The sequence below is a fragment of the Gossypium raimondii genome, chromosome 9 (assembly GCF_025698545.1).
Source record: "Gossypium raimondii isolate GPD5lz chromosome 9, ASM2569854v1, whole genome shotgun sequence".
Lineage (NCBI taxonomy): Eukaryota > Viridiplantae > Streptophyta > Magnoliopsida > Malvales > Malvaceae > Gossypium > Gossypium raimondii.
Window position 1 is genome coordinate 9,025,151 of NC_068573.1, and position 72,089 is coordinate 9,097,239.

A 72,089-nucleotide genomic window follows, 5' to 3' on the forward strand; every position below is an offset into this window, starting at 1 on the left:
GGAATTAATTATGTAAATATGTATGGTAGTTTTTGTGTATATCTATTTTCTTTTAATTAGGAGATTAGATGCTAAAGTTTAGGAGATAATATTTTGTTTTAATTAGGAGATTAGATGCTAAGTTTAAGAGATAATATTTTGGTTTCTATCTTTGTATTTTACTGTGTATATATGTTCTTGATTTTGGGAGGAATAAGAGATAGAGAAAATTCCCACAATTCTTGTTATTTTTTCAGGAGGGTCTTGAATAAATCTATTGAGAAATATAGACATGAAATAAATTGGTCATAATAGAAAGACGCAACTCAAGTATAATTAAATTTGTGGAGTTTTTGGACCAATAGTCCAAATATCTAAAGGTATAAAGCCAGTGAGGGTGCAAATGAAGTAGTTTTGCAAAATAGAATAAAATATGAAGTTTTTTCTAAGTCCTGGCATTGATTATGAAAAATATAATATTTTTTTGCGATGGATGTAATAATCTTTAGATATATTATTAAACTAACAATTCATAAAATATTTAACTTATGTCTAATAGTTCTTGCTACAACCTTTTATGAATCATTATATAGTAAAGTTTATATTAAAATCTTTGAAGGATTTAGAATGCCAAAAGCATATTGAAATTATCGGAAATTGTTCATTTATATGAATTGAAATAATTAAACATATGTGGTAAATTTGACTTAGTCAATAGTAGTTGAAAGAGAATTATAAAATGATCTAAAATAACTATTTGTATTTTATAGAGGATCATGATTAAAGTTTATTATGATTATTGTTGAAACTCTTGAAGAGATCAAAATATATTTCCCCAAAATTTTCCTCACTCATGACTTTCAAAAGAATATTGATATAAATGCTTAGCAAATACGTACAAATGGTCATTTGAAAAGCTAGTATTCAAGATTGAATACATATAATATGAGATATTATATGATGTTTTCAAGAGGGGAGTAAATACGCGCTGTACTCTTTTTCCCTTAACTGAGGTTTTGTTCCATTGGGTTTTTCTGGTAAGATTTTTAATGAGGCAACATATTATGTTTATTATAGATATGTGTACTCTTTTTCCTTCACGAGTATTTTTTTCCACATGATTTTTAACTTAGTAGGGAGTGTTATGAATATCTTATTAAGTGGATGTCCATTAAGATCAAGATAAGTTTTGATGTACTTTAAATTCTAGTAGTGATTAGAAGTAGATCTATACTTTATTTATACTTCTTATGCCTATAAATAAAGACTTTAGAAGTTTTGTAAATATCCCGATTGATAAATAAAATACATTCTCTCTTTACTCTCCTATCCTATTTGTTCTATATTATCATCTTTTATTTTATAACAAAAATCAATTTCTTATAATTAATAAAAATTAAATGTGTGATATTAACATTATATATATAATATTAATATATTGGTAATCTAATCATTAATGTATAAATTTATTTATTTATTCTTAACTTATATGTCAAAACTCAAAAGAAAATAAATATATTTTATAATTAAATTAAATATTAAATTTTTATAAATATCAATTGCATCTTACCAAATTGATTTGATTCAACACAAATCTTGACTCGACAAATAGTATGACTCATATCAATTTGAGAAATTAAGATAAAAAAATCAAGTAAGAATTAGTATTTTGTATTATCTTGAATATAAAATTACAATCACAATAAATTATTAATACAAATAATAATTATAATTATATTACATAATTATTTTAAAATTATTATTTTATTAATAATATTTTATTATCGATGAAATAGTTGTTATTACTTAATTAGACTTTAAACTCATATTAAATTGCACTTATTATTTTAGATTAATTATCACCTAATTATTGTTACGATTATATACCGATTAAAATCAATATTTAACACTATAAATATGTGTATTAGTAAGACATTTTAGTTCAAAATAACATTTAATGAATTACTGAAAAATGATATTTTAGTATTATTTAATAGATTTTCTTTTCATTACAAATTTTTTTCTTTATTATTTGAGATGTTTAGTTATTATTATTTGATATTTGATGTTTTATTAATATATGATTTTAATAATATTTACATAATTGTGAATATTGTTTACTACTGTAATTATAAAATATTACATCAAAGACAATAAAGTATTACAATAATGGTTCTGTGTAAAATGACATTGTTTATTGATGATGCTATTTGTTATTATGTTGTGATTTTAATAATATTATGTTGCTCGCCATTGATTATTTTATCTAATTACTTAATATTTTACTATCAATTGTTTCACATTTTTTTATTTTATTACTTTTAAATGTTATTTTATTATTTCAAATATTTTTAAAATTAATAGACTTATATTATAAATTAGATAAATTTTCATTTAATTACTAAATATATATTTTAAAAATTTATAAAAACTATATTATTTAATAAAATTTAAAAATAAACATGTAAAATCACAAACAATTTACGCGACATGAAACTAGTATATATTATAGGAATGAGTATTTTGATAAATAAAAATTAAAAAATTGAAAAGCGTTATCATGATTAAAATAATATTTTTAATTTAAGGGGGTGGTTAAAAGTTGGATTCTTGAGCTTAAAAAGAAAAGGAAAAAGAAAAGCAAGATTCTTGTATAAAGTTTGTATAAACTTGGTTCACGTTACATGCAGATTTATTAATCCTATTAAATTCTATGAAATGTGTATAAAATGTAAACTACCGTTTTAGAATACAATTGTTAGATTAAAATAATATATAATAAATAATAAAATTATTTTAACGTAAGTGATTAAAATGATCGAATTATGTAATGTGAGTATCTAAATTACAATTTTTTATTTTGAATATTTAAAATAAAAATTTCTAATAGTTGAATGATCATTTGTGCAGTTTACTTTAATAATAACATGTAAAATATGTATAAAATTAAAATGTAAATATTATACTAAAATAAAATATGTATAATACAATTAAAATTTAAATATCATATTATATTAAAGTAAAATTTTAATTTAATAATAAAATTAATATTTTATTGATTTAAATAACACCATCCATATAAATTTTTTATTGGATTTTTTAGCAACTCAGTCATAAGGAGCAAACAAAGATTTTAGTCACTTTTATATATTTGATTATCGGAAAACTGGGAACTCGGAAAACCGGGAATGGAGTGAACTGAAAATCACCCAGCACCACTCAAATTGATCATCTAAAACATTGGTATGCGAAAAAAGGTAGCAATATTTTTCAACAGTCAAACCCTAAAGAAGCATGGACGGCGACTCCTTAGCAGAACGACTAGTAGATAAAAGGTACTTTTACAATTTAAACGACGAACAAACTGATACCAAGTCGTAAACCACGTGACAAGCACCATCCCTATTGGTACCAAAATATAAAACTACCTCCTTTTTTATTACCACCAATCATCTCCCGCCACGTACTCCCACCGCTTCCCCCTTCCTCTAAACCCCCTCTTAAACTTCTCTGCTGTTGCTGCTTAGGGCTTCCTCCTCCTTCAAAAGAGCTCAACTGTCACTAAATCTTTTACTATGCGCAAGCTTCCCTAGCTCTGGCTTTAGCAAAAACGTCGATGTCAAAGATGATTCGCTTCATTTTTTGGCTTTTTTCCACTGTTTCGTTAACGGCGGTGATCGGAACGGCGTCGCATTCGAGCTCTGGTCCTCACATAGCTGACGTCAACATACTTTTACCTCCGAAAATGACGAACCCCGTCGAATATCGGCTTCAAGGAAGCGACGGTTGTTTCAAATGGTGCTTTCTCCGTACATTTGAAAACAATACGTATATTTCTACGAATTCGAAAACGTATGACTTTTTTTTTATCACGGTTTTTTCAGGTCGTGGGATCATCATGAGATTTTATCAGTTCTGCCGGAGTATAATGTGACCAATCATTGCTCGACAAGTGCACGGCTGAGATCGATTGCGCCGTACTCCGGTAGAAAAGAAACTGCGGTTTACGCTAGGGACGTGCACAGTGGAACCGTGATCCGGTGCAAGGTTTTCATTGATAATTTTGATAGAATTCAAATATTTCATAATTCTATTAAGCTTGATCTTGATGGACTCGCTACTCTCCGAGTTCGTGCCTTTGATACTGAAGGTAATTTCAAAAATTAGGAACACACACACACACACACACACACGAATAGACTAACATTCACTTCGTTTGATTATTGCTTTTCTTACTTAAAGAAAAGAATGATACCGAAGAATTAGTAATTTAAAAAAAAATTTATTCGAATAACTATGTGCATGATTTTAGTTTTATATGGAAAGAGATCGTAATTTTTTTATTTTGGTCATTTGTTAGTTAATTATGATTTTTTTATTGCAACATTTTATTAAGTAAATTGTAACGAAGCATGTCAGCCAGTAGTGAAGACAACTAAGTTAGCATTATGTTACTTTTAGCTTATATCGAAGAACATTCACTCTTATTGTTTATTTTTTGGTTTTTGTGTGTGTATATATATTATGGTTTATTATCTTCACTTTTTACTTGTATTCCAGACAATGTGTTTTCATCATTGGTGGGTTTACAATTCATGTGGAAGCTGATGCCAAAAACTAGTGGGTTGAGTCATCACCTTGCCCATGTTCCTTTGAAGGATTCTCCCTTAAGTGACTGTGGTGGACTGTGTGGTGACTTAGATATCCAGATAAAACTTGAAGAAAAGGTAATTGTGTGGTACAGTTTCTGTAGTAATGAGTTGACTTGTAATCTTGCATTAAATTGAAACTTATTCTGTAATATATGCTGCAGGGTGTATTTTCAGATTTATTTGTTGTAAAAGGCATTCATATTGGCCATGAGAATGTTTCAGTACAATTGCTTGAGCCACCGTTAAAGGGCATGGGTGATAAGATTGTTCTAACTGTTGCAGAAGCTATGTCACTATATCCACCGTCACCTGTTTTCGTCCTCATTAAGGCTACTCTCCATTATAGTCTTAAGGTTATCCGTGAGAATGTTCCTCAAGGTTTTCTTTTCTGAATCCCTTCATTAACATGTTCTAGTAATTGAATTGATGGGTGTTTCTTTATGCTGTCAAGTCCATTTGGAGTAAACTGGCTATTTTTGTTGCATTGATTGATATTCTTAGGAAAAGACTAAGTATCTTTCAACTGGTATTTGCAGAGGTATCTCTTCCATCGCCGCATCATCGATGGTCTGTCACAAACAGTTCAGTTGCTGAAATGGACTCTACGATGGGTGTCATTCATGCGCTAACATTGGGTGAAACAACTGTCATTGTTGAAGATACTAGAGTCGATGGCCATAGTCAGATGTCATCTCTTAAGGTGGTCTTGCCAGATACCTTGTCTATGTACATATCACTATTTTCTGCTTCCGGTGATCCAATAGAAGGAATGGAACCCATTCCACCTATGGCACGTTGGTATGTTGTTTCTGGAAAACAATACCTCATTCAACTCAAGGTTTTTTCTCGGGGTCCATATGCACAGGAAATCTACATTACTGAGGTACCTTATGGGTTATTTCTGTTATCCATTGATATAGTTGAGCTATGTTAACATCAAGAACTTTTTGGTTTGATTCGCTTGATGATTGGGTTCTTGTACTTTTTTTGACAATACTTAAAGGGTCAATAATTTTTTAGGTTAAAGATTTTGTTGTCACTCGGTTGTTAGCTCACTTGTCTAATTTAATATGGTAATATGTTTCTTATTATTTTCTTGGTCATTTTCAAACCAGACTTTCTTTTTTCCATTGCAGAATGATGATATTGAGTTCTATGACAACCAATCTGGCTATTGGAAAATTGTCCCAGTGTTAGAGCCTATTGCATCTAGATACGGCTGGAGGAGTGCTAGAATTTTGGAAGCTACTTCAGAGGGACTGGGGAAACTGACAGCCTCTTTAGTTTACTATAATGGACATCATGATACCAAGGAGGTGAAATGCCATTTACTTACCTTTTTTCTTTTCTTCCTATGCTTTTAAGAGACAAGATTATAGAAGCATCATTATTTTTTTCCTTCTAATGTTATTGTTTGCAATTGATTACTTTTATCTCTCTTGGACTTGTCATTTAGGTTCTCAAGGTTATGCAAGAGGTTATTGTATGTGACCAAGTAGAGTTTAGCTTGGAAAAAGTAACTGGTGAATCTCAAATTATTCTCCTTCCTTGGGCACCTGCAGTACATCAGGAGATGGAGTTAAAGGCTGCTGGAGGTTGGTAGCATTTTACTCATTCAATTCATAAAATAAAATTTACAAGTTCTAACACCTATTTATGGGTTTCAATGCTATTGTAGGTTGTGCAAAAGAGTCGAGTGACTATAAATGGTTTTCTTCGGACATTACTGTTATTTCGGTCACTGCATATGGAGTTGTCCAGGCGAAAAAGCCTGGTAAAGCTACAGTGAAGGTGGTGTCAAGTTTTGATTCATTCAATTATGACGAGGTAATAAATTTGTTTCTTCTACTGCGTTTTTCATTCTTTTGGTTGCAAATCCTAGTATAGCATAAAATTTATAAAAATTCTATGATAGCTCTGGTGCTGTTGCTTCCTTTTTCATTGATGTTTAAAATTCTAAAATATAGACTTGTTTGTTTTTGTACCCTATTAAAGCTTCCAGTTTCACTTGTTCATTGTTTATATTTTCTTTTGAAGTTGCTTTCTGTAATGTTTTTGACAGGTTATGATTGAAGTTTCAATTCCATCCTCTATGGTTATGTTACAAAACTTCCCTGCTGAGACTGTTGTGGGATCACACCTCCCAGCTGCTGTTTCAATGAAAGCATCAAACGGTTACACCACATTCCAGAATCATTTGGAAACTTCTTTTCTTCCTTGCAAACTTTCTTGTTGAAGTTGACTTGCCATTTGCAGATGCCTACTTTTCTAGATGTGATGCATTTCATTCCTTTATAAAGTGGAAAGCTGGAAGCGAGTCTTTCATTGTTACCAATGCTACAGGAGAGGCACCAGTCCTTGAAAAGGAAGATAATTTGGAACTCCATGTACCAGTAGATGGTCCTCCATGTTCATGGACTTACATATATGCTTCTGCATCTGGTCAAGCTATGCTGCACGCAACATTTTCAAAGGAATATCATCATATTGATCCCTCTTTAAGTGGGCCTATTGTTTTAAGAGCAACTTCCAGAATTGCATCATACATGCCTCTTACTCTGCACCAGGCAGGTGATGGGAACCGGTTTGGTGGTTACTGGGTTAATACAGCTCGAATAGAAGCTACTAATCAACTAGAAGATCGAGATAAGGTATATCTTGTCCCTGGAACACAAGTAGATGTCATTCTTCATGGAGGGCCAGAAAGGTGGGACAAAGGTGTTGAGTTTGTGCAGAAAGTGGAGATTTTTGATGAAGAACATGCACATGACAATGGGGTTGATGTTCATCTGATTTCTAGCAGCCATGGCAGTTTGTATAGACTTTTATGCCAAACACTGGGGACCTATGTAAGCTTCTGTGCTGTTTCCTGGATGGCCTTTTACGAGTTTCAATTGAAGTCCATATTGTTGCTATTTGTTTCTTACAAATATGGTTTATCAATCAAGAGTCATGATATGTTGCTTTCTATGGTTCCTAACTGTTCAGAGACTTGTTTTTAAACGTGGAAATTTGGTTGGAGATGATCATCCTCTTCCCACATTAGTGGAAGCTTCATTGTCTCTTGCTTGCAGCCTTCCTTCCTCAGTTGTGGTAATAGTGGATGAACCTGGTAAATGTTGTTTATATTGGGTGGATGTGAAATATGACAATTGATTTTTCTACTCCTATTTTTCTGCTGTTTAACCAGTTGTGTGATTTTGGTTGATGTTATAGTTAATAATCGAGATGTTATTCGGACTGCAATTCAAGCTGACCGTAGCCCGGGGCAAATTCAAGTCACCCCAGTTACTGTGGCTAATGGGCGAACTATTAGAGTGGCTGCTGTCAGTATTAGTACCACTGGGGAGCCTTTTGCAAACTCTTCTTCCCTGTGCTTAAAGTGGGAATTAGGCAGTTGTGACAGTCTGGCTTATTGGAACCATGCTTATGATTCAGAGAACTATAATACGTCTAGTTGGGAGAGGTTCCTGGTCTTGCGAAACGAATCGGGATCGGTACATCTGTTGATTCATTACTTTCTAGTTCTGGTTTTTAGTTATGTTTAGCAATATCTTTGCCATGAGGTAAGTAGATAAACCATCATACAATTGAATGCTAAGGGAAGGAGTGAGAGGTCAAATGGGAAGGGGAGGTTGAGTGAAGAGCAAGTGCACTCAAATACAGTGAGGATAACTGTGATGATAATCTTTAAATTAAATGAAGATATCACAGCAAAAATACTATTAGTAGTATCTCCCTGAAATAATATCTTAAGAGTTGTAAGCATGAAAAAGTGCATATGGGTTTAAGTTGGCTTCAAATGTAAGTTGGTGATATAGGTAAATAATTTTTTGCCGCATTTAAGTATCTAATATTGGTTTCAGTTGATTAAAAAGCAGGTTAGAGGCATCATTCTTGCGTGTTAGGTTATAAGTAACTAGAGAAGTATAAGAAAACCTAACTGGGGAGCTTGCATCTGCTTCATTCAGTTTTTCCCCATCCTGTGTGTTTTATCCTCACTTGTGTAGTAATTATGTACTCTTGGGGCATAATTAGTGTGAGGTCAACATTCCTAAAGAACAATATCACCTCTTCTGTTTAGAGGTTGTACAAGTTTGACTATTTGGATTATTCGCACCCTAGTATCTAGTCTTCTCATTTTTGTATTTGTAATATATCAGTAGACACTGTTTGCCTCTGAATACTGTTATTTAATATTCTTGATACTTTAGAGCTATAATATCTAGATGGTTGGCCTTCTATTTGTTTTTATTCCTTAAGTATTGTATAATTTATGCAACTTTTTTCTTCTCAGATGTGTTAAGTTGGGATAAAAATGAGATTTAAATTGCTTTTGTCTCAGTGTATTGTTCGTGCCACCGTTACTGGATTCTTTGGTAGTTCCTCAGCTGATCGTTATTCTGCTAAATTGCTAGAAGGTTCAGATAATTTTCTTACAGATGCTGCACGGTTACAGGTAGGCTGTTTTGGCATGTTTATATTTCCGTTTTTATTGCATAAAATTGAAGTGTCTTCTCTGCTATTTTTCTTGCTGTGAATAATCTACTCAAACAAGCGTTGTTTGCCCTCTACGATTCTTTCTTTAGAAAAAAGAATATTGTTATTAATGTGTTATTCTTTCTTTGGGGCACTAACATAATATAAAAGTTTATTCTAATATTTTGATATGTTAATCTTTGCAGCTTGTTTCTACTCTAAGAGTGAGTCCGGAGTTCAATCTGTTATATTTCAATCCTAATGCTAAGGTAGAAATCCAGTACCATCGCTGCTTTAATCATTTGGTAATTTCAGTTGAATATGCTTTATAATTTTGAACCATGTTAGATGAAGTTGATGTGATACATTGCTTTTAAAGCTGATTTGATCATTTTCTTTGTAATATTCATTGCCAGAGAAACATTTAATACATCTTTTGCTGGTGGCTTATATCTTTGTTATGAAGTTTGATGAACTTGCCAATGAAATTATGTTTTCGCCTTCAATAAACTTGTTTGCTTTATACTTTTATTCTCTTAACAAACTGGTGACAGTGGCTATTTGGTTTCCCATTTTCTGAGCCATTGCATTTTCACAGATCTAATTATTAGCTTAAATAATCTGTTGCTATGGTTCCCTTGCTAGTAGCTACATGAGGATTATGGGTTTGCATGTCTAATGAAAAATAACAGTTTGGATTGGAGTGTTACCGTGGTTCCCTTGCTAATTGCTACATTTGGAATTTAAGGAATTGTCTTGGGCAGTGCTTGCTGTTAAGTTCTTCAATAAGGAGTAAATGAATGGATAACTGAAGCTTCAAACTGGCAATAATTTTTGTTCAAAATAACTTTCATCTTTGCATGTCTTTATGATAATGGAAAAGATGAATGGTAAAATCTGGGGGAGCTATTGTAATAGCATTACTGTATATACAACCAATTTTAACAATTTCATCCTGCCTGAGTCACAGTATATCATCATCTTTTTTGATTTATCATGCTAATCAGTCAAAAAGATAGTATGCTACTAACAACATATATGTAGTTGTCATGATTCCACATTCTACAGCTCTTAACAGGATGGGTGTCTTTTTCATGCTCCCTTTTATTTGTTAATTATGCTGTTGCTCCTTAGCTGAATATTGAGCAAATTAGATTTTAGATTAAAGGACTATAACTATGTTTAGTTACTGTGATGTTTGATGGTACCTCAATGTGTAGAGGCTTTTGAGCCGGACATCTTCAATCCTTTTGAGCATAATTTTTTTTCAAACCAACCGTATTGGTTTAATTTTGTTTTCAGGCATAAAATACTCCTAATTGTCTTTCTTCTGGAATTTTGGCTGTTTATGATTTTCATACAATATACTCAATCATTGTATCCATTTAGACAAATTTGTCAATTACTGGAGGGAGCTGTTTCTTGGAAGCTGTTGTGAATGATTCTCGAGTCATTGAAGTTACTCAGTCACCACCTGGTTTACAATGCTTACAACTGATTTTATCACCAAAAGGCCTTGGAACTGCAGTTGTGACAGTTTATGATATTGGGCTTACTCCTAATCTTGTGGCTTCTGTCGTGGTAATCTCTCCATTTTGAAAATGAATATACTTGTTATTTGTTAAAGTGCGTTTCTGTTTGACAAGTTGAAGGGAAGTTTGTAGGAAAACCCTTTAAGTGGATGTTGATGCTATATGCTTTTTATTCATGCATTATGAATAGGTAATTTATGAGAATCTTGCATGAAATCCTTTTGGTTTTCCAAACATATCATGCTTCAATGTGTATATATTTTCAAGAGAGCTTCATTTTAAGTACTTAAAAAAAGTACTGCTTGTGAAAGTTGGTGCTTTACCTTAAGTCCCAAACTAATTTGAAATACATGAAATATTTGGACTTATATTGTTTAAGGTTCAACCATGCTACAGTAAATAATGCTTTTTATTTACTTGGAAGTAAATCTGGGCTCTCTTGGCAAATTTGAAGGAAATGAAAGTCTGGAAGAAATCCCTTTCTGGGGATGTTGATGCTGTTCACATTTGAAAAATTATCTAAAAGCAACTTGCTCAAACACATTTCTTTATTGTCTAGAAAAGAGGTGTCTTTTATGTTTGTTCAGGCCAACGAATTCAGTTATAAATGAATCCCTGTTTTAATTAGAGGAAGGTGTGGTACTATGTTTTTTTTAATCTTTATCATGGCATGCACGTGTAAAGTGATTGCTGACATCAACATGAAGTTTTCTTTCATTGCTTCAAAATGACATGTTGGGTTAAGCTGAAATTACAACATGCTATGTATTCAGAAGCTCTTATTTACTATTCATACCAGCGTTATGCATTCTCCCAGTGATGATACCTTCATGTTTTATATCTCTTTGCTCATAATTTATTATTCTGATGACATTTTTACAGGTCCAAGTTGCAGATATAGACTGGATTGAGATTATGTCTGGAGAAGAGATAAGCCTTATGGTGGGATCTTCACTGGACCTTATACTTAATTGATACTTTTCTTTTCCACTTCCAATCCGGATTAGCACTTATTGACTGGTAATTTTTTATCTGAAGGAAGGAAGTTCAAAGTCAATTGGTTTGATGGCTGGGGTTGATGATGGAAGCACTTTTGACATTCATCAGGTTTGAAATGATTGCCATTTGTCATTCTCCTGAAGCTATATGTACCAGATAATCTTTTGTGGAGATATGTTTTAGACTAAATGCTGTGGGAAGTGTGTTAGGTATTTAGCCAAGTTGAGTCCACCAGAATCTTGGCACACAGTTCCTTATGCATATCTGTCCTCTCATGCCAGAGATCCTTTTATAGTAACCTAATGGCTATCTTAGAAGTAAAAGATATATGCACAAACTATTTTGACAATATATCTCATAATACACGGTATTGCATTGAAAATATATCTTTGTACATGTCAGTTTATCCTGATTTTGAAAGGTTTCTGATGTGTCTACGCCCATGCTTCCATGTATGAACCATGTTTTCACATTCTTTGTGTTCCTATTGTGCAGTATGCGTACATGAATATCCATGTGCATATTGAGGATGATATAGTTGAACTTGCGGACAAGGATGATTTCTCAAGCCCTAGCGGTCGATATATAGGTGCACAGACTTTCAAAATCAGGGCAAAACATCTTGGTGTCACAACTCTTTACGTAAGTCATTTAGTACACCTGAAAATATCTTTGATGTTATCATTTCCTTGGGGTTTGTTGAGGTTTCTCAATCAAGAGTTTGTTTGCATAAATTTCAAGATAGATCTTGATAACAGGTCAGTGCTAGACGACATTCTGGACATGAACTGTTGAGTCAAGCTATAAAGGTTGAGGTTTATGCTCCACCAACAATTCACCCACCAAATATTTTCCTAGTACCAGGCGCTTCTTACTTGGTGTGGCTCTGCATTCCATTACTTTCTATGAACAGTTCTTGTATCATATGGAGCTTCATATCCTTTTCCCCTCAAATCCTTGTGCCCCCTTTTCCTCCATGTTTCTAACTATATCAAATATCACATGTATTTTTCATGCTTTTAGCTCACTATTAAAGGAGGTCCGACCCTTGGTGCCTTTGTGGAATATACAAGTACAGATGATGCCATTGCAACAGTGGACAAAACTTCAGGGCGATTGACTGCAACTTCACCTGGAAATACTGTAAGATTTGAGATATGATAAATAACAATTGTATTGTTTATCTATACATACAATAAAATTGTTTACGACTTCTTAACTTTACCTTCATGGAGATTAGTGTCAATGAAGCTGTAGTTTGTTGAGCACTTTGTATTTTCAAGTTGTAAATAAACTAGACAGGCCACTTGAACAGATTTGGTTTGTGGTGAATGGAGACATTTTCTTGTGGGTGGACAGTTTGTGGTGAATGGAGACATTTTCTTGTGGGTGGACACTGTTGAGTGTTTATTCTTTGCAGTCATTTCTTGCCACACTCTCTATTTCACCAGCCATACATAGAAGTGGGAAAATCTCATTTGTACTCAGCAGCCTTACTAAATGAACTGAATGCTTATACGCTGCTCTTAGAAGAGCATACATGTGGATATTATTATGTCTTTGTCAGCTGTTCATGGTCATATTAATATGTTTAGCCCAAATGTACTTGCTGCCTATGCAAAGTGATTTAACATTAGTTCTTCTGGTAAATTTCATCATTTAGAATTCTATCAAGGTTAAATCTTTATCCCCAGCTTGCTTCATCACCGAAACAGTGAAATGCCAGTGCTTGATTTTCCCTTAACAAACAAGTTTTAACTATATGTTAAGTTTTTAATTTGGATTTACTTTTTGGTTTTTCCACCAGACACTGCTTGCCACTGTTTATGGGAATGGCGGTAATGTGATTTGTCAAGCAGATAGCAGTGTTAAAGTGGGAGTACCATCTTTAGCAATATTGAATGTACAAAGTGAACAACTTGCTGTTGGCCGTGAGACACCAATTTATCCTTTATTTTCTGAGGCAAGTATGGCTAGCCTAAAGAAATATCTCAATCAACTCTCTATTTCAATCTGAATTTTGACTGAGATTTTGTATTTTCAGGGAGACTTATTTTCTTTCTATGGGCTATGCAAAGACTACAAGTGGACCATAGAAGATGAAGAGGTTGAATCAAGTGTTGTTTCCAGTAGTATTTGTCCTTGATTTATTAATTTGTCATATGCTTCAATTTTGTTGATTTTTTTGGTAGAAAAGATTCATTTCCATTTCCTTTATAGGTGTTAACATTTGGGGTTCCACTGGTTGGTTCAGAAGCAGTTCAACGCGTTAGTTATGTGGATAACAAAGAACTTAGTTTTATCAATGTTCTGTATGGAAGGTATACTTGTGTTAATGAAAATTATATTGTTTTCCTTTTGAAATACAAATTATTATTGTTATTTATCTGCTGCTTCATGTAGTAAATAAATATTGGCTGTGCACTTGAAATTTCATTTATTTATTTTAAAATTTCTGGAAGTGATGGGGTGGGAACCACCTTAATGATTATGGTTGTTGTTTTCCCTTCTCACAAAATTGTTCATTTTCAGGCATCCTTTATTAAAACTTGCTGGAGTTTGAATGCTTGGGATTGAATAACTTATGCTGCATCTTATTCGTATGATAAATGATTTATAAATGTCTTATTCCACAAAAGTTGTTTGGTTTTAGAAGTTATTAGGAAGATTTTAAGTAGATGTCTTTCAGTGAAGGTGTTTGATTTAAGTTGAAGGTTTATCTGCAAGGTTAAAGTAGCAAACACTTAACAAAATGACTTTGTAATAGATAAGACAATCATGAAAAATTTTCTTTCTGCCTCTTTGTAGTAATGAAACTTGGGTCTTAGATATTGGATATCAGTCTGTAGAATGATGATATCTAGATAATTTTTCTGACTGAATTTGCTCAGTTGAACCACAATGTTCATGACATAGATGATCTAGTCTTATAGCTAAATTCAGGAAAAATAAGCTTAGGGCTTATTTGGATTTTGACATGATTTAACTTGTATATCCACTGAACTTCAGTGACCCATTCTTTCATATTCTTAATCTTGAAGTGATTATATATCAATCCTGGCAAGCTGAATCTCCTTTCTGATCTGACCAAACTATCCAATTATACTAGCTTTTCAAATGAATAATTCTCTCTCTTGTTCAGGGCCCCAGGGAGGACAAATATTGCAGTTTCATTCTCATGTGACTTTATTTCTTCTGGTTCACACTTGGAGGCAAGGACTTACAATGCTTCTCTCTCACTATTGGTGGTGTCTGATCTTCCCCTGGCACTTGGAGCTCTGATCACATGGCTTCTTCCTCCCCATTATACCACATCTAGCATCTTACCTTCATCAGCAGAGTCACATGGGCAAAAAGATGGTCAGAATCGCAAAGGAAGCATAATCTATTCTTTGTTAAGAAATTGTGAGGAAGCAACAGAAGCTTCACAGCGTGCTGTTTCTATTGATGGGGACAAAATAAAAACAGAAGAGAGCAATAATCTTGCTTGCATTCAAGCCAAAGATCGCATCACTGGGAGAACTGAGATTGCTTCTTGTGTCCGGGTTGCTGAGGTATTGTACAACCTTTTGTATTTCCCGCTCAATGACTAACATATGTAGCAAGTAGCTAATACTCTTTTTCCATTCTCTCTGACTATCAAACTTTGTTACTGTCTAGATTTTTGTTACCTACTAAGTTGCATATTATTTGATGTCCTATCATTCCAAGGGAAGAATGTTAACAAATGTGTTTTGAAATTTTTGTAATATCTTTTGGAAAGATGATCTATATTCCTTTTAGGTGGAGCAAATAAGAATAACAAACAAGGAGCTTCCAGTCCATTCAATTGATCTCGCTGTTGGTGCAGAAATTGAACTTTCAATAAGTTACCATGATGCTATAGGTAAACTTATGTTAATTATTTTCACTCTGTTATTTTGTATCCTAATTGATTACCTCTTATGATTTTGTACTTTCTCAGGAAATCCCTTTTACGAGGCTTCTAATGTTATTCTCCACCATGCTGAAACTAATTATCCTGATGTCGTCTCTGTTAACAATACCCGTGACACCAATATGATTCATCTAAAGGTCTGTTGATCTCTTGAAATTAATTGAAAACTTAGGGTGACCAGTGAAGCAGTTTTCTTTCTCTTTTTACTTCTATTGCTTTACGATTTATCATATAGACTGCACTGCATAAAAGATCTCATTCAAGCGCACAACAAATTTACCTCAAGCTATATCATTTAATCAAATGTTCTGCTTGAAGGCAATGCGACATGGTAGAGCTCTCCATGTTTATGCAGTGCAGTCTATATGCTGAAACTAATTATCCCGATGTGGTCTCTGTTAACAATACCCGTGACACCAATATGATTCATCTAAAGGTCTGTTGGTCTCTTGAAATTAATTGAAAACTTAGGGTGACCAATCAAGCAGTTTTCTTTCTCTTTTTACTTCTATTGCTTTACGATTTATCATATAGAGTGCACTGCATAAAAGATCTCATTCAAGCGCACAACAAATTTACCTCAAGCTATATCATTTAATCAAATGTTCTGCTTGAAGGCAATGCGACATGGTAGAGCTCTTCTCCATGTTTATGCAGTGCAGTCTATATGCTGAAACTAATTATCCCGATGTGGTCTCTGTTAGCAATATCCGTGACACCAATATGATTCATCTAAAGTTCTGTTGGTCTCTTGAAATTAATTGAAAACTTAGGGTGACCTATCAAGCAGTTTTCTTTCTCTTTTTACTTCTATTGCTTTACGATTTATCATATAGACTGCACTGCATAAAAGATCTCATTCAAGCGCACAACAAATTTACCTCAAGCTATATCATTTAATCAAATGTTCTGCTTGAAGGCAATGCGACATGGTAGAGCTCTTCTCCATGTTTATGTAGTGCAGTCTATATGCTGAAACTAATTATCCTGATGTGGTCTCTGTTAACGATACCTGTGACACCAATATGATTCATCTAAAGGTCTGTTGGTCTCTTGAAATTAATTGAAAACTTAGGGTGACCAATCAAGCAATTTTCTTTCTCTTTTTACTTCTATTGCTTTACTATTTATCATATAGACTGCACTGCATAAAAGATCTCATTCAAGCGCACAACAAATTTACCTCAAGCTATATCATTTAATCAAATGTTCTGCTTGAAGGCAATGCGACATGGTAGGGCTCTTCTCCGAGTATCAATTGATAATCATCCACAGAAGTCGGACTATATGCTGGTACGTATTTCCCCGTCTCTAAATCACTAACTATATCTTAGATTTATCACTGCACAACGTGCATCTGCATACGTGCGCGAACAATATTCAGCTCATAAATGCTACACTTTCTTCAGCTCAAATTACTTGAGCTTTTTCTAAGGATGTAAGGCCTTGTTCTGCCATGCATTTGATTCAAATTCATTACTTCTATTGCAATAAGAAAAGTTTTATGCTTTGACCAAAATCTGTTAATTTGTGTTGATTGATAGTTTCTCTCCAGCTTATAAGCCTTATCCTTCATTGTTCAGATTTCAGTTGGTGCCTATGTGCATCCCCAAAATCCAGTTCTTCACCAGGGGAGTTCTATTAACTTCAGCGTAGTAGGTGGGTTTATGGTGGAATATTATTTCTAAGAAGGAATTTATCATGTTTCCTCTAATACTCTGTTTTTTGTCCATTCTGTGTTAGGCTCTGATGATCAAGCTTCAGGTCACTGGCATAGTGTCAATGAAAGTGTTATAGTTTTACACACTCAATCTGGACAGGCGGAAGCAGTTGGAGAGGGATCGACCCAAGGTACTAAATAATCATTAATAATATCCTTTACTGTGTTAAATCTGCTGGATTTTAGAAAATTGATGTGAAATATGTCATTGTATTGAGATGCCATTCAGTGATTTAGTTTTTGTTATTTCTAAATAGTTTCTTTCGAAAGTTCAAATGTCAAGCTGCGAACAACAGTCACAGTTCTACCTGGAAGTACACTTGTTGTGGAAGCCCCAAAGGAGATGCTGACAAATGTTCCGTTTCCCTCCCAAGGATTTAGCTTTTCCGTGAAGTTCAGGTTTGTACATTAATTAGTGCTTTTTATTGTGTTATGCCAACTTACAACTTGACTGTGGTCAATTTATTGGGAGGTCAACAGTTATTCTAAAATTTTAAGTGGGTTAGAAGACAACTTATGGCAAATCAACCTTATAAACATTATTTGAAGCATACTAATCATCTGCTTTTGGAGAATGTTAGCATTACTTCATTGTTCAAGTGAATGTAAAATAATTTTGGTCTGGAATAAGCTTTCCACAAGATGTGTTAAAATATTCTAATTTTCTTTGGTCTGAACACTGATGTACCTGTAATGTAGTCTCGATATGATCCTTGTTATAGTTTATTTATAATTCAGTACTACACACTAATTCAGTGGGTTTCTTAAATATATATGTATGACTAATGCTTAGGTTTCCTTTTCTGAATTTTGATATTTGTTAAATTTAAGAAATTGTATATGACAATATTTTGGTGGCAGATCATCATCTTTGGTATTAAGTATACTGTCTATAAATTGTGACTTGTTCTTTTATGTGAAAGACTTAACGGTTATTTATCCAGTTGTGTTTTGTGCAAAATAACCAATGAATAAGCAAAATTTTTACTGTTGCCATACACTAGTGATACAAATGACAAGATCAACACTGTTGGAAGCAGTAAAGGAGCCCCATATGACTGTAGGGTAGACCCTCCTTTTGTCGGGTATCTCTCTCTCATTCAAGTTTGAATGTTGATCTAGCGTATAACAATTGTACTATTTGTAATGAATTTTTTTTAATCTCTGCAGCTATGCAAAGCCATGGATAGACCTTGATACTGGCAACTCGTTTTGCCTTTTCTTCCCTTACTCCCCAGAGCATTTGGTCCGCACCATACCCAAGTTGAAGGACATGAAACCATATATATATGTTTCCATTAATGCTTCAATGAAAGAACACAGCCATGTTTCTGGATCTGCATCTGCACTTTTTGTCGGGGGATTTTCCATAATGCAAATGGGAAAGGTAATTGATTGATGATTTATATTAAATTTTCATTTAATATGGAAGACTTACTTTGATTTACTGTTCTCTGTGTCACATAAGGTTATTGAACTATTACTATTGGGTTTATATTTTAACTGTTTCAGTTCTTATCTTGATGCCCCTTTGTACAAGTTCTTTGACTTAACATGTTGGAATCCCTATAATTAAGGATAGAAATCTTACCTTATTACTAGTAGTTCCCTTGTAAAAAAAAACTAATCTCAGTTACTGATTCTTAGGAAAATAGGAATTGTTTCCTTTAAAATGATTGTTCCTCTCTTTATAATCTGTAAACTAAAGCAGTAGAAGAATAACAGAATATTTTCCTCTGAGTTTTTTCATGGCATCAGGGCTTTAGGATTCATTCGATCCTATTTTTTTTCTCCAATTTCCCTTCCTAAAAATTCCTTCGGTTTAGTCCTCCAATGGGTGATATCAATGAAAACTTCTCTGAAATTGAGACATCACAAATAACTCAGAATATCAATCAGGGAATCACTCAAGGTGAAATTAATTCTTCCCTTATAATCACCAATCATCGACTAAATGGGAAGAACTTCCTGCAATGGTCTCAATCGGTTCTTATGGTGATTCGTGGTCGTGGCAAATTAGGATACATCAATGGAGAAATTCCATGACCAACCATAGCTGATCCTACTTATGCCACTTGGGAACTCAACAATTCAATTATAATGGCTTGGCTAATCAATTCGATGGAAGGCCATATAAGCCGCACCTATCTTTTTTTCAAAACCACAAAAGACATGTGGGATGCAGTCAAAGAAAACTACTCAGATCTTGGAAACGCCTCCCAAGTATTTGAGATCAAGCTTAAGTTAAAGGATATCCGACAAGGAACACTCGAGGTAACTCACTACTACAACAATCTAAAAATTTTGTGGCAAGAACTGGATATGTATTATGAGGCAGATTGGGGTGAAGGCTTAGAACACAACAGGTTTGACCCATCTCAACAATGAATGTCTTTATGAGTTTTTAGCAGGACTGAACCGTAAGTTAGATGAGTTCTGTGGCCGAATTCTGGGCAGATCACCTCTTCCAACGATCAGTGAAGCATTTGCAAAAGTTAGAAGAGAAGAAAAGCGTCGTCTTGTCATGATGGGAGATTCAAAGGAACCTAAACCTATGACCTCGATTTCTAACCGTCCTACTGAATCCTCTGCTCTCATCTCCAAAGGTCAACAGCCGCAAAAATGTGCTGGAAATGATTCTGGATCAACAAGACCATGGTGTAGTCATTGCAATCGTGTTGGTCATACAAAAGAAAAATGCTTCAAACTCCATTGCTATCCTGAAAAAAAAAAGAAGGATAATAAGACTGTCATGTTATCCTCCACTACTGGTGATGATGTTCTTGATGTTCGCTTAACCAAAACACAGCTTGAGACTCTCCATAAGATACTTGGTACTCCCACTACTCATGGATCTCTAGCCACTCAAGGTACTGCCCTCAACATTGCTTTTGAATCTAATAATCTATCTTCTTGGATACTCGATTCGGGTGCCTCCGATCACATGACAGGTGACTCCTCGTTGTTTCACACCTACACTCCTTGTCATAACAAATCCCGAATCCGCATAGCTGACGGTTCTTACTCACTTGTGGCTGGAATAAGAGAAGTACAAATGACAGAGAGTTTTTCTCTCGATAAAGTCCTACATGTCCCAAACTTGTCCTGTAATTTACTTTCAATTAGTAAACTTACTAAGGATGAAAAAGTTCTTGTTGAATTTTACGCAATTGGTTGTGTGATACAAGAAGCAATCGGGAGGATGATTGGCCTTTGCTAAAGTTGATGATGGATTATATATTTGGAATAAAAGCATTACACAAGGGGATTGGCTCTATCCACTTCAAAGAGGACACTATTATGTTATGGCACCGTAGGTTAGGACATCAAACTTTGTGTATTTGAAAAAACATCTTCCGCTGTTATTTCGAAATAAAAGTATTAATTCCTTGAAGTGTGAAATTTGCCAATTATCTAAGCATACCCGTGTGCCTTACCCATTAAAACCACATATTCAGTCCCAACCTTTTTCGTTAATCCACAGTGACATATAGGGAGCCAGCCGAGTGAAAAATATTACAGGGGCTAGATGGTTTATAACATTCATTGATGATCATACTAGGGTCTGTTGGGTCTTATCTACTCAAAGAAAAATCTGAAACACCCAAAGTATTCCAAAATTTTCACTCAATGGTTCGAACCCAATTCAACTCTACCATACATACCCTCCATACTAACAATGGGAGAGAATACTTCAACTCTGTCTTAAGTCCATACCTTTCTGACCAAGGCATTATACACCAAAGCTCTTGCCCTGACACTCCTCAACAAAACGGGATCTCTGAGAGAAAAAATCATCATCTCCTTGATGTGGCTTGAGCCATAATGTTCACCATGAATGTTCCAAAATACTTGTAGGGAGAAGTTGTCCTCACTGCCTGTTATCTCATAAACTGAATGCCATCAAAGATCCTCAATTTCCAAACACATCTAAATACTCTTTTAAAGGCCTTCCCTCTATTTCATGTTCCTAATCTTTTAGCCAAAATATTCGGCTGTAAAGCTTTTGTCCATAATCATTGACCAAATCAATCCAAACTTGATCCTCGAGCCCGCACTTGCATCTTCATTGGATATTCCCCTACACAAAAAGGCTATAAGTGTTACTTACCAACATTGCGCCGAATGTTTGTCTCTCGGGATGTTACCTTCTTTGAAAATGAACCATACTTTGCAGCATCTCATCTTCAAGGGGAGAGTTTTAATGAAGATGAGACCCTTAATACTCTCCTTATTATACCTCCTGATCCTACTACTACTATCACAAACAAACCTATCCCAGATTTAGTTGCTGTTTCCCCTGTGCAGCAAGAATTTAACACCGTCCTTCCCAATTACATCTCCAACTGAGGACTGTTCTAAAACAGAAGTCCCACCTCCGTCACCATCCATCTATCTTCCAATTGCAGTTCGAAAGGGTACAAGGAGCTGCACTCAACATCCTATTTCTCGGTTTGTATCCTATGGAAATTTATCTAAGTCTTACAAAGCTTTTGTGACTAATGTTGATTCTGTAAAAACTCTAAAAAATATAGAAGAGGCTCTTGAATCAACTGAGTGGAGACAAGCCGTGATGGAAGAAATGAAGGCCCTCAAATACAATGAAACATGGGAAGTCTCGGATCTACCTAAAGGGAAAAAAACCGTAGGGTGCAAATGGATTTTCACTACGAAATTTAAACTCGATGGCCGTATTGACCGATACAAAGCTCGACTTGTGGCTAAGGGATTCACCCAAACTTATGGTCTCGACTACAACGAGATGTTTGCACCGGTTGCCAAGCTAAACACCGTTCGGGTCCTGCTATCTCTTGCTGCCAACCTTGATTGGCACTTGACTCAATTGGATGTAAAAAATGCTTTTCTCAACGGGGAATTAAATGAGGTGTACATGGATTTCCCACCCGGGTTTGAAGAAAACAAGGACTAAGTGTGTAAGTTGAAGTCCTTGTATGGGCTGAAACAATCTCCATGAGCGTGGTTCAGTCGATTTGCAAAAGCTATGACTAGCAAAAATTACATTCAAGGACAGACAGACCACACCATGTTCTACAAGCACTCGGAAGAGGGTAAATGCTGCATCCTTGTCATTTATGTCGACGATATAATATTAACAGGAAATGACTCGAGCGAAATTTTGAGATTGAAAGAATTTCTTGGTACAGAGTTTGATCTTAAAGACTTGGGGAGTCTTAAATATTTTCTTGGTATGGAGGTAGCAAGGTCGAAAAAAGGTATCTTCATTTCCCAAAGGAAATATGTTCTTGATCTACTGTCGGAAGTTGGTTTGATGGGCAGCAAACCAGCTGAAACTCCTATGGAGTTTAACCTTAAATTGGGAACTAATGAGGATGGAGAAGAAATCGACAGGGGGAGATATCAACGTCTAGTAGTAAGGCTCATCTACCTATCTCACACCCATCTAGACATAGCCTTCAGTGTGAGTGTTATTAGTCAGTATATGCATGCCTTGAGGGAGAAGCACCTGGAAGCTGCATATAGAATACTAAGATATCTAAAAGGAACTCCTGGTAAAGGACTGTACTTCAAGAAGACTGTCAACCGAAGCGTGGAAGTCTACACTGATGCAGACTGGGCAGGTTCTATTAATGATAGACGCTCTACAAGCGGCTATTGTAGTTATGTTTGGGGTAATCTCGTGACGTGGAGGAGCAAAAAACAGTCTGTGGTAGCACGCAACAGTGCAGAGGTAGAGTATCGAGCACTATCTCATGGTATATGCGAAGGAGTTTGGATACAAAGACTTATGGGATAACTAAAAGTGCCTTATACCAGACCTATGAAGATGTACTGTGACAACCAGGCTGCTGTCAGCATAGAACATAATCCTGTGCATCATGATTGGACCAAACATGTGGAAATAGATCGTCACTTTATAAAAGAAAAAATACACTCAGGAGAAGTATGCATCACCTACCTACCTACTAGACAACAAGTTGCAGACATGTTAACTAAAAGTTTGAACAGAAACATGTTTGAAGAACTTATTGGCAAGCTGGGTTTGATTAACATCTACACTCCAACTTGAGGGGAGTGTTGTCCCTATAATTAAGGATAGAAATCTTACCTTATTACTAGTAGTTCCCTTGTAAATAGAAACTAATCTCAGTTACTGATTCTTAGGAAATTAGGAATAGTTTCCTTTAAAATGATTATTCCTCTCTTTATAATCTATAAACTAAAGCAGTAGAAGAATAACAAAATATTTTCCTCTGAGTTTTTTCATAACATGAATAGGGGGATCATGGATGATTTTCTAAATGTTTTGCTTGTTTCAGGATATAGCACAGATAAATCTGACACCAGACTTTAACAAGACTATTGTAACCATCTTGGGAAACACAGGTAAAATGACTCAGGCACATTCTCTTTCTTTTCATATCCTCGCCTCCTATACCACCACCTTCCTAATTTATTTTTAAGTTTTTTTTTTTTTTATATGGACTAGAGTGCACATGATGCAAGATTCCTTATACACCCCCTGAGACTAAGTAGCCAGTGGCTGTAGAACAAAAATGATTGTATTAGGGCTATTAAGGTATCTGAATGAAGAAAAAAGGGTAAGGGTGGTTGGGAAGAGGAAGCAAGTTACCGGAGTTTTAAGCTTTAGGTAATGATTATGTATGTGTGAGGTTGGCCTTTTGTATTCTATGTAAGCATAAAAGGATTCATGGAACATTTCTAGTTAGGCAATATATGCTGTGACTTACTTTTGCCAAGTGAAACCCCATAGCTCATTGATGGACGATTGCAAGTGTGAAGCATTCATGTCTGACATTTTTCCATTTTGATAATTAACCTTCTAGAAGTTCTGGTTTATAGCTTGTAGAAAAGCTCCTATAGTTTCTGTTTGACCTTATAAACACCTGCTATTGTATACTAGGCGCACAATGTATAAGATTATTGTTTATGCAGTGCCCGCTCTTGCTCCCTACTCCCGGACTTATGTCTACTGCTTCCATGCCTCTGATGCATTCCATAGTTCCATTTATCAGTCAAATCTTATTCTTCTCTTTCATTTGGTCTTTGTAGATGTTGAAATCCACTGGCGTGGCCAAGATTTGTTAGCAATCAATCCCATCCAGAAAGAAGGATTTGGTCTCAGTTGCCACATAGATTATGAGGTGAGATTGCGAATATTTTCTTAATCTAAGAACAAATTTGTTCAGTCGCATGGGTTAGCCAAGTGGTAAGGGTCGGTTGGGGTTGTACAAAAGAAAATGCTCTGCTTTCTTAAATACTCAAAAGCACAGTGCATCTTTTGAATTGAGCGAATTGTAGAATGAAAAGCTCCTGTGATGGAAAATATTCAAAACTGTAACAAGCTTCAAAATTATGATATTTGCAATGAAATATTTGGAGGCAATGTTCAAAATTCCAATCTTTTCATTTCTTGATATTATTCTATTTGTGATTTCAGGTAAAAGCACTTAGTGCCAAGCGATTTGCAGATAAAATCATTGTCAAACTCCCATCCACCGGTCAGCCTAGTCTTGAATCTGGATTTTTTTTTTAGTCTGGTGACAACAATGAATAGTTTCTTATCCTTTTTTTTTTCAGGTCAAAGAGTGGAAGTGGATGTCAACTATGAACCAGATGAAAAATCTGAAGCTACTATTAACTTTTCCTTTTGGGCGAAGGTTATGGGAAGTATTGCCCTAACAGTAATCACACTGATCATTGGCTTCATATGTTTCCTTGACCGACCTCTTGGATCATCCCAGCCACCATCCACTCCTCTGTGCAGTTCAAGCATATCAGCACCTGTAACGCCAGACCGGAGAAGTCCCCTTCATTTGGACGAACAATCTCCACGAACACCGCAGCCATTTGTAGATTATGTGAGAAGAACAATAGACGAAACTCCATACTATCGGCGAGAAGGTAGGAGGAGGTTTAATCCTCAGAACACATACTAAAATAATCTGGCTGCCCTTTAACTTCATTTTTGTTGTATTGCTTAGAAGTTAGAAACTGGCAACATGTATGCCAAATTTTGTTGTATCATGTATGTGTATATACAGGCGAAACATACAACCTCGAATTTCATTGACAGACTCGATGATTGGATCATATCAGTGATTTGGTTTTGTTGGTATGATTTCTTATTATAATCTGTGTTTAAGGTGTTTCATAAATTTTGTTATGGTAATAATTTGTTTTATATGAGTTGTCTCGTTCATGTTTGTGTTGTGTTATGCCGTATCTCAGTCAAGGTTGTTAGTACCATACCGGTATTGGTACCTACCGTAGATCAGTACCAAGTAGTTAAGTTTAGGCTAATTTGGTTTGTATTGGTGCATTTTGTCGAGGGTGAGTGTTGAATTAAATTTAGTAGAGTTGACTTCAAAGAAAATTATTTCTTAATTTGAAATTTTCAATTTGAGTTGAGTGAAATATAATTCAAGTAGAGTTGAATGAATTTGTTTAGAGCCAAATTAGAAAAAGTAAATATGTAAAGATAAAATTTTGTTGTCAATAATCTAAATTTTAAGTTGAACAAGGTTGTATATATTTCAAAGTAAATAAAATGATAAATTTGATTTGACAATTTATTTATTTATTCAAGATTTTGAATTAACTATCTAAAAAGTTAAAACTCTTGCAATTTAACATTAAAAACACTAAATTTTTAATTTTTATAATTTGTATAAAATTTAGGATTTTGAAGATTATTTTAAAATTTATTTTTAGGAATTAATTTATTCATTTTAAAATTATAGGAACACAAGTAGATATATTAATTTGTTATTTGAGTTATTGAATTAAGAATATTTAATTCTAACTAAAACTCAAAAATAAAATTCCTTATTTGAATTGATTGGAAAAAAAATTTAATTTAATTAACTTAAAATCCAAAGTTTTATTCCATTTATTTTTAAATCAAATCAAGTTTTGTTTACCTTTAATATCAACACATGATTTGGTACAAGATTTTGATATAAATCAATTTGAACATATAAAGAACTGTAAATTGAAAGTTTCAACTTAAAAGATCCCAAATTTTCTTAAAATATAGACGCCAATAGCATACAGTAGGGAACACATAGCTTCAGCCAGCGAACCCAAATTTCAGATTTAGGAAAAGATCATTGAAGAATTAAAATACAACCTTACTACCAAATTAATTAAATATAAATGCTCACACCTTTCCTTTGGAAATCCAAAATAAATAAAAAATCATATTTAAGATTAGATTTAAGAAATCAGAACTCCAAAATATATTAAAGTAAAAAAAATGCAACACGAAACATATCAGATTTAGAAAGAGAGGGAAAAGATCGAATTAAAAAAGAAAAAGAATCTCTGTAGTTCGAAACAGGAGAGAAATGCAAAAAAGAAAAAGTGAGAGAACTCAAAACTTAATAAACCCAAACTTTCAATCAAGAAAAGGGACATGAAAAAATAGCTCTTGAATTTCTACGCTTCAAACTGACGATCTCAATAGTGTAGAGGCGTGACTGGCCATGAGGAAGCTACATCCGGAATGGTGCGACGATCATATGACAGAATCGACCAGAAGAAAAGCAGAAAAGCAGAAAAGAGAAAGGCGGACAGAAGCAGAAGCCGAGAATTCAGAAGAAAACAGAGGAAACAAAGAAGCAGAATAGCAGGGAGAAGGAAAAAGAAAGGGGAAGGGAGACGAAACAGAATCACTTCATCAAATATTCAATATGTATTTCCCCGCATACACAACACTTCTTATGTAGCAGAAAAGAAAACTAGTAACAGCTTGATTAGTTACTACAGCTGTCACTATCCTATTTAAAATAAAATGTACCCTTTCACTTCTATGTTTTATTTTCCTAATTTTAATTTTGTCCCGAAACATCGACCGATTGAGGTAATTTTCCATGGATTTTGGGTTTCAGATCTGGTGGCATTTGAGAGAGTTCCTCGAAAATCTAGTCCGATAAAAAAAAAAAGGGAAGTAAAGGATCATTTTGACGAGGAGAGGTAAGTCGAAAAGCCAACGACGATGACAAAACCAGGCAACAGAAACAAGGAGACTGGAAAAGTTTTTGAGAGTTTAGGGTCATGGAATTTGTTGATGCTTTTTAAAAAAATATTAATGCTCTTTATGATATAACTGTTTTGGAGTCCCTTTTTCTTGACATAGCCACATGCCAAATGATGTCGGTATTAACACCTTTAGGGTCAGACACCAAACCGGTCAACGAAATAAAAGTTGATGTATTAAATTGGACAAATTAAAAATATGTTGGGAAGATGGAGGCTTTGCATCATGGAAATCAGAAAGTCCTTTCCTTCGTAGATGGCGGTATTACAAGCTTTCCAGATTTCCCAACAAATGTGAGCAATGAGATCAAGACCATGAAATGAATTAAAAGAAAGCATTATATGCATTGTGATCACCATTGAGCAAAGGATGGACACCTGACTGAATTTGGGTCACGATGAAAGATAAAAAGCATGCTAAGTAGCCCAGGCTGCTGGTTAGAAGAAAATAATATGCTCCAATGATTCCCAATGATCGTTATATCTAGGAAATAAGTTGTAAAACTTACATGTCTTTTAACCAAATTTTCATTGGAATATGAAAATTTTGACTTTAGGGAGTATTTTACGGTCCCAAATCAAGGCCCGTTTCTTTTTCTTCAACATAGTGTTGGAGCTTGAAATAAGTTGTAAAGCATCATTTGGAATGTTATCATGGGATTATCTGTTGGACAATACACACGTTAGTGAAATAAAATATATAAATATAAATATAAATAAATATTTATATAACTAAAATATAAATAGAATAATTTATAATTAAATTGTGAAATACGAAAATCAAATAAAACCGTAATAAAAATTGAAATAAAGAAGAATAGAGATTTTACGAAACATTGAGGCCTGTGAAACAAAGTTTCCTTAAGATAGATTCAACCGCTCCTACAACACTTGGAGAAACGTTGGTCAAATGTCTCCCAGGATACAACAATAATAGTGATCAAAGTAGTATCACCTCTACAACGATCAACGAACGAACGTTGCCTTTTTCTATCACCAGAACGTTTGAAAAATTCGGAGAGGAAAAGGAAAAGTTTTGAAAGCAAATGAGTTTCAATGTGAAAGAGTATGATTGTGTGTAAATTTATACATAATACATAGCCTTTTATAGGCATTTAGGATGGTTGAAAATTTAGAAATAACCACAAAATCTGCCATTAAAGAGTAAAAAAATCAATTTGATTTTAAAAATTGAATCAAATTTGATTGGAATTAGACACTGTCCATATATAAGTAGATTATGTCTGTTGAGGAAAATAAATTCGTGTTGGGCTAAAATATAAATAGGCCTGTTTGGGCCCAACTAGTCCAAACATTTCGCGTCGTCCACATTGTACGAGTGTGCCCCAACCCCGCCTGGTTTGGACTTGCACCCCCTACGTGTGAGGCAAAGTTTCAAGCTTAGTTATTCAACTATCCTTCAAAAGGGTTCACATATATATACACATCTCACACTTGGTATTTAACCAATGTGGGATCTAAGCTTTTACTTTTCCTCAACAAATATTTCTAAGTAGCTTACTTTGAGCATCGATTTCTCATTCATCACTTAATCATTTTGAGCATATGATATACCGTTGTAAAGGTCTCATGGAGTAGAATAAGAAACCATAATTTTATGATTAACTCTTCACCTTTACCTATTAAGAATATGCCTCAAAGTTCCATAAAAAATGCAATTTTTCCAATAAACCCCTACATGAATGATAATTGATAGTTTTATCGAAAAACATTGACTCGATGTGGCAATAGAATCTATGATCGATAGTTGCATAGGATAGGTAGGTATCCACCTTTGAACTTTCCCTTGTGAAAGTATATTTACTTTACTAGCTGATCAGTAGACGTGATGTCCTTAAACTGTTCTGCCTTTTTGTGTAAACGATGATATACCTCACACAACTACCTCTTTGGCAAGGTTTTAGTTCTCATGGGTATGTTCATATAGCCGTGAACATATCCTGGTTCTGCAAGAGTTTGAGAGAACTATGCCCCAGTAGTCTTCTTGAAGTAGCCCCACTTCACTCTCATATAGGTGACTTATGTTGTTCGGCTCATCAAAACACACAATGGTCATTAAAAGCATTGCTTAACCTATCCCCTTTTTAGTCACTGTTTACATCATAGGAACGAACTTGGGATAAGTACCCCCACAGTGACTTCACAAGGTCTATGCAATTAGGTTTTCATTTTGAACCTAGATTTTGGGATCTCCAGTCAACTAGGTAGGGTTTTCCTTCACATAATGCCTTTTATTTTCATAAGCTTTAGTCACATTCCTTTCTATGTTTTATTAACATGATCTCATTTAAGCCTTTAGTTAACAAATTTGCAATATTATCTTTTGATTTTTCAAAATCAATAGAGATAACTCTGTTTGAGATCAGTTGTTTAACGGTATTGTGTCAATGACATATATGTCTTGACTTGCCATTATACGTTATACTAGCAAGACCCCCCATACTTTCAAGTGGTTGTAGGATGGTTTTCTACCTGTCCATAACTCATATGGTGTCTTGTCCCTTTTCTTGTGGGTACCTTATTTAAAAAGGTAATTAAATCATAGAAACGTTCCCCCCACATTTTCTGTGATAACCCAGAGCTTTTTAGCAATGCATTCATCTTTTCCTTTAGAGTCTGATTTTTTTGTTCGGCTACTTCATTTGAGGAAATATGGTGGTGTTATTAAGTTGTGTACAATATTCAAATGATTCAACATATCCACTGCCACGATCACTTAATCTTTTTATTAAGTTGGTTTTCAACTTCTTACTTATAGAGAATAAAATTCTCTTCGTCTTTGCTCTTAAGCAAATATACGTAGCAATGAAGTTAATAAACATTTTTATTCCTTCCTTTCATTTGAACAAGCTTTACAAGCATTGCTATGTATTTTGCCTTAACACATGTTTCACATTTATAATTATAATTATTGTAAATGAAGGAATGTGCTCTAAGTTAATTAATGTATATAAAGTATCATAATTAACATATCCGAGCCTACTATGCCATAAATTAAATGACTCAAGCATATAAACAGAAAAAGAAGCAACATTCTTATTCATGGTTTTGCTTTTACAGATATTGCATTTAGATTAATACATATCCCTTTCCCACAAACATTCCCCCTTTAGAAAGAACATCTTATTCATAGTTCTTGCGTATGTTAGGCACATAAGTCCATATCGGACACTTCCTTGGAAATTTCTTCCACAACATTGGCCTCGTTAGCTCTAACTTTCTTTGGGATCCTACAGTTGGATGATTTGTGCCCTATCTTGTTGCAATTCAAGAACTTTCCTTAAAATTTTTACTTCTTGGAAACACCACCTTTTAGTCCCAGCTTAGACCCATTTTGTGGTTGTTTTCCCTTCTTGAAGTCTTTCTTGACTTCTACGACGTTTGCCCTAGCAACATTGTCATTTGCTGCTTTGTTGAGCCTTTTTTTCGTACCTTTATTGTCTTCTTCAATCCAAAGTCTGACAATTAAGTCTCTCATTGACATTTCCTTTCTTTTGTGCTTTAGGTGATTCTTGAAGTCATTCCAAGCAGGAGGTAGCTTCTCAATAATGGCTACCACTTGGAAGGATTCACTTATTATCATCCCTTCAGTAATAATTCTGTGAATGATCAATTGAAGCTCCTGCACTTGATTCACAACTAATTTAGAATCAACCATTACAAAATTCAAGAATTTAGCAACTAAAAACCTTTTAGTTCCAGCATCTTCGGCTTTGTATTAATAGTCCAACAATGTCCATAATTCCTTAGTTGTTTTCTTAACACTATACACTTCATATAATGCATTCAACAATCCATTCAGGATGTAGTTTTGGCATAGAAAATCTGAATGTTTCCAAGCTTCAACAGCAGTGAAAGCAGTAACTTCATCTACCTAGCCCTCTTTAACAGTAGGAGGGTCATCTTTCAAAATTTTGGCCAAGTTCAACATGGTCAAATAAAACAATATTTTCTATTGCCAAGTCTTGAAATTCTGTCCTGAGAATTTTGCAGGTTTCTCGTTGTGGTTTACAGTAGCTGCCACAGGCAATACTGAGTTTTGGATCAAAGATTGCGTTTGAACCAAAGCTTTAGACTGCAAATTGATTGACTTGGTGGGAGTTTCCATTTTTCTGTTAAGAAACAAAATCAGAGTTAGAAAACTTATCAACTTTTGTTAGACGGCAGAAATTTAATAAAACCCGAAACAAAAGTTTATACGGTATAATAAAAAATACAATAAAATAATGCACCAGGTAGGTAACCCTAAAAGAGAGGTGGTGCACTTGGCATGCTTAAATACCAAGTCTTTCAAAGAACCAATCCTAGACATTCATTCTCATATTGTCTTTTTAATTCATCATTGATAAGTTTCTTTTAATTCAATTTAAAGCCACAATTAAGGCCACCATAAACAGAAAAATTTCCCTTTAATTTGTTAAGTGGCAGAATACAAATTCTGAAACAAAGTCAAAAATAATTTTGTTAAACGGCAGGATTAAATCCCGAAACAAAATTATATTAAAATAAAATATGTTAAGCGGTGGGAATAAATCCCGAAACAAAATTATATTAAAATAAAATATGTTAAACGGTGGGAATAAATCTCGAAAAAAATTATTTGATTACATAATTTGTTTAGAAAAAAGAATATTGAATAAAATCTTGTTAGACGGTGGGAATAAATCCGAAACAAATTTTATTTAATTTTAATTCTAATTTGGAAACAAAATAAAATCAAATAAAATTTTTAAATGATGGAATAAATCCTAAATTTTTTTATTTAATTTAATTCGATTTGGAAATAAAATCAAATAAAATAAAATCTTGTTAAACGGCGGGAATAAATCCCAAAACAGATTTTATTTAATTTTAATTTCTTGTTTTTGGCAACAAAATAAAAATGTAATAAATTCGTTGAATGACGAGAATAAATCCCGAAACAGATTTTATTTTACTCGTTTTTAGAAATAAAACAAAATTTGGAATAAAATCGTTGCACGACGGGAATCAATCCCAAAACGGATTTTATTTTACTCGTTTTTGGAAATAAAACAAAATTTGGAATAAAATCTTTGAACGGCGGGAATCAATCCCGAAACAAATTTTATTTTACCTTTAATATCCTGTTTGGAAATAAAATCAAAATAATGGAATAAAATCCGTCGAACGGCGGGAATTAATCCCGAAACAGATTTATTTACCTTTAATTTCCCGTTCGGAAATAAAACCAAAATTTGGAATAAAATCCATTGAACGGTGGAAATAAATCCTGAAACAGATTTTATTTACTTTTAATTTGGAAACAAAATCGAATAAAATCTGTTAAACGACGGGAAAAATACCGAAAAAAATTTATTTAATTTTAAAAGAATTGATTTTCGAAAAATATTTTTTTCTCTTTGGTGTCTCATTTGTCTCGGATTAGAAAATTGCAAATAATCAATTTTGTCTTAAGATTGTTGGACAATACAAACGTTAGCGAAACAAAATAGATAAATATAAATAAATATTTATATAAATAAAATATAAATAGAAAAATTTATAATTAAATTATGAAATACGAAAAATCAAACAAAACCGTAATAAAAAAATTGAAATAAAGAAGAATATAGATTTTACGAAACGTTGAGGACTGTGAAACATAGTTTCCTTAAGACATATTTGGCCGCTCCTATGGCACTTGGAGAAACGTTGGTCAAATGTCTCCCAAGATACAACAACAACAACGGTGATCAAAGTAGTAGCACCTCTACAATGATCAATGAATGAACGTTGCCTTTTTCTATCACCAGAACGTTTGAAAAATTCGGAAAGGAAAAGGAAAAGTTTTGAAAGCAAATGAGTTTCAATGTGAAAGAGTATGATTGTGTGTAAATTTCTACATAATACATAGCTTTTTATAGACATTTAGGATGGTTGAAAATTTAGAAATAACCACAAAATCTGCCATTAAAGAGTAAAAAAATCAATTTGATTTAAAAAATTGAATCAGTTTGATTGGAATAAGATACTGTCCATCTATAAGCAGATTATGAGTGTTGAGGAAAATAAATTCGTGTTGGGCTAAAATATCTGTAGGCCCGTTTGGGCTTGACCGATCTGAACATTTCGTGTCGCCCACGTTGTGCGGGTGCGCCCCAACCTCGTCAGGTTTGGACCTACACCCCCTTATGCACGAGGCAAAGTTTCAAGCTTAGTCATTCAATTACCCTTCAAGAGGGTTTACATATATATACACATCTCACACTTGGTATTTAACCAATGTGGGATCTAAGCCTTTACTTTTCCTAAACAAATATTTCCAAGTCGCTTACTTTGAGCATCAATTTCTCATTCATCACTTAACCATTTTGAGCATATGATATACAGGTTGTAAAGGTCTCATGGAGTAGACTAAGAAATCATAATTTTATGATTCAACTCTCCACCTTTACCCATTGAGAATATGCCTCAAAGTTCCATAAAAATGCAATTTTTCCAACATTATCGTAGAAAGTGATAATTTGATTTAACAGTGAAATTTCCATTCATCAAATGATGTCAAACAAAGAGTTTTCTAAGGATGAATGACTAATAGGGATCTTTTTGGTTGCATCTACCTCAAAATGGTTGAAAAGGGAAGCATGGGTAGCAAGGTTTCATTCTTTTCCGAATCAATGAAAAGGTGATTTATGAAATGAAGATCATGATCTAAGGGTAATGGGAAGTAATTTGGAAGTTTAGAAGTGATGAAATTTGTTTGCCATCCCAAATTGAGATAAGGTTCATGCTCCTCACATTTCAATGAGAGCATTGCATGATAAGTGAGACTCCTTCCTTGAGACTATTACTTGCCTATGAGGAATTTTTTAAAGCTAGTGCATTAAAAGGGGAAGATGTGAAACGGCCCTAAAACCATTATGTTATATAAATGAAGAGTTAATATTGGGAATATGCATAGTGGGATTTATTAGTTAAGTGAAATAATGTATATCCATAAGAGTAGAAAAGACAAATGGATATTGAAGAAAGTTGAAATAAGTAGTATGTCATGAGATATTAAGTTGAGGTATGAACTAAATTGTAAAGAAGTGAAGGGTCAAATCAAAATATTTAAAATTTAAGGGTTAAATTAAAAAAGTAGAAAAGTTAAGGGACCAATTTTGAAATTATACCAAAAAGGAAATGATTGAAATGTAAATATTAAAAGAATTTAGAGGTAAAATGATCATTTTACTACTGAGATAATTTTAGTAAAATTACCAAAATACGCTTAGACATGTGTATTAAATATGAGTCATTGGATTTGCTTTATGATGAAGGATTTAATATGCTTCATTGAATCAAATAGGATATTGATGAATAATAATGAATTTCCTTTGTGTACAAGGTAAAGGCCTTTATATAGGCTATCTAAATGAATATAAATAAAACTCTTAAATATATTATAGCTCTAATTAACCTAAACAAGAAGTAGTTTTAAACTAAACTTTCTTGTTGACATAAAACTCTTAAATAACTTAAAATACTTAATAATTATAAAAATTTGGAATAAAAAAATAAAAGAATAATAAAAGTTGATAAATATAATATTGGACTCATATATAATAAAAATTAAGCCTAAAACTAGAATCCAATATGAATTAAACTTGAATTAAAAGCTCAAAACTCGTAATTCCTGTCATAATCCCGTCCCCGTCCAAAAATTCTACTCGCGTAGTCTTCACTAAAACGGTTATAACTTGAGCTCCCGAACTCAAAATTGAGTGATTCAAAGTGTGTTTCGAAGTTAAGAGATGGATATTCAGACGCCATGAAGACATCTTAACCAAGAAATTCCTGTATTCCATCCAAAAAGTTGTCGCAAGTCTATTGATTCCCTAAGCTTAAAAACTGACAGCTTCGGTGAATCGAATTTAATAAATTTCACCCATTTCATGCATGTATCATTCATTATTTCCTCAAAAAGATCCATCCTCACATATTGCCTTTGATCGATTCTTTGTCATAAACCAAATCACATCCATTAATCCATTTGCTATCAAAATAATCAATGCAAGTAATATTTCTTGAAATTCAAATCCCACATTCAATCCATAATACCACAACATTCAAACAAGCCATCACTAATTATTCATTTTATCACAAGTCACACATATATATATATATCAACATTTCATTTCATTCCATCACCTACCATTCATAATCCACACTCAAATTTTCATGCATGAATCATTAACAACTTTGCCATCTATCCAACAAATCCATATACATAACTTGAACTAACACAAAACATATATGCTTACATTAACACATACGTACATAATTTACACCCTCCTATTACATGCTACAAAACCAATTAGAACGTCTTTAAAGTCTACCGAAAAGAAGTTAGATAGTGTGTTCTTCAAGTTGATCTATTTGCCTGGTTCTACAAAACGATATCTACAAAAAAAGCTGGGAAAATGACGCAAGTAAGCTTCAAAGAGCTTAGTAAGTTCATAGATTGAAACAATATAACTTACCGTATAATCATAGTTTAATAAATTAAAAAAAATCATTAGCTAACATTAACCCTATCAACCACAACCATTAAATAGGTGAGTTCCATACACATGTGTCATTTAATCATCTCATTTGTATAATATCATTCAATAAAAATCACAATATAATATCGAAAATCGGGAAACATATGCAAGCCATCAACAAGGCATCATAATCAAATATCAAATACGTATAATCAACATGTCATTTAACCAATGAAAATTTGCCCAATGAATGGTATAAATAGATACGAATACGCAGTTATCCAGTCAAAACTCGCTAGAATGCTCAACTGAGCCAATCTAACCAAGAACACGCTTGGGCATCAAGTGCTTAGCCCGTAGGCTAACATCCCTCTAGAAACACACCTACGCACTAAGTGCTAAGCCCGTAGGCTTTACATACGCTCCCAGAAACACGCCAAAATCACTGTAAATATAAATCAGTAATCCGTAACAAATGTTAGACTCCGGTATATCCAGTGTATAACAACAAGTCAAGAATCATCATCTCATCACAGGTCAATCCTATACAACGTGCAAAATAACCTATTGGCATGCCAATTGTATCCTATCCTATGTTCATTCGGGCTCGATATACAAGATTGTATAACACTTTACAATTCAATCACTTTCTCACGTTGTATCAATTTGTAATAATTTAATTATATATACACATACGCAACAATCCATAATTCACAAATCAATATAATATTATAAATTATATTAAATTAAATTGTATGAACTTACTGGGCTAAACAACAAAGATTGCAATGTTAGAGACTAATCATCATTTTCTCTTTTCCACAATTATCTATTGGCTCTTGATCTAAAAAGTAATTTATTAAATTATCAATCCAAATACTTTATAATAATCCATTTAATGCATATGACTTCTTAATTTAAATTTTCACAATTACCCTAAACCTTTGCATTTTATTCAATTTAGTCTCTAATATCAAAACAAACTTATTTTCACAATTAACCAAAAAATCCATATTGCGAATTTTTAGCCATCTCGTAAAACTCTCTAATTCTAAAATTTTTCAAGAAAACCCTCCTAAATTTTATATACTTTCAATGTAGTCCTTACACTTAAAAACTATACAAAATCACTTTACAAAATAATCCTATTTCAACATCAAGCTTGAAACTAAACCATTATCAGATAAAAAGCTTCAAAAACATAAATGAAAAGTTTTAAAAACTTTGGCAGTATCACAAATTATTCCCTGGGCTAGTTAGATTAAGCTACAACGATATTAAAAAAACATAAAATTAATGAAAAACGGGTGAAAAATGGACTTACATACAAGGAAATAAGAAATGCCGAAGCTTCCCCAAGGTTTGATAATGGTGTTTTGGTTGTAAAATGAGGGAATGAAAAATATGGATGCTTTTCTCTTTTGTTTTATTATTATAATTATTTTAACATTAATTTAATTAAAATTTTAATTATAAAACTTAATTAATCATTTATGTCAACCAACCACTAATATAAATGTGGCTAAATTTTCATATAAAACCATTCACATATGCTTTAATACCCAATTTACACCTTTAAACTCATAGCGATTGACTTTTGTAATCTTTTACGATTTAGTCCTTTTTCTTTAATTAGCCTATCAATCATCAAAATTTCTAGACCAAAATTAAATACATTTATATAGTAAGTCTGTAAATTTTAATAAAAATATTTACAAGCTTGGTTTACAAAAACGAGGTCCCGTTACCTCATTTTCTAAAACCACTTAACTTTAGGGACAAACTACTTGACTTTATCTAATCATTCAATTAGTAAAAATTATCAGATAAAAATTCTATATAATACCATATTTGACTCATAAATATTAAATAATAATATTTATAGACTCACTAATCGGATTTGTGGTCCCAAAACCACTGTTTCCGACACTACCGAAAAATAGGCTGTTACAAAAACATTTGTGTGAAAAGAGTTCGAGTGAAGCTTGATCTATCACATCTCATCTGCAAAGTATGAGCTTTAATTTATGGAATTAGAGTAACATGTATTTAGGTAATAGAAGTGTTAAAAAGTTAGTGTAATGGTAGGAAGTTGAGTATTGAGTTAAGAAAAAGTGTTGAGAACCATGTAGCATAGTTATTAATGTAACATTATTTGGACTCGTGTAAGGGGTATTACAAGAAGAATGAAAATAGATCCCTTTTATGAATCTTCCCTAAGGCGTGTTTGGGTTTTTAATAAGTCTCCATGCTTGCTTTTCTAAGAGAGCTAAGTTGAAATGGAAATCCTTAAAGCTCATTCCTCCCTTAATTTTCTTCTGTGTTATTTAAGCCAACTCACGCAGTAGGTCTTGCAATAATCTTCATCTGTGTCACCCAACCAACCCAACCAAAACTCATTAAGAAGTGTGCTTACCTCTTTTCAAACCATAGAAGGGAGCTTGAAACAATGCATAACAAAAATCGGTATTGAAGAGGCAACCACCTTAATAAGAATCTCTTTACCCGTTTGAGAAAATAGCTTTCCTTTATATTTTTGAACCTTTGTTTGCACCCTATTGAGAATAAAGTTAAGACTTTCGACTTATTTCGTCTTCAAATTGTAGGAAGACCAAGATAGTTGCCTTGCAGATTCATGTAAACCATCCTCAAATATTGTTGGATTTGGTGCTTAAGGCTCATGTTTGTGTTTGGTGAGAAGAAAGTTGATGACTTTGAGAAATTTACTTCTTGACTTGTTGCATCTTGGAAAAGTTGAAGAACTTTCTTCAAAGTGGCACAATTTCCTTCGATGGCTTCGAAAAATAGTAGGAAATCATCTGCTAAGAGAAGATGAAAAAGCTTGTGGCAATGCTAATTGATTTGGAATCTATCCAATGATCCTTCTTTTGTAGCTTTATCGAGAAGTAATGATAAAACATTTTCAGTGACAATGAAAAGCTATAGCGAGAAAGACTTTCTTGTCGAAGTCCTTTTTTTGGAGTTACACTCCCAACACTAGAACCGTTAATGATAAGTTTCATACAAGAACCAAGAACATGCCATGATTCGATCAACCCAAGTATTTGAGAAGTTATTTTTCTTAAAAGACAATCAAGGAAAGAATAAGAGACTTTTCCAAATGCTTTTGCTAAATTAATTTTGAGTGTCCTCATTCATTTTTCACCCATCACTTTTTCCTTGGAGCATAGAAAGCCTCGTAAGTGATGAATATGTTATCTTGGATTTGTCTTCCCAACACAAATGCAGATTGAGAGGGGGAAATAACTTGGGGGTGGGAAGGATTTCATACGAGAAGCCAAGATTTTCGTGCTTATCTTATATAAGAAGTTGTAACAATTAATAGGTCGGTATTGAAAGATGGATTTCGAGTTGCCAACTTTCAGAATGAGGATCACTTTTGTACGATTAATTTCTTTGTTAAGGATGTCTTACTTGCAAACATTTCTAATCACGTGAAAAACATCATGTTTTATCAAATCCCAGAGAAACCATTGGGACCAGGGGCTTTGAGTTGAGAAAGCCAAGGTGGAAGGCGATGTCATGGATTTCATCTTGGAGTCTCTACGTGAAAAAGTATTCGTTTTGCTAAAGATACATTCTTCAACCACATCAAGTGCTTCACTCGTGCAAGAGCTATCTCAGATTTTAAAGAGGTATCAAAATGATTGAGGATGTAGTCATGAAGAGCACTTTTGTTTTCAATCCATACCCAATTTGTATATTTTAGGCATTAATAACATTCTTTCTCCTATGGTAATGGGGGGTTGCATAGAAAAATACCAGTGTTTTGATCACCTTGGGTAAGCCATTGTACTTTTTATCTTTGAAGCAAATAAAGTTCTTCCATTTCCCATATAAAGCCAAGTTGTGTTAGTAAGTGTATGAAAATATAATAGAGATTAATATAGAATGAAAATGACTGAATATTCTAGTATTATTTTCTTGATTGGACTAGTATAGGAATAGAACTTATATACATGAATAAGTGACTAACAGCTGCTAACCAATTCTATTAACAATATACTAGATTTTATAACTGATTACTAACAACCTAACGTAACCTTATACACTAACATTCACCCAGCTTCTCAATAGGTAAGACCCAAAGCAAATTATGAAACCGAGTGAACAAAGGGATAGACAGAGGCTTTGTGAAAATGTCAGCAACCTGGTCACAGGCTAGTACCTCACCAACAACGAGCGAGCGTTTAGCTACCTTTTTGCGGATAAAAAATAGATCAAGTTCAACATGTTTGAAGTTAGATTGTAAGACCGGATTAGCAGCAACTGTTGCTGCACTAGAGTTGTCGTACTAAATAGCAGGCGAATCGAAAAAATGAATTTGTAACTCCGTTAGCAGAGAGACTAACCATGTAATATCATTGGTGGTTGTAGCCAAACTTTGCTACTCAGCCTCTGCTGTTGACAGGGAAACAACTTGTTGCTTTTTCGAACACCACGAAACAGATGTATCACCAAAATACACACAATATCCTGTCGTAGATCGGTGATCATCAAAATCCAATCCCTAGTTGGCATCAGCATAACAAACGAGAGATAGTCTGTCAGATGGATGAAAAATCAACCCATGATCAATAATCCCACGTAAATACTGTAAGATTCTTTTTAAGGCCATTAAATGAACTGAAGTGGGTGTATGGATGAACTAACACACACGATTCACTGCATAAGCAATATCAAGTCAAGTCAGGACCACATATTGAACTACACCAAAAAGGCTTCGATATTCTGTAGGATCAGCAAGATGATCACCCTCATCTTTAGATAACACTAACGAACTGATCATTGGTGTGTGGACACTTATTACATTAGTCAAAGAAATTCTGTCAAGTAGATCCCTGATGTCCTTGCGCTAGCATAAATGAAGACTTCTAGTGGAGGATCGAGTGACTTCAATAGCTAAGAAGTAGTGAAGGTCGCCCATATCCTTAACGGAAAACTTATTATCTAACTTCTGAATAAAGCTATTTATACTGTCAGTCGTACTCCCTACAATAAAGTCGTACTCCCTGTAATAATAATATCATCCATATAAACTAGAACATAGATAACGAACTTGATCGTTACTAGAACAAACAGAGACGCATCAGACTTGGATACGAGAAACCCAGTAGAAACAAGAAACCTTTTAAATTTATCAAACCAGGAGCAGGGAGCTTGACGCAACCCATATAATGCCTACATCAGACAACACACCAAGTGCTCACTAGTTGGACCAGACTAAACATAGCCTAAAGGTTGTTGCATGAACACTTCGTTGAAGAGATCACAATTTAAAAAAGCATTGTTGACATCGACTTGATGAAGTTTCCAAGCACGAGAGACAACAACCGAGAGTATGGTTCGAATAGTAGTAGGTTTGACCACTGGACTGAACATTTCCTTGAAATCACACCTGGGAACTTGCGAACACCCCTTTACTACCAACCGAGCCTTACGCTAAGCAATAGTCCCATAAGGATTTTTCTTTACTTTGAAGAGCCACTTACACCCTGTCACCTTCCATCCATGAAGAAGATAAACAAGTTCCCAAGTGGATTTAGCCATGAGAGCATCAAATTCAGTTTGAACTGCTAGTCTCCACTCTAGATCAGCAAGAGCTTCCTCAACTGTGCGTGGCTCATAGTCAACAGCTTTAACAGACAAAGCCTTGGGTTTAAAAATCCCGTCCTTAGACCTAGTAATCATAGTATGAGTATTCCCCAGCAGAATAGACGTTGAAGCTGAAGGAACTATGTTTGGAGCAAACAGACTACCCTCATTTGTCGAGGTTGAGGGTCGAAATTCTTCATGAGTAGTCCCCAACTCAACCGATAAACCACCTGTTGTAGACTGCATGGAACTATAATGAGGAGGAGAAGAGGAAATACCAGTGGGACTTTCGATTGTTGCAGTAGGGCGGGAGGCAGTAGACTGAACAAGAGGAGCATATGTGGAGACACACGGGCTAGGTTTAACTCTGTCCATGGTAGATGAAGAAAAAAAGAATCGTCGTTCATTCAAAAATGATGAGAAACAATTACTTTACCATCTGGTGTGAGATAGTGATAACCTTTATGTTGGGAACTATACCCCAAGAATGTACATGGCTGAGAACGAAAATCCAACTTGTGAAGTGTAAACGGTCATAGATATGGGAAACAATAGCATCCAAACACCCTTAAATGATCATACGTAGGCTTACGACCATGAAAAAACTGGTAGGGAGACTGATCTTTTAGGACTGGAGTAGGTAGACGATTTATGAGATGAATAGCACTACAAAAGGCATAACCCCAGTAATCCATAGGCAGATTGGCGTGGGCTAAAAGAGTAAGACCAGTTTCAATAATATGTCTATGTTTTTGCTCAGCAATTTTGCTCTGCTCAGATGTATGTGGGTAGGATAGGTGATGTAGTATCCCAAGATTAGCAAGTACGGATGTGAATGCACGATACTCACCACCCCAATCACTTTGAAAACTTTTAATATCTTTCCTAAACTGAGTTTTGACCATCTTTTGAAACTGAAGAAAACACTCAAATGCCTGAGACTTACGTTGAATGAGATACACCCATGTAAAACGGCTACACATGTCAATGAATGAAACATAATACAGATTAGTACCACACAAAACCGACATCAGTCCCCATAAGTCAGAGACAACCAAATAAAAAAATCTTTATATTCAAGAGAAGAGTTTGAAAAAGGCAGTTTATGAGATTTCCCCTTTTGACATGCAATACAAATATTATCAAGATATTTTTTATTGGAGACAACTTGACACTTACCAAGAATAATTTTAACATTCGAAGTAGATGGATGACCAAGTCTTTGGTGCCATAATGCGACCATCATTGGGAGTCTGTAGTCTAGTGTTGTGGATAGAAGGAGCATTGACAGAAGGATCAGAAGTAACTGGCAAAAAATAATAGAGCTCGTTACGAGTGTGGCCCCACAGTAAAATTTCCCGAGTCAGGATGTCTTTAACAACACAATAAGATGGATGAAATTCAAAGAACATGTTATTGTCATTAGGAAACTGAGAAACAGATAATAGATTCTTCCGTATATTTGGAACGCATAGAACATTAGACAGATGAAACATCTTACTCTTCGTAGGTAAAATAGAGTTCCCAACACATGATATTTTTGTAGGGGTCGCATCACCCATGAGAAGAGGAGATGTACCTAAGTATGGCGTGGATTCATGCAAAGCGGTGGCCTCCCGATATACATGATGTGTAGCCCTTGAATCAAAGCACCAGGAGGAGGTCCCTACAGGCATAGGAATATAAGAATTGTCATTATCAAAATTAGACCCATATTGAGTCGCATTGGCATTGGACCTAGAGGTGGTCAAAAAATTAGAGGCATGAAAGTCAAGGATACAAGGTAACCCAACGCAGGGTGAGGCATCAACATCATGAACACGGGCCTCCGGTTTAGTTCGCCATGGCACACCAGTCCCATTATTTTGAACTGAAATATTTCTATTGGTCTCAAGCCCAACAAAGTTGGCATTTGGCCCAATTTCTGGCCCACATTAGGGGCTGAAGTAATCGGCCTAGCATATGGCCCAAAACCATAGACTGGAGCAACCGACCTATTAGTACCAAAATGCAGTCCACATTGAGGACCCATACCGTGTGGCAAGAGAGGGGCACCATTATGGCCATAGTGCGGGCCCGATTCATCACTATTTGGCCTAACCATTTGGCCTGCTTCATTGCCATGACTAGCAATAAAGGGTTTAGTAACCCTAGCAGATGGCATATTGGACAAAGAGAAATCATTTTGCAACCCTCCCCATGAAGCGCCGTAAGAAAATGCCATCGAGGCCGCCACCGAGGTTCCAACGTACTGCCCAGGTCCATTGAAGGAAACTAGACCACCATGAGCCGACAGACACCAGCTAGGATCACCAAGACCGTCTTCGCGCGATCCTTGACCCATACGGCCAGAGAACATCGGAGCCATGGTCAGAGCCGGAGCAGAGGAGCCACCATAGTCACTATTAAACCGATAATAACACCTTTGTGCCATATGTCTATATCTACTATAGATTTGGCACTGAAGCCGAGTCTGAAAACTACGCCCACGAACAATAGAAGAAGAACGGCCACCAAGCACGGAGCCTGTCGTTGGTGTCATCGGAGCAGCCTCCACCAGATGCGCATGAAAAGGCACTTCAGTCACCGCACGAGTTTGCCGACTCTCAAACTCCAGAAGTACATCAATAAGCTTCTGAAGGGGAAGGGTTTCAGTCTAGAATGAGGCCAAGATGAGAATAGCATCATAGTCCGACGAGATGCCAGCAAGGATGATCTCTACCTTCTTTGCCTCCGGTACCACAGATCGAAATGCCTCAAGCAACGCGCAAGTATTCTGTATTTTAGCAACATATTCTTTTACTGAAATCATCCCCTTCTTGATTTAGCGGAGTTCGTTCTTTATACGCGACAACTTTGCTTTAGTGGTAGCGATGAAGAGACGGTTCGCAGTGCTCCACACCTCACATGCTGATTTTGCAACTGTAAAAGAAGATAACAAGGAAGAGCTAATTGTAGATATTAACCAAGAAGCAAGAAACTTTTCTTGCTGAACAAATAGAGAGGCATCGGGATTCGAAGTTAAAACTCCATTTGGAGAAGAGACAAAACGAGGCGAAACAGGTAATGTCCCTTCGAGAAATCCTAGCAACTCACAACCTTCAATTATTAATCGAATATGCTGTTGCCATTGCACAAAATTTCCTTAATCTAACTTTACTGTATCATGACGAGGAAACGTCTGAACTAAACAAGATCCAGAGAAAGAGTGACTACCACAATCAGTAACAGTAGAATCAACAGAATTGGCCATGAATTAGCAACGGGAAGGACCTCTAGGAGCTAAGGCGACTGATACCGTGTTAGTAAGTGTATGAAAACAGAATATAGAGTAATATAGAATGAAAATGACTGAATATTCTAGTATTATTTTCTTAATTGGATCAGTACAGGAATAGGACTTATATACATGAATGAGTGACTAACTACTGCTAACCAATCCTATTAGTAGTATACCAGATTGTATAACTGATTACTAACAACTTAACGTAACCTTATACACTAACAAGTTGCTTCTTAATATTATTCTCTTAAATTCTTGATTCCTTAGTGGAAGGTTGATTTTGGATGAGTGCTAGTTTTCAAATAAGAAAATCATTTTTTTTCTTTGAATTTCTATACTTCAATTTTCTCCAAGCTTGGAGACTAAATTGTGTAGACGTGAGTTTATCTTGCAGAGATGATTGTGTAGAGGACGAAGAGGATGAATCCCAAATTCCTCTTCCGATATCTTCACTTTCTTCATCAAGACTCTATTTTAGCTCAAATTTGAAAAGCTTTTTATTTCCTTTTATTTGAGTTGAATAATGATGGGAGAGTGATTTTGAGTGGATTGTCAGACCAATCACCCTTGATACCGAGGGGAAGAGAACAAACCCTGTTTTTTTGAAGAGCATTTGATCGAGTCTTTCTTGTATAGCTTCAGTTCTAATTTGGTTGTTGTTCTAAGTGAAAGCTCCCCTGCTAATAAACATGTTCATGAGATTGCAATCATCAATCCATTTAGCAAAAAAAAAAACATTTTTGTTACGAATGGATTGGACTCCTCTTTTTTTTCCATTAAGATTCATTGGAATCTCCGAAGCAACTCCAGTAATTGTCTGATAGCTTTTAGTATACCAATTACTTGTTTTCTTTGAGGGCTACCATAAACAAAAGTACAATTCCATGGATTTTTTAGCCCAAAATTATTACAAAATCACTAATTCAGTTGTTAGCCGCGGTAAACAAGGGTGGATAAATCATATATGCAAAACAATTTGTCCACCACACCAGATAACTCTTCCATTGCTAAATCTACACGACACCGAGATTGCACATAGTCCCAAGTGAATCATAAACAGAAAGCCTCTCCACCAGACCAAGTTATAAAATGACATGAGACCGTAAACACCAGGGCCCTCTACTACACAAGAATGCAGTAAAAGTACATAACAGAATCTTCATATACAATCAAATATATACACAATCGACTATATATACAAACATAGATGCAGTATCGCTACGGTTTCTATTTGCATGACAATTATATCGAATTCCAATCCTACCTAGTTTACTAGGGCCATATAACACGTTTCATATAAAAGCATTTACAACGGATGAATACACACCCCATATCCTTGCATTTACATAATCAAATTATATATAACCATATTTATTCCAATGGCTTCGAGCACCAACTACTCATGCCACATAACATCACTTTACCATTCAAAAAACTAAAATCATAGCCTTTTAATATAATTCATCTAACTTTAATCACATACTCACTTTTATTATTTTTTTATAATTACCATGTCATTAACTTATACAAATTGATCCATTTATAACAATTTTTCGCTTGTCACCAAAATCATTACCAACAATCAATATTAATCAATTATACATATTCATTCACTTTAGTCCTTGGCTTATAATTATCTCATTATTAACTATGCAATTTATTCCAATTTAAAGCTTGTATTGTGAATAGAAATTTAGGGAGCACATACGAAACTTCCTAGTTTTTCAAAAGAGGTCACCAAGTTACTCTTTGTTAAATCAAAGTCCTTTTTCTTTGCCCTTGCTTGAATCACCTATCTCTAAGGGCTTCTTTATTATTTTTTAACTTCCCAAGGCTTGAACCTACTATTAAACACACCAAAGCCCAATTAACAAGTGTACCTAATGGGAAATTCATGCTAAAGAAACTTTGTAGAAAAATCTTGTTCAATGACCAAACAAAGTTCAAGAAACGGGGAGGGAGGCTTATGGGTATTGCTTTGTCTCTTCCTTCTTCTACTTTACCGAATAATCAAAGCAAGTATATAAGTTTAGAATCTCTTCTAAATCTTTCTTAGTGTAAGCTCTTAAATTTCCACTTAATAAATCTTTATGGCTAACATTACAACTACTAAATTCTAATGGGATCTAATAGTTTAGAAGGATTCTCTTAATTATCATAATTTAACACATATAATAAGCTTGTAAAATTACTATAATCACCTTCCTTTAATAAGTATTTGAAAAACCACGCCATGGTTAAGAGGTAATTCTCCATCTCTCTCCACTTAAGTCCTTGACTTATTGCAATAATAAATTCGCTCAAACATCAATTAAGACCCTTTACTAATTTTTCCTTTAATTTCATATAATTCCAAGACTCAAATAAATTCTTAAATGCCCAAATATATATCGAAATTGCTAAACATCTCATAAATTACTATCTAGGCCTTAGGATAGAGTTGTTACAAACACCAAAAATTTGACGATGTTGCATGTCGTGATATCTAAAGAAATAAATCCAAAAAAGGTAATTGTGTATTGAGGCTTCTAAGAGATTTCCTTGTCATAATACCACTCTGGGAAGGTGCTCAGACTTTTTGATAAACTTGAATTGAAGTTTAAATGTTTTAAACTTTCAACCAATTGATCTTCTCTACTATTCTAAAACTCACGATTGCTTAGAGAGTAGGCTTTAAATCATTAATCTCATCAATGGACTCGATTGTTGACTTTTTTATTGCAAAATCTTTTTGAGCATTGAAAGCAATATTCTTTTTTACCCTAATTTTGTTTCGTTTAGCCTCCTCCAAATTCATTTCAAAGATTCTAAGCAAACTAATAAGCTCATCTAGCTTGAGATTGGTAATGTCTTTGGCATCCTCAATTGTGGAAAAGACCACAACACTTTGCACACTAGTTTGGCATTTGAAAATTGTTCACCAAGACATATGCCTAGTCAAAATTCTCACATAAACACCCATAAAAATCATAAATGGTTTCATCTTCATACATTTTTAAATTCTCAAACCTTGTTGTTAGTGTAACACCCTACACTCGGTCCAGTCGTCGGACCCGAGCTATAAGATGCTACAATAATTAACAACAATTACCACCTATGAGTTGAGCTTAAATATTCATTCAAACAACAAAGCATTCAATAATACAAGTAAAATATGATTTACAACCAAAATCGAGTCTTAATAGAGCTTACGAAACTCTTAATCCAACTCAGAATCAATTTAGGACTAATTTGAAACTTTTACAAAAAAGATATTTAAAAAGACAAAACAGGGGACACACGACCGTGTGGCTAGGCCATAACACACAATCGTGTAGCCTAATCGTGTGCAAGAACTAAAATTGTGTAATGCAGAGTCACATGGTCGTGTCGCCAGGCCATGTAACAAACTGTGGACGTGTGCACTAATCATCACCCAAATCATACAGACTACATGGTCGTGCCATATACCTGTGTATGACACACGACCGTGCGTCAGACTGTTTATACCTAAAAGATACCCTAACAGGCAAGTTGCAACTCCAAACTCTAAAATACTCTATAACCATGCAACATACCATTCCTCAACCTACTCAAATACACCAAAAACACGACAAAACAAAACTTTAATAATTCATCCTAAGTGCCTAACCAATATGCCACAATTGACACCTCAATTCAACAATTCATATCCTACCATTCATCATCATTCATGCCTCAATATACATACTTAACATTTACATATGTTCCCCATCCCAAAGCCAAGATTTCATCAACAAAGTTGATCCCTTCTAAGTGTCAAAACTCATCAAGAAAAATATGCCAAACTGATCAAAACATAAATGCAACTCACGTTGCAAACCAACCAAATTAAAATCACCACTCTCAAACATTACACTTATATCTACATAAAAAAATGAACCAAATCATTCAACATCATCAACATAATTAAACTAAGATCATGAACATCCAAGATAAATTAACACGCAAATACAACCCTATATACATGCCACATAATCAAATCTATAATAAATAAAAGATTACCAAATTAAAGACTGGATAGTTTGAGTTCCGAGTTAATCTGATCAAAGCGTTCTACAAAATAACCTATTCAGAAATAGAAAAGCAAACAAGATAAGCATTATGAATGTTTAGTAAGCTTGTATAAAATTTACAAGACATACCTTGACCTTAAACTAAATTAAATTAGTTAACCAATTTGGTAATTAATATGACATCCTTTTCTTCCTTGTACTTCGTATACATTTACATAAAACAATCAATAGGTTAGTTGTTTTATACATCAAGAACTACTAATGCAAATCACATATACTTGGTTTACGATTTAATATAGCAAAACATGTACTATCCAATTCATCATCAATATATAAACACATATAATTAAGTTCTCTTTCATATCACATTCAATCATGCTTGTTTTGCAACATTTCAAATTAATTAATTCACTCTTTCTTTCACATACAATTCATACATGTAACAACCGGTTTCGCATTTAATCTTTCTATTCATTTTGGAATCATTTACTTACTGTTTTCGACCGAAAAACTATAGTAAATTAGCTTCGGATACTTGGGATAACTTTGCTCACACAAGCTATAAATTGGGATATTAACCATTACTTGATGTTGCTCACACAAGCTGTCAAAAATCCGCAACAAATGCTAGATTCTAGCCATCGGTATGGTATCCACCATCAGTACATAGTACCTAATAAATATAACACCGAGACATAGTGCCTGATAAATATAACACTGACACAAAGTACCTGATAATATGGTCATCGGTACATAGTATCTGATCAATATAATCACCGACACACAGTGCTTGATAAACCCTAAAGACATGCCATTTGTATCCTAGCTATTCACTAAGTTCACACGGGCCTCCATATTCATATTCATTTCATTTCAATCCTTTGAACATTTACATATACATGTAATTAAACCATATACATTATCATATTCATTTACATTTATCAATTTTATTTCATTTCACAATTTAATCCTTTCAATACTGATGTCGTTATTTTGTAACAACTTAATCATAATTAATATGCATACAACCCAAAGTAAATAAAATTTAATTTAAATAAACATCTTACATATATCATGAAATTATATAACAATTTCACAATCATTCAATACCAAACATCTATCCATTTTATCATATATTTCATTATTTTTCCGATTTAACCCGTTTGATGCCAAAAATTTATATATATAATTTCTAAGTAACAATAAAAAAAAACAATCATACCAAAATTTAATAAAGTAAGTCCATACGAACTTACCTAACCAAAACAGGCTTAAACACGACTCTGAGGACTATTTCGTAATTTTTTTCCTTTGGTTGGTTCAAGTCCCGATCTATAATATAATTTAGTTCAGTTTATCAATTTCAAATATTTTAAAACAGCCTATTATAATCATATAATAATTGAATTCAAATTTTCAAATATGCCTTAAACTTTTGTATTTTATTCAATTTAGTCCCTAAAATGGAAATAGTTATATCTATCAAATTTGAGCTCGACTTTTAAACCAATTTTGGTTACCTTCTTCTAAATCCCTTTAATATCTATAATTATAGAGATTTAGCATTATTTTAATTTTTTATATCTTAGTCCCTAAACTCAAAAATATCAAATTTCACACTACAATTTAGTCTCTATTTCATCTCCAAGTTTAACCACTAACATAATAACACGAAAAACTCCAAAATTTATTAGTGGTAACATTTAAGATCTTTAAAATTTTTAAAATCGAAGGTACGGAGTAGCTCAATCGAGTTACAATGATATAAAAAAACATAAAAATTATGAAAATCAGGTTTAAATAACTTACATGAATGGAAGCCGAAAAGCTTGAAGGAAAAACCATGGCTTGCTTGTGTTCTAAATGGTGGATGGTGAAGAGAAGGAATACAATGAAAAGTAATGGCTTTTGTTTTTATCATGTTACATATAATTATAACAATATAGTATAATTTAACATATTTTTACATTTAACAAAGCACTAACCGTCCATAAATTTAACACTAAGTTCTAATTGCCTTATAGATACTTGATTAATTAATAATTAAGTATTTTAGTTAATAAAATTTAATATCGATTAACTTTTATAATTTTTACGAATTAGTCTTTGTACCTTAATTAACCATCAAATCATCAAAATTTCTAGTCCAAACTTCAATCCACTTATATAATAGCTCCGTAAATATTCAAAAATAATATTTATGAGCTTGGTTTGTGAAAATAAGGTCCTAATATCTCATTTTCTAAAACCACCGGCTTTCAGTATGCACCACTTGTACCTTAACTAAATGGCCAATTAACAAAAAATTATCAGAAAAAATTCAATAAAACACTATAATAAACTCGTAGATATTATTAAATAATATTTAATGACTCGATCATCAGAATAAAAAGTTTTAAAATTGTCATTTCCAGTGCCACTAGAAAATGGGCTGTTACAGTTAGAATTTGAATTTTGGATATGCACACAACAATAGTTCTTTCATGTTGCTTTTGCAATATCATCCATGCTTCTTTAGTTGACTCACACATCCAAATGACCTTGAATTTTCCATATCAACTCAATTGAATATTACATTTAAGGTTTTAAGGTTGTAGTTGTTAGATTTGGTACCCTAAGTGTAGTATATTCATTTTGTATACTTGTGATACAGAGGTATGCAGAACAAGAAATTCCAATTAAAGATTTGAAACAATTAAACAAGAAAAGAACAACAAAGGAATGAAACAAGATAGATGGAAAGATGGAAAGTGGCGTGTAGAAGTCCTAAGGAGCCTTGGAAACCAGATGAATCCACAACCCCTTCAAATGGCTCTAATTTCCCCTCCAAGAAAAAAAACTTGGCAAGAAAAAGAACTTGAATTTGATCCCCCACAATCTAAAAAGATTATTTGAACTCTTCTAAAAGAAAACTCAAGAGAAATTCTTAAAGAGAAAAACTCAAAGAGGATTTTATCAACATCCAAATAAAACTCTCAAGTATACTGAAACTCTACTTAACCTAAACACGAAGTAGTTTTAAACTAAACTTTCTTTTTGACATAAAACTCCTAAATAACTTAAAATACTAAAAAAATTCAAAATTTTGAATAAATAAATAATGAAATAATAATACCTAATAAATAAAGTATTAGGCTCATATATAATAAAAATTAAACCTAAAAATTGGACCCAATATGATTTAAACTCGAATTAAAAGCCCGAAACTCGTGATTTTCATAATAATCCTGTCTAGAAATTCAGCTCGCGCATTCTTCACTAAAATGGTCATAACTTGAGCTCCTGAACTTGAAATCGAGTGATTCAATGTGTGTTTTGAAACTAAAAGATAGAAAGTTAAATGCTATGAAGTCATCTCAACCCAGAATGCTTGGATCCCATCCAAAAAATCATCACAAATTCACTGATTTTCCAAACTTGAAAATTGGCAACTTTGGTGAATGGAATTTAATAAATTTCACCCCACCTATGCATGTATCTATTGAAAAATTGGGTTCAAAAAACACAGAGGAAAATAGGTTTAATGGGTAGCCCAAAGTTTTATTTTTTCCCAATAATAAGAACTTGGTTGTGTTATCTAAAGTAATAAAAACTTAATCAAAATCGTACCTTTATGATTCACCTAGAATGAACGCTTCAATCGAATAGTCTTCTTTACTATCCTCAAGCTCACATCTGTCATATGTGGGCTCGCTTTGAATCAAAAAAAAATTCACAAAATTAGCAGTGGAGCAATTTTGTAATTTCTTTAACAAAATATTTTTAGAAATTTTCTGAATTAATTTCTTTAGAGAATATCTAGTAGTCTCATTTTTCCACTACTTTACCACCAAATAACCACCGCCGTCGACCATCCCCGGCCACCGGATCATTTTCATCACAACCGTCGTGCCATTGCTCCTCGACACCCCGAACCGACATCATTTTTCCTGAATGGGCCAGGCTAGTTTGATTGCTATTGGTTCGATCCTTGTCAGTGATGACCTGAACGATTTGATCTAACCACCGGTTGGACCTTTAGCCCAGTTTCATACATAGGGCCCGATTCATCTAGTTTTGCGTTTTGGTTTGCGGGTTAATTTTTTTTATTTTGGGTTCAATTTTCATGTTCAATACCCATTAAGTCAATTGTCTGACTTGAAAATTAATTTCCAAAATTATATATATATTAAATTTACTTTATCAAAATTAATTTTTCCCAAAAATCATTAAGATTTTCCAAATTAAATTTTCAAGAAAATTCTTTAATCAAACTTTCTAATGAACAATTCATACGACCATCTAATTCCACCTAATTTAATTCCTCATTGAATAAATCAACTCAATTAAATTATTTCCAAAGTTGTAGAATTTTTTTCTGATTCAAATGCAGTCCGATCGAGCTTTTGTTGAGCTAATGGAGGGACCAATCAAACATATTAAAATTATGTCTAGAAGCATTGTTCCGATAATTCGTAATTTACTTAATCATGGAGTCAGTGCACAAGAAGTATCAGGATTGAAAAATCTGTATTGTATACTCTTTACAAAAGAAATTCATCAAACTACTTTGTCCAATGACCTCACCATGTGTGTGTTACCCTCATCTGATATCCTTGATTCATTTGAGTTAAGTCTGTTCACTTAACACAATCCTATTTTATCTCGTTGTCACCATTATGTCTTCTTAATGATTAATATGATACTATCAACTAATTACTATGATAAATTGCTTGTTCAAAAAGAAGCAACCCGTGGTCACATTCCATATTTATCAATCCACACAATGTCAATGAGAGGATACCGTTAACTCTTTAATCGAGCTATGAATTCCATTGTTGCTAGTAAAACCATGTCATAAACAAGTCATGTACCCAACATACCAGCTATTGGCTCAATCATCTTTAGAGCATAAGCCTCCACTTATATTAAAGGACATGAGTTGCATACGCATGATCAATGACTAACTTAGGATTTAGATAAGTTACACCATGAACGTCACAAGTGAATTAATTAACAAACGGATTCAGAATTAATTCATCTTGGGTCCAGTCCAATGTATCATTTTGGTAATGAATACATCTATGTCTCTACCCATAGAGTCAACTGCTCCGATAGCTAAGACTAGCCTTTTCCCTAATTGGAATTGTAGATGACATAGTAATATTTGAATCAAATTCTCACTTTGATTCTTTTATGAGATTATGGACTCGTTTAGATTATCTACTAAAGTAAGTTGACAAAAGACATAATAGTGAAATGTGAAATTAACTTTATTTATTTATTCATCTTTCAAATATATAGAGAACAATTACATGTTTACTATAATATGGGCATATTTCCCATCAATCTCCCACTTTCCCTAGTGAAGTAAATGTGTCATGTTTTGCATTCCCATATCCTCGACTTGTTTGTTCTGGAAGGTTATCTTCAGAAGCTACTTTCACCACATCAACTATGCCTATGGCTACTGCCTCTCGTATTCAGTGATACTTCCGATCAATGTGTTTGGTCTTCTTGTGACTTTTAATTTCCTTGGTATTACCTATTGCAGCACTGTTACCACAATATAGTGTTATAGCTTTTTCCATACCAGGAATGACTTTAAGATCGGTTAAGAACTTTTGAAGTTATATAATTTTTTACTGTCTCAGAAGCAGCCATAGTAGAGTCTGCATTGCAAGTATTCTTTACACTTCTCCATACTATGGTTCGAATACCTAGGACGAATACAATTCTCGATGCCTATTTCCTCAAATCTTTATAGGTTTGGAAGTCTGAGTCTGTGTATCCAAATAATACTTTAATATATGCTTTACAGCTTGTCAATGCCTAAGACCAGAATATGTTGATATCAATTAACCATTCCCATTGTGAAACAAATATCTAGACGTGTGCAGAGCATTGCATACATAAGGTTTTCAACTATCAAAGCATATGAAACCTCACTCATATGTTCTCTTTCTTCCACTATCTTAAGATAGTCATCCAAAGAAAGATGAAAGCCCGATACAGTAGGTTGAGCACCTGACTTTGCATCGATCATTGCAAACCGTTCTAGTACCTTATCAATATATGAAACTTGTGATAAAGCTATCATTTTATTCTTTCTATCCCTAAGGATTCGAATTTCAAGATTACAACTAGCTTCACCAAAGTTCTTCATGCTAAACTGTTGAGTAAACCATATTTCATCTAATGATAACTCTCCTACATCATTTTTGATAAGTAGAATATCATCGACATATATAACGAGGAAGACCACATTTTCTCCTTTATACGCTTATAAACACAAGGTTCATTAGCATTTTGCTCAAATCCAAAAGTCTTGATCATTTGATCAAATCTGTTATCCCAGGAGCAAGACGTTTGCTTAAGCCCATATATGCATCTTAGCAGTTTCCAAACTTTTTACTCTTGTCCTTTGACAACATAACCAGTAGGTTGAGCCATGTAAATGGTCTCATCAATATAGCCATTTAAGAATTTTTTCTTGACATCCATTTTCCATATCTCGTATTCAAGAGTAGCTGCAATGGATAAAAATATGCGGATAGACTTGTAACAACATATTTTTAGTGAAATCAGAACAGTGGTTTCAGGACCACAAATATGACGAGTAAATATTTATATTATCATTATTTTAATATCTATGGTATGTTAGTAAGGTCGTATAAAAATTTTGTGAAGAAATTTTGACGTTTGCATGCTTACTTAAGTGAAAAGGACTAAATTGTAAAAGGTAAAAAAGTGGAGTTCTAGTAGTTAATGGTATCTATTAACTATGAAATTTTAAAGCGGGTGGAATTAAATGGTAATTAGACCATTCATAGAGTTAGTGGACATTTATGCACATAAAATTAGGTGATTTTGATGTTATAAATTAATGTTAAATTTGTAATTTAATAAATAACTTAAAACTAAAATATGGTAAAAAGGAAGTATCACCTTCCTTAAGAATTTTAACCACTGAAATTAGGGTAAGAGGAAGCCATAGCCAAGCTTTGAAATTCCGGCAAGCTCATCCATTGCATGTAAGTGATATTTTGTCTCATTTTTAATGATTTTTAAGTTTTCGGGATCGTTATAGCTTAATATAGATAGCCCAGGGACTAATTTGCAAAATTTTTAAAGGATTAGGTTTTTTCCATGAATAATTTTTGCATGATTTTATGAATTTTGATGAAAGATTATGAGTCCTTGTTAAATAAACAACTTTTGTAAAGTGATTTTCGATGAAAATGTCAATTAGAGACTTATTTGTAAAAATAGCAAAAGTACATGGTGAAATTGTGAAATGATGATTTATATGAGTTGATATGTGTTCATAATAAATTCAGCTAGCATGGGTTAGGGATGAAATTGCGTAAAGTTCTATTTTCAAGCTTAATGACTAAATTATAAAGTAGTTAAAATATTAGGGGCTAAATTGTAATTATGCAAAAATATAAAGTGTGGACTGAATTGAATGATAGAATTATTAAATGGGTTGAATTTTTATATTTAGATCAAGATAAAGCTTGTACGGATTTAGATCTGGGTAAAGCTAAAACTTCAGATTAGTTAACTCCATTTCTACGCCTTAATCGTTGAGGTAAGTTCGTATGATTATATATCGTTTAATGCTATGTTTTAATCTATATGTTAATATGTTGATTGCTATGTAACTAAATAATGTAAATCCAACGAAGTTACGATGATTATCGAGCCCCGTTTGAACCTTAGGAATTTGTAGGATAAAAATGACATGTCATTAGGGTTTCCATGTTTCGAGTGCTGGTCTTGAATGTCCTACCAATGGTTGAGGTCCTGCATTTGTTGCGGATACTCCATAGCTCGTGTGAGCAACATGTGTAGCTTACATTCTGACCCACAGCTTGTGTGAGCAACATGTGTAGCTTACATTCTGACCCACAGCTTGTGTGAGCATGCCCATTTCATAGCTCGTGTGAGCAAAGATGTAAAGGAAAAGAAATGTTACGGTTATATGTTTAGTACACTTTGTGTGAGCAATCCCATGTATCCGATAATATTCTAAACAGTTCAACGGGCATGAAAAGGAAAGAAATGGTAAGTGTTCAAAATGAACCATGACATGTATAAAAAGGATTGAAATGGTAAGTTTCATTTGAGTTATGCTATGTTATATAAATTGATTAATTCAAATGAATTATGTTCATATGTAATGGCTTACCTATGTTAAATTCATGTGAATCATGTTTGAATATGCTAACATGTGTTGTTGTTGGTGCTTAGGCTTGTGGTTGGATTTTATAATGCTTATTCTTAATGTACATTAACGAAATGGTAAGTTATGTTTTATGTTTTACGAACTTACTAAGCATTACGTGCTTACATAGTTTTCTTTCCTATAATTTATAGATAATCAAAAGCTCGTTCGGTTGGAAAGCTCATCGAAAACCTATCACGCTATCTAACGAATATAACGGTAGATTTTGATGTTTTAGCCAAGGTTATAATGGCACGTATAGGTGAACTTGTGATGTATGTTAGTTGATAAGTTTGGCTTGTATATATGTGTTATTATGGTTGGTACTCTTTTGGTACTTATGGTATGATGATGTGGTTTGTGTATATGTGTAAATTGATGCATGTTATGATAGCTAAACTTTGGTGTGTTATGAGATAGTGACAAAGTGGTCAAGTATGGAATGTTTTGAGATGCATACGAGCCAAATGAGTATGTTTTGAATATGACAAATATGCATATGTTTTCATATGTTGGATTGACTATGATTACGGTACCTTATCGGCATATTGGTTAGATGTATTATTGGACTATTGAGCTGGTCTTTTTTATGCAGGTTTTGAACATGTTTTAATGCCTTGGTCATGTGTGCAAATTGTGTTTAATGACATGTTTAAGTTGGGTGAAGGAAATGGCTTGATTTTGGCCAATTTCTTGTCCACACAGCCTAAGACACGGGCGTGTGTCTTAGCCGTGTGTGATACATGGTCATGCGACACGACCGTGTGTCCCCTGTAGGTTTCAAAGGTTTCTAGTAGGTAGTTACACATCCTAACACATGGCCTAGCACACGGGCATGTGAGGCCATTTTGAAAGTTACACGGCCTAGCACACAGGCGTGTGGCTTGGCCGTATAACCCAAGTCAGAGAGTTACACGGGCACGGACAAGGGCTGGGACACGACCGTGTGTCCCTATTTTGAATGTTACATGGCCTGAGACACGGGCGTGTGTCTCAGCCGTGTGAGTCACACGGCTTGGCCACATGACTGTGTGACCCCTACAGTTTGAATTTTCTAACTTTTTCCTCAATGTTTCAAATGTTTCAAATGTTTCTAAAGCGTTCCTAACACCTCAAAGGCTCGAATAAGGGACAATATACATGAATATGAATTGGTTATGCTATGTTTAATGAAATGTTTGGAAATGTATGTTTTTATGTTACAATTTTTACGATAATGCTCTGTAACCCTATTTCGATGATAGATACGAGTTAGGGGTGTTACAAGACTTGTGCATGACTATCGGAGAGAAGGTATCATCATAATCAATGCTTTCTTTCTATGCGTATCCTTTCCCTACAAGTCTAGCTTTATGTGTTTCCACCTTCCCTTCTTCTTGTAGATCCACTTATACCTTAGGAGTTTAATCCCAAACAGTAAGCCTATAAGTTCGCACACTGTATTGGATTTCATAGAATCCATTTCGGCATCCAGCCTATTTCTAGATCTTGGAATCAACGTCCTATATAGCCTCATCATAAATGAGTGGATCATTATCCTCATGATTGACTTCTATATTATAAATACTACCATCATAGATTAACAAGTCTGGTTTCTTAGAAACTTTCCTACTATGAAGGATTATCGTATATTGTTGATTGTTTGCAGGTCTTTTAAAACTTTCTCAAGAAATAAACTTGGTGATTGTTCTACAACTCCCGAAAGTTCCTCGAGCACTACTTTACTTTGAGGCTTAATGTTATCCTTGTAGCTTTCTTTAAGAAAAGTAGCATAAGTAGAAATTTTAATCGTATTATCTTTCTGATTATAGAATAATCCACCATTCATTCCTTTCAAATATCCTACAGACATGCACAATTTCGTTCGTGCATCAAACTTCTTGCACCCTTATCCAGAATGTGGGTTGGGCAACCCCATATTTTAAAGTGATATAGAGCAGGTTGCTTTCCATGCCACAGCTCATAAGGTGTCTTACAAGTAGACTTGGTTGACACATCATTCAGAATATAGCAAGCTATTTGTATCGCATATCCCCAAAAAGAAGTAGGGAGTTGTGAATAGCTTAACATTGAACGGACCATGTCAAGAAAGATTTTGTTCCTTCTCCTAGCTACGCCATTTTGCTATAGAGCACCCGGTGTAGTTAACTAGGATAGAATCCCATTCTCTATGAGGTATCCTAAGAACTCGTTCGATAAGTACTCCCCACTTCAGTCAAACCGAAGATTCTTTATGGATAAATCTAATTACTTTTCCACTTTCGCACGAAGCTCTTGAAATTTATCAAATGTTTCATTTTTGCGATGCATTAGATACACATATCCATATTAAGAATAGTTATCGATGAAAGTCACGTAATAATCGTAACCTCCTCAGGTGTTGATGCTTATGGGACCACATACATCAGTGTGCACAAGTTCTAAGGGTTGGTTGGCTCTTGTACCTTTCGCATTAAAATCCTCTTAGTCATTTTACCTTCCAAGCTAGATTCACATTGTGAAAGACTAACTTTCTTAAGCATACTTAAGAGACCATCTTTCAAAAGTCTAGTGATTCTTCCTTGATTAATATGACCAAGTCTTAAGTGTCATAGGTACCCCTCTTTAGAGTGAGAGTTTTAAGCTTTTTATTCAACATTTCAATTTGAAGCATCGAATAGTTATTTGGTTTGATAAAGTAGAGATTGCTTTCTATCCATCCATTACAGATTATAAAATGATTTTTGTGAATAACAATCTCTTTATTGAATGTTATGAAATAACCTTCATTAAATAAACACGCTACAGAAATTAAATTCCTTTTAAAATGAGGTACATAAAATACGTCCTTTAAAACAATCTTCTTAAAATTATCAAAATCTAAAATAACTTTTCCACTACTTCGGTTGTAACATAGCTCCCATCTCCGGTCTGAAATGAGATTCTCCTGTCACGTATACTTCTCGCTTCGTTGAACCCTTGTAAAGAAACAAATACATGGTTAGTGGCTCCAAAATCAATAACCCAATTGTCAATTAATTCTTCCACTAAGCAAGCTTTAACCACAAAGAGTTCCATACCTTTGCCCTTTTCGGCTAGGTAATCTTTATACTCCTTATAGTTTGATCTGAAGTGCCCTTTTCTGTTGCAGAAGAAACATTTGATCTTTTTAAGATCCTTAGATGCCTTAGTCGTCTTCCTATCCACATGAGATGGAACTAAAGACTTAGTCAGTTTCTTCTTTCCCTTATTTTTTGCTTCCCCTTAGAGGATGTGGGGCCAATAGCTATGTTAGCCTCAGATCTCACTTGAATTTGCTTACCACCATTCAATATCAACTCATAGGATTGTAATTCCTTCACGAGTTGAGTCAAGGTAAGCGTCTTGTTCCCCAAGTTGTAAGCGGCCCTAAAGCCAACAAACTCATTGGTCAAGGATTTGAACATCATTTTAATCTAAGTGTTCACGTTCAGTTCAGTCCCATTGTCCTTCACTTCTACAAAGAATCCCATAAGCCTAAGCATATGTTCTTTGATCAGATTACCAAGTTTCTACTAGGAGTTCATCAAATTTGTAATCGCGGATTGTTAAGCCAACATGATTTGGCCACCAAGCAAATCTTCCAAATTTTTTATGAACTCTTTAGTAGTACATAAATTCTCTTGTTGCTTTTGCAGAACACTACTCATGCTCACTAACATATAACATCGATCAATCGATTCAGAATTTTTCCAGCGATTTCTTGCTTTGGGCTAAGCTTTAGGTGGGAAAGGTTCTTCAACGATGAATTTGTGTTTCTCACAATTGAGAACTATCAGCAAGTTTCATTTCTATTCTCAATAGTTATCCTCATTAAATTTATATTCAGTAAGAATGCTAATAAGAGGAGTAGGAGACATATTTGAACTAAAAAAATAAAGATTCACTAATTACTATCTCCTTATTAAATAAATATTTTCATTTTTTCTATTGCTACGATCACTCTCACACCCACTAATCATGTCGCATTGGATTTCTATGATTAACTAGTAAGAACATTGATTACATCCAATTGGTTTAAGAATCTTTATTCTCAAGACTCCACATGAACCAATGATCGTTTAACATTTGACCACCATCTCTAGCTTAAATATCATTTATTGGGAAACTATTTAATAAGAGATGATCTTGAGTGTGTAACCATTTACTCAACACCCATCATGAACATGCTTTCATTTGTGAGTTAACTTTGGACAGTTTTATAAAATACCACATGAAGAAATCGACTCAATTAAATTATTTTTGAAGTCGTAAAATTTTCTTTTGATTCAAATGCAGTTTGATCGAGTTTTTGTTGAGCTAGTAGAGGGACCAATAAAAAATATACAATTAGGCTCGAGTTAATTGCAATTATGTCCAAAAGCATCATTTTGATAATTCATAATTTACTTAATCATGGAGTCAGTCCACAAGAAGTATCATAATTAAAAACTTATTATATACTCTTTATGAAACCAATTTATCCAACTGCTTTGTCCAATGATCTCGTCATGTGTATGTTACCCTCATATGATATCCTTGATTTATTTGAGTTAAATTCATTCACTTAATACAATCCTATATAATCTCATTGTCACCATTGTGTCTTCTTAATGATTAATATGACCACTATCAACAAATAACTGTGATAAATTACTCATTTGAGAACAAACAACCCGTGTTCACATTCCATATTTATCAATCCACACAATGTCAATGAGAGGATATCATTAACTCTTTAATTGAGCTATGAATTCGATTATTGCTAGTAAAGCTCTAACATACATAAGTCATGTGCCTAACATACCGGCTATCGGCTCAATGATCTTTAGAGCATAAGCCTCCACTTATGTCAAAGCACATGAGTTGTACACGCATGGTTAGTGACTAACTCAGGATTTAGGTAAATCACACCATGAACTTCACAAGTGAATTAATTCAAAAGTATATTGAGAATTAATTCATCTTGGGTCCAGTCCAATGTATCATTCTGCTAATGAATACATCTATGTCTCTACTCGTGGAGTCAACTGCTCCGATAACCAAGACTAGCCATCTCCCCAATTGGAATTGTAGACGACATAATAATCATTCTAAGTATTTGAATCAAATGTTCACTTTGATTCTTTTATGGGATTACAGACTCGTTTAGATTATCTACTGAAGTAAGTTGTCTTTCTTGCAACGTAAATGTTCTTATAGTGCCACTTATCATCAGTTTGAACTTAGACAATCAATGAGCTAACATTTATTGTCACAATTTTGCTTTGTATGCAAAACATGAAAGATAGAAACTCAAAAGATATAATGGTGAAATGTGAAATTAACTTTATTTATTCATCATTCAAATACATAGAAAACAGTTATATGTTTACTACAATATTGGCACATTTCCCAACAGTATCAACTTGTATTTTTCAAACAATTTGGTTTAATAAAATATTCATAAATTATATTTATACCATTGTATATTGTCTTCAATGGTTTTTGCATGCAAAGTAAAGCAAATATTAGCTAACTTGTTATACAACGTTCAACTAATAATAAGCGGTATTACGTGGTCAGATCGTAATACTAAAAGAAAGCTTATATTATTAGATAAACCTAAACATGATTTTAGTCTAATAAAAATGAACAAACTGATTGAAAGACTAATATGTCATCTATCAAGTCCAATTGGGGAATTATTTTGCTTTAACATTGGAACGAATAACTCCTAGAAGATAGAGACATAGATGTGATTTACTGGATTAACAGTACATCGGACAAGACCTAAGTAGAATAGATCCTAATTACGTTTACAATTTTATTCTGAGTGGATGATGGACTTGTTGCCCTAAGTGTAGTGTATTCTTTTGTAAACTTGTAATTTTTTCGAATAGACTAGTTAATAAAATAATTCATGGAGTACATTAATATACTTTGCATAATGTCTTCATGTGGTTTTTGCATGCAAAATAAATAATTTTTAGTTTTGTGTTTGATTCGAATTCGTTCGAGCCCACACTTGAAGTAGTTCTTGGTACGAGAATAGTGTAGAAGGTCATTTGGTTGAAAGTTGAGAACAATAAGGATCTGTCTAGCCAAAAACACAGGTGTGATTTCTAGTAAAGTTTATTGCTATAAATATCACAAACCAACTCAATTTTTAATTTTTTTAATTTTTCGCTTTGTAGGAAAGTTGTTTTCAAACAAAATTTTTTCCAAAAAAAATAACCTAAGGCTGGAAGAATTATGAGACTAAAGTTTTAGCCCTATGATAGTTGTTATCAGAGCTAAGGTTCGAAGGCATCGATTGAGATGACGAAAGGAGTAGAAGATCAGATTTAGCTAATGGAAACCCGTAGGAGGGCTAAGAAAGTTAGCCGATCAAGGGAAATGTTGTCAGCTTTAGAAGAATGAATGGTCAATCTCGAGGAATCCATGGGGGATATGAGGTAGACATTCGAAGTAGTTGAGGGACACATTATAGATTTGGACTCGATGGAAGAGTAACTTAAGGAAAGCATGTTGGAGTCTATCGGTTCCAATGTGGAAAATATGAGAAGGGTGCTCAATTCCACTACGGATAAATTGATAGGAAAGGACGATACTCTTGAGGGCCATTATGATGGCTTTGAAAGAGGAAACTAAGGCCATGACAAGAGCTTTGAGCATAAGAATTGAAGAGCTCGAGGGAAAGCTTGCTGTCAACTGAGTTGTTGTGGGTAAAGGAGTGTTGGGTGCAACATTAAACCATGAGATAGATGTCCCCAAACTGAAGAAGTTTAAAGGGGCAATGTCCGCAAGGGAAGTGAACAAGTTCTTGTAGGGGATGGAGCAATAGTTTCGTACCATGGGCATCAAGGATGATAATGCTAAGGTAAATATAGTTGCTAGATATTTTACTGATTTTGCTTTTCTTTGGTGGAAGCGTAGGTCCATAGATGAAAGGCTTGGTCAAGCTGTGATTGATGCTTTTGAGTATTTCTATAAAGAGTTCAATGAGCAATTTTACCCTCAATATGCCAAAGAGGAGCCTCGATCTAAGTTGCATCGATTCTCGCAATAAGGCACAATTTGAGTGTATGTGAAGGAGTTTAGTGCTCCAAATTATGGATTTGAGTGAGAATGAGACATTCTTCTATTTTATGGATGGGTTGAAGCCATGGGTCAAACATAAATTGAAATGTTGAGGGGTCCAATAATATCAGAAGCCATGATTGTGGAAGAGTCCTTGGTCGAGCTTATTTCGAGGAGAGCCCAGTTCGAGTTTTCCCAATCAAAGGAGAAGGGCAATGGTGGGGAAGATAAAGAAGGACAAGTTGAGTGCAATGGTAATGATGGCACCACGATATGGGAAGGGGAACCCAACAAACTGAAGGAAAAAAAATAGCAAAGTACAATGCTTCTTATGTGGCAATCCACATATGATAAGGGACTATTCGAAACGATCTATATTTTCTGCCATCAAAGGGGATGATGAGCCAGAAAAAGCTTCCATAAAGCTTGGTTCGATCGTGAGTGGTGTCAAAGTCAAGATGATTAAAGAGAATGAGAAGAAGCTAGTGAAGTGCTTCTTATGTTATGTTCCACATAGGATATAGGATTGTCTAGAGCGATCTAAGCTTCTGCATTTACTAAAAAAAGATAAAGCAGAGCCTGATGAGAGTGAGGTTTTCAAGCTTGGACTAATGACACTCAATTCTGCTAAAGCGATGAGGGATCACAAGCAGAAATGATTGATGTTTGTGGACATCAACATCGCAGGCCGAAGAAGGAATGCTTTTATTGATATATAAGGGCATTTGATCTGTTCATATCGAAGAAAGTCGTGGGAAAACTTGGCCTCTCAGTTGGCAAATCGACTAAGAAGATCAAGACGATAAATTCCAAAGAGGTCTTAGTTGTGGGAGTAGTATAAAAAGTTGAGCTACAAATCAGCAAGTGGAAAGGATTCATTTAGATGATTATGATTTCATGCTTGACTTGAATTTTTTTTAACTAGATTAATGCTCTTTTGGTTCCTTTTTTCGACTACATTTGTATCTTGGATACTCGACAACAATAATGCGTTGTGCCAGTGAGTTGAGACATTATGGGTGGAACCAAGGTATTGTCAACAATCCAACTAGCCAAGGATGCTTCGAGTGGTGACAATACTAACTTGGTAGATCAGAGTGATACGAAGACCCTTTTGGAAATGCTAGAGGTGCAACAAACCGATATGAAGTCTGTTAAGTCATCAGTGAAGCTACCACCTATAAGAGAGGTGGGTTGTGCATCAGGCTTTGGGAGAAAAGTAGTGATGCAATCTGGGTAGTTGGAGTGGGTAAATGTAACGAGAGAGGTACATCTCAAACACTTATCTAGTGTTTTTCATTTGACTTACTGTTGGCTTGACAAAGAAACATGTTCCATTTTAGAGTTCTAAATCGAGTAAGTTGAGGGGATTACAAACCAGAGTTGACAAGAATACGCAAGGTTAACCTAGTGTTTAATATAGGCATGTCGAAGCTTGTTTGTGAGGATCAAAAGGATCTCGGTCGAGGCAAGTCACAATGTGGGCAAGTAAAAGCGACTGAGTCATGCGAACGAGATGTACCAAAGAAGGGAGAAACAATTAGAGTTAGGAGATGACGTAAGTCTAGTCAAGTAGTCTAAGGGGCGAGACTATCTGATAGAGAGGCTGGTCAAGAATCAATTGATGCGTCAAGAAAGTTATGAGGCGAGTCAAATCGATGCCATTCCGAGGATTCAACTAGGGCGTTGTGAGAATGAGTGGGGGAGAATGTCACGGGTTGTGGATCAAAGCTCGTGAAGAATGCTCAAAGAGTGCCCCATAAAGGTCAATTGATGTAATGAGACTCATTTGACCCACGTGAACAAGCCCGATTCGTTGAACATGTGGAGAAACTCATCTACTTAAAGCCTTGATGGCTTAGTGAAACACTTATGGAAAATTAGGGATACATTGGTAAATATGGAAAGTAATCTTAGAAGATTTGTAATTTGATAAGCTTTGATTTTGTAATCTTAAAGGATTGAGTCAATCCCTTAAGAATCTTAATTGTAGATAAGCTTTAATCTCAATCGTCGATGTAACTAAATCTATATCGTTGGTTTTTGGGGTGCTCAAGTATAAATAAAAGGCCTTTCCCCTCATTTGTAATCATCCAGGACACTCGATTGTAATGCTTCATAGTAATTGAATACTATTGAGAGCATTTACTCAAACACTTGGCGTGTTTTTGCTTTCTTGTAGCATTTTTTGTTTTTTCGTTGCTCTTTCGTTTTAAGTTGCTTCCACTTTACTTTTCAATGCTTGAAGAGAATTTTTTATCGAGAATTCTCACTTTATGAGAGTTAGTCTGACTTAGGTGAATTTGAACCCAAAAAATAACCTAAAGTCGAATGAATTGTGAAACCAAAATTCTAGCCCAAACACAAGTATGCTATTTATTTGGTGTAGAGAAATAAAAGAAGTTGATTATTGGCTATTCATTTTCGTAAAGAATTTTCAAGCTATTTTGTCTTAAATACTACATATTATTATTTTTTGACCGGTTTATAATTTTTTATTTGTTCAACTATTTATTAATTAGTATTATGTCTTTTAGTCAATCGAAATTTGAGAAAAAATTACTAAATCAATTAAAAACCTTAAAAATAAATATAGCCATTGATTTTAAATAAATAAATAAACTTTAATTTGATTGTATATGTTAATTAAAATATATTATTTTATTAGAAAATTGTAACTTGTCAAAATAAAAATATTATTGTCGAAAAAATAAAAATAAAATAAAATAATTTTAACTTTTAGAATCTTGATGTCTTGACTGGTATGTTAAAGTACTTGTTAGGCATCTATTTGATACTGAGTTCAAATTGTGTGACCCAATTCCTACTCAATAATATATCAAAAGAAAAATCTTGATTGTTTATATTATAAAAATATAAATTAAGAACCAAAATTAATATTTAAAATAAATTGAATTTAATTATTAATATTCATCCAAGTGATAAAAATTAAAATGAAAAAACTTTTAATATTAATTTTCCATATCTTCAATCTTTACCCTGAAAATTTATTTCAAAATCTTGTTATATGTTGGATTTTATAAAATAATTAATCTTAATAATTTATTATCGTGTGTAATTGAATTACTTTTATTTTAATTAGAATGTCATAAAATTTTTAAATATATTAATATTTTTATACACATTTTAAATAATTTAATACGATGTTATCGTGTGCAATAACTTATCAATAGTATCATATGTAATAACTTGAAAATATGTATTTAATAAAGTATCAGGAATTTTTAACAATTATTAAATATTTAAATTTTTATTTTTATTTTATTTTTCAAATTTATTTTAAAATTTTCTTTTAATTTTAGTTTAAAAATATTAATAAAATTCAATAAATGACATAATAAAATTTTGTTTTTAAATAGTATAATTTTTATTATTTTGTTATATGTTTATTTAAACAAAGTAATTAAAAATCAGTTAAATTACTTTTAAAATAATTATATGTTTATATAAATACTTTTGAATTTTAACTATACTACATAAAATTATTGCCTTGTTATAATTAAAAAATTCAATTAAAAAATTCACTTTTTTGTGAAAATGAAATGAATACAAACTCAAATAAATTAGGTCCTCAAAGGAGGATCCTCAAACAATATTAAACCCGCTCTTCTGTCACGAACCATCTTGACAAGACTATCTACAAATGTATTACCTTCTCAGGGAATATGTTGAATCTTCCATTGATTTACCGTCAACAGGGTTTGACGTATTCTTCTTACTAGAGTAGAATTAGAGATTCCAGCTGAACCATCTTGAATGGCCGTAGCTGCTTCAAGACTATCATTTTGAATTAAGATCCTTTCGACTCTCCCGTTTGAGATGAGCTTCAATTGATCTAAAATACCCCAAAGCTCTTCCTAAGTATCTGTAAAACCCAATGATCCATCTACTATTCTAGTCACGCACTAATCCCCCAACTGTAGCAAAACCTTCATCCTGCCTAACTGAACCATTCGTATTAAGACACACCCAACTTTTATCAGTGCATGGGCTAGCAAAAGAACTTTGAACCTTGTGAGGCGGTACTTTTGAAGTTGAAATGTATTACCTTGCCCAACTATGAGAGACTTTGAGAACCTCATCAATACTCCATGAAATACCTTGAAAGGTAAACAAGTTACAGTTCTTCCAAATGCGCTAAGAGATGATCTTGAAGAGACACGGCCACTCAACCCCTTCTAGAAGAACAAACTGATGATTCTGCAAATTTTTTATCATCCATTCATGAAATCTGGTGAAATTAGGGAGCTCTCTATCTGGGATAAGCTTACCTCAAATACTTCTAGCTCCAGGCAATCTCTAAGGACATGTAACACACCCTCAGATTCATGCCCACAAAAACCACATACACTAATTGTACCAACTCCTTGCCTTACCCTTTCAGCATTTGTGAGCAAACGTTGCTTAAGAGCAAGCCAAATGAAGAAACAAATTTGATGTGGACCTTTGAACTTTCAAGGTAGCTCCCAAATAGGTTCTTTTGAATTTAGAGCACCCTCTCGGATTTTACCATAGGCGTTTTTGAGTGAGAAGGAACCAGTCGAAGAAGCCCCCATATAACTTTGTTAGGGTTGAAAGAGGGGTGAGGCAGTGGGACACAAATGATCCTGCTAATGACCTCTTCTAAAACTTAAATTCTAAAAAGTTCTAAATTCCATGAACCATGTTCAATAATCATATTCTTAAGAGTGCAATCCATGCTAAGATTAGAAGTAACTAGATTATGATTGCACAAAGGTCTAAAGTTCAAAATCCAAGTGCCTCGCCAACAGTTAATAAAGTTTCCATCCCTAATAAACTATAATAAATTTTCTCGAATGAGGGGCCATACTTTAGAAAGAGATCTCCATAAGAAAGAACAACACCTTCTTGAAAGGTTTTTAGGCATACCACTTGCAACCCCATACTTTGACTAGAGAACCCGAATCCAAAGTGCATTAAAGTTTGAAACAATGTTGTATCCAACCTTCATCATGAAATACGTGTTGTGATCTTTCAAATGCCTTAACCCAAGACCACCATGCAATTTAGGCTGACATACCGAGTCCCATCTAACGAAAGCCATCTTGGAACCACCATTATAAGATCCTCATACAAACTTTCTAGCCATGCATTCAATCTCATCACATAAGCCTTTGAGAATTGTCTGCATAAAATAGCTTGGTATCAAAAGTAGGACCGATTGAGCCAAAGTTACCCTGCTAGCTAAGGAGAGCTATTTGACGTCCCAACTAGATAATTTACTTCGCACCTTGTCAATCTCGAACTATAGTGTGTCATTAGTGACCTTCTCATGAAAGAGTGACACCCTAAGATAAGATCCCAAATTATTTACTTCTTGAAAACCAAAATTTTTGGTTATGAGTCTCCTTAAGCTATCCTCTACGCCTTCTGAAACAATGACATGTGTTTTTTGCATATTAATCCTGTGACCCAAAAATTCACAAAACTTGTCAAGAATGCCTTTAATGATCTAAGCTTGATGTTCTTTTGCATGGCCAAATAAGATCAAATCATCTATGAAAAAGAGATGAGATAATGGTGGGTCGGTGCGAGACAAACGAATAAGGGGCCAGCTTTCGAAATCAATGGCAGAACAGATACTATAGCCCAACCATTCCGTACAAAGGATAAACAAGTAGGGAGATAATGGACATCCCTATCAAACACCTCTAGCAGGCCAAAATTTTTTAGTTGGGACCACGTTACACAAAACCTGCATAGAGGAATTTGAAATTGCAGACATAATAGCATTATGTAAAAAATCAGGGATACCTGCAGCCTGTAAAGAGGCATCAATGAAGTCCCACTGCACACGATCATACACTTTCTCTAGATCAATTTTGATGGTCATCCACCTCCTGTTCTTCTGCGTACTCCTCATGGAGTGAATGACCTCTTGTACAATGGCAATATTATCAATGATATTCTGGCTTGGTACAAACCTAGTCTATTTAGGACCTATGATCTTCAGAAAGACCATTTTAAACCGACTTACAATTATCTTCATAATTGGTTTATAAAGTACAGAACAGAGACTGATTGGCCGAAATTGAGAGAAGTCTTCCGAATTATGCACCTCGGGAATGAGCACAATAAGTGAATTATTCAGGTCTCAATCAATACTTTCGCCTTCAAAAACATTCTTAACCCAATTACAGACAGAGGCACCCACATGTTCCCACTAACTTTGATAAAATAAAGCATGATAACCATCACTCTCGGGAGCTTTCAAAAGAGCCATATAAAAAAGGGCAGATTTAATTTCCTCGTTTGAGATCGGTTTATTTAGGAGAGTAATGTCTCTATGATCAAGACAAGAAAAGGAACTAAGGGGCAGCCCTCTCACTGGCCCAGGGTTTTCACCATATAATAGAGTTCCTTGTGGTGTAACATAGTTTCTAATTCATCTCGCACCTCCATCTCAACCTAATTCAGATATGCAGAGTTCACTTTATCAAGCACTATCCCAATATTTTTTAACTTCCTAGTCAGATGCTTCTTACAGGTACTAAAGTGGCCATACACCTCTTTATTCCATCTTCTGACCCGACCTGTAAAATCTAAATGAATTGCCGACATGGTGGTAGAACATTTCCAATTACATTTAACAAAATTTGAGAAAGTTGGGTGCTCGACCCAACCGGCTAAGAACCTGAAAAGGCGCCCTATGAAGATGTAATACTCAGGCCTTAGTAACAAACACAAAGGTCTATGATTTGATTTAAGTCGCGGTAGATATGTCACCATGGAATTTGGAAAAGCAACATTCCAAGTATCATTACAAATAGCCCTATCCGAACTTTCAACAATTCCTCCTCTCTGCCATGTTAATTGTGAGCCTCTAAAGCCCAAATCATGCAACTAAACGAAATCCATAAAATCACCAAATAAGGGACACCTTTTTCCTAAGGCCCAACCACCTCTTTTTTCACTAGAGGAAAAAATAACATTAAAATCTCCAATCGCCATCCATAGAGATTAATCCTTTGAAACATTTTTGTGTAAGACCCCTTAGAGATGCCTTTGTTTAAGGCTATCGGGGCTTCCATAAACAAAGGTGACAAAAAATGATAGTTTGAAATTACTACTAGAGATTTTAACAAGAACAAATTGGGGATGGCTTTTGAGAATCTCAACACAAAATGATTCTCTCCATCCAATCCAGATACCACCCGAAAACCCAATTGCCTCCACTCTATGTGAGTATTGAAAACCAAGCTTTGCAATAATCAAATCTACTTTCCTACCAATGACCCTCCTTTCTAAAAGGCCAATCAAATCTAGTCTATGTTCACGATTGTACTCACGAAAGACACGAAGAAACTTCGAATTGGCACAACCTTGACAATTCCAAGGTATATTAGTAAAATTCATAAATAAATAAAAAGAGAAGAGGGGACTAACTGCTAGGAAGTAGCAAATGCTTTAACACCAACAATTTGGGCATCGATCTTATTTGAAGCGGTTTCCACTTGAGCACTAATGAGCATGGCCATAGAAGTCATTACTTATGGAAGTAGAACCCGTGAGTTACTAGCAATTTTGATGTGACCCTCACGTCCACGGATTGTTTTGTTCAACGCCCTTCCAAGACGACCATTCAAACCTTTATTCCCAAAACCATGTCCTTTAGAAGAATTAGGAATAATGTCGCAAGTTGTTGCTCCTTCATTCCTGGTTTTTGAATTAGAATTTGGGTCCCAATTTTCCTTGCATATAATGGCAGTATGACATTTGGGGTCCAAAACTTACTGCATTCAAGTCGACCGCGGTTTCAAAAGGCCCTTCGAACGTGGGGTTGAAATGAAGTGGTGGTGTTGCAGCTTGGAAATCCACATCTGGTCTAAGAGAAATGGGCTACTTCAAGGCCACCGTTTCTCCCAAGGTCTAGTCAAAAGAAATATTCGGTGCATCAATGGGCAACTGTTTGTTCCCATCTTGGACAGCCCCATGGCCCAAAACCAAATCTGACCCCGACCTCACCAGGCCCTGTTAACGAAATTTGATCCATGCCC

General features: G+C 34.2%; 1 protein-coding gene across 1 annotated transcript; it reads left to right on the forward strand.

Moving 5' to 3' along the window:
* The first annotated feature begins 3,178 nt into the window (after positions 1-3,178).
* LOC105798358 (nuclear pore complex protein GP210) lies at positions 3,179-25,457 on the forward strand. Its single transcript, XM_052620852.1, has 36 exons — positions 3,179-3,777; positions 3,864-4,129; positions 4,540-4,706; positions 4,793-5,009; positions 5,168-5,514; positions 5,768-5,947; positions 6,088-6,226; positions 6,310-6,458; positions 6,694-6,805; positions 6,888-7,480; positions 7,620-7,743; positions 7,848-8,128; positions 8,977-9,090; positions 9,317-9,379; positions 10,500-10,691; positions 11,525-11,584; positions 11,681-11,749; positions 12,137-12,283; positions 12,400-12,519; positions 12,665-12,784; positions 13,449-13,608; positions 13,690-13,748; positions 13,862-13,962; positions 14,784-15,195; positions 15,425-15,527; positions 15,606-15,715; positions 16,800-16,871; positions 17,162-17,237; positions 17,322-17,429; positions 17,556-17,697; positions 18,303-18,383; positions 18,469-18,685; positions 23,598-23,664; positions 24,352-24,443; positions 24,740-24,800; positions 24,880-25,457. Exons 1-36 carry the CDS (start codon positions 3,596-3,598, stop codon positions 25,236-25,238), a joined length of 5,862 nt encoding a protein of 1,953 aa, XP_052476812.1. The 5' UTR covers positions 3,179-3,595; the 3' UTR covers positions 25,239-25,457.
* Positions 25,458-72,089: the final 46,632 nt, after the last annotated feature.

Coding starts and splice junctions, on each gene's coding strand:
- LOC105798358 (XM_052620852.1), top strand. CDS start 3,596: ATGTCAAAGATGATTCGCTTCATTTTTTGGCTTTTTTCCACTGTTTCG. Junction 4,707..4,792: donor AGATAAAACTTGAAGAAAAG/GTAATTGTGTGG, acceptor TATATGCTGCAG/GGTGTATTTTCAGATTTATT. Junction 11,585..11,680: donor GAGAAGAGATAAGCCTTATG/GTGGGATCTTCA, acceptor TTTTATCTGAAG/GAAGGAAGTTCAAAGTCAAT.